The following is a 72,089-nucleotide window of genomic DNA, read 5'->3' on the forward strand; positions in this document are numbered from 1 at the left end:
TTGTAACATTCGCCGTTTTGGCAGAACAGGGACGATATATAATCACACAAACATTCTTGTGCCTTTCAAACTTTCGCTAGAAGCACTGAATAGTACCTCCCCTTTCGTGTTATAATGGACCGTGTAGATGTAATTTACAATTTTAAAAGTAAAGTATAGAATAGAATAAATTTTAGTTACTGATTTTTAACATGTGCGTGCTTATTGTTTTTCATTTCATTTGTCGACGAATGAAAAACTGTAAAGGTACACGACAATGGCTAATTATATCTAAAGTACTGTTACGCAGTCCATTACAACATGAATAAGGAGGTACTAGGCCATCAATAAACAATTTATAACACTCGAAAGCACCTGACCTGCAATGGTTTTTACTAAAATCAAAAGATGAGTATGAGAGCATTTTTGATGTACCCATGTGTTATGCACACCAAGTTTCCCCACAATTGTGACAGTTTTACGTCTGGTGAGTAGTGAAGGACATTTCATGCCACCCTACTTCTTTCCGCAGGACATTCGAATGAATGCTACTGGCTACAGTGCTGGACTGGAGACACCAGAGAGTCGTGAAGTCTTAAGAAATGTGAGTGCATAATATTGTATAAGTTCCTCGTAGGTACTACTTACCTGAGAAAAATTGAAACTATCGATATAATGTTTTCTGTGGGTATATATAGGGTTTTCATCTTCATGAGAGGTGAATTATATTTTGATAATAATAAAAAAATCAATCCGATAAAATATTAAATGCGAGGAACGTACAATACCATGCAGTGATTTTTTTAATAACTATACATTCCCTGTGTTTTTCTTATTTCTCCCACCTAAAATATCGTCGCTGCCGGGACAAAACCTCCTATGTGAAATATTTTAGCTTAGAACTTTGGCCAGTAAGGTTCTGTCATCTAAGGTGCAATATTGTGTGAATATTGTCAAAGCATTCTCGCTCTTCATAAAATATGTGCTGCGGGCCAGTATATCTCCAAAAATATTATCACATAGGAGGTTTTGTCCCGGCAACGACGATATCTTCCTATGTTTAAGATGACCAACCGGTTTAAATGTAGTGTGGAATACAATTTTAGAAATAGCATTTTGAAAAGCATGGAGTTAATTTCTTTCTCCACCCGCTAGCGGTTTGCAAGCAATAATTCAATGCCTTTATTTCCTAAATATGATAAGTCATATGCAAGTACGTTATTAGATTGTTTGTATTTATTTATTCCATAAAGTGCACGTGAGCCGTGATATTTAGTGGTGCAATACAAGAATGTATACTACCTAATAAAAGAATTGAAGCACCCAGAAGAAATGCTCAGATGTCAATGTAACTTCATACACCTACACACCATCGGCGGGAATGTAAATGATTATACATAGTTGCAATTCTCTGTGACAGGTAGGACGGCCACCAGTGTGCATTAGTGTTGTTACCAGTCCTGGTAGGGTCTATAAGCGGCGTGAACAGCCTCAGATTTTGAGAGATGCCACGCACTCGTGTGAGTCAGAGTTATCAGCACCTGACAGAATTTGAAACGGGCCTCATTTTGGGTCTCCATTTGGTCGGCTGGTCGAATAGTGCAATATCCAGATTTGTGCGGCATTCGGATGTGACAGTTGCCTGACGCTAGACAGCATGTGAACGTGAGGGCAGACATATTCGTCGTCAAGCTTCCAGTCGATCACGTCTGACCACCACAAGGGAGGATCGCACCAAGCACATTGTAACCCCTTCACATCAGCCATCTGGACTCCCTGCAACATTCTGTGTCATCCCGCACCGGAGTCTAGCAGCAGCCGGACTAGGAAATCACAGTCCCATGCGTTAGGCTGCCGTTAACACCACAACAAAAACGGCTACGTTTGGAGTGGTGCCGTGACCGAGAAACATGGTCTGCTGATGAGTGGCGTCGCATTGTGTTCAGCATTGAATCGTGGTTCTGCACTACCCCGGATGACCATCGTCTGTCAGTATGGCGGTGACCTGGGAAGAGGTCCTATTCTTCCAATGTTTCGGAGAGGCACAGTGCTGTTACTCCTGGCGTCGTTGTGTGGGGAGACGTAGAGTACGACTTCAGGTCACGGCTGGTAGTGATTGAGGGAACTCTGACGGCACAATGGTACGTCTCGGACATTCTGCGTTCTCATGTGTTACCTCTCATGCGACAGTATCGTGGTGCCATTTTCAACAGGACAATGCTCGTCCACACTCGGCACGTGTCTCTATGAACTGTCTGCGTGATGTTGAAGTACTCCCGTGGCCAGCAACATCCCTAGATCTGTGTGGGACCAGTTCGGATGTTAACTCCGTGCCAGTGCCAGTATCCAGGATATCAAGGACCAGTTACACCAGTCGTGGGCCAGCTTGCGTCAGGATACGACACAACGGCTGTACCTCGTGTGACACCATTCCCAACGGAATCAGTGCATGCATCTAGGCCAGAAGGTGTATAACGTCATTCTGATAAGTGGAATCGTACTGTCAAGTTATTTATAATTTTGACTCGATTTTGTAATCACTGAAATAACATCACATACCCTCTCAACACGTGACATTTCATTTCGTTTCCTCTTCCCCTTCTGGGTGCTTATTTCTTTGTTGTTAGGCAGTGTATAAAAATTGCAGAGTCAAAAACTCTTAACATACAACAATCAGATCATTACATTACAAAATAAAGATTGAATACAGATGATTGACAAGTTTGTTTTTAAATACAGGAAATAAGTGAGGCATTTGGATTTCTTCAGAAGGTGAATTATTGTAAATATGCAGAGTAAATCCGTAGAAGCTTGCTGCCATATGTTGTTGAATTAACTAAGTTAATATGGATTTTGTTATTACCTCTAGTTCTGTAAGAGTGGATGTCTGAACTTGTAACACATATCGTATTTGAAACTGCTAGTTTAATTCTTAGCTTGTACACCAGTGAGGCAGAAACCTCTGGATGTAATGCATTAAGTGGTAGAATATTGCATTTTATGTACAACTGTACAGCTGGTGTAAGCAAATATAACTTTAAAAGCATTTACTACTGTAATCAATCAAGTAATAAAATAGTGCATAAATCACAAATGTGTTCTGAAATTGAATTTTACAACTTTGAACTTTATAACTGTTTTGAACAAAATTAATAAACCAATGGACACTATGTCTTAGCAAATAAATAACTGCACACCAATCAGCCAGAGGTGAAAAGTTTACTTTAAAAATCTATATCTACAAGTATCAGAGATCTCTGTGAATTTGATTCTTTTATCCTCAGTATGAAGTGAATCTTCCTCATGTTTCCATCCGGACGTGATATCTGACACCACAGTAAGGTGCGCCTCGAAATAAAAAACTTAACGTGATATAAAATAGACGTTGTTCTATTCTCCAACAACCAATTCAATTTACCACCCGTAGAGTCTATTTTAAAAATATTTTTTAAAAACTATGTTATCACTCAAATGTATTTAAGCAAAATACAGGCATGAATAAGGATATCGTAGGATTTACTGATACTGATGCCGATGCTAACAGTAGAGAGAACGATTCTCTCTGTGTAAGGTGCATGTTAAAGTGGAATATAGATCTCTTTTAAAACACCATTCGATGTTTTGTATCGTATTTTGTATCCGAATTTTGGAAAATCTCAGATAATTTGTTCAATAAAGTCAGTAATAATTGGGTATTCTTTGTCCTTTTGTGCCGGGAATTAAGAATATTTTAATTGCTTCCCTCTGAGTTTGTTAGTAAATTATTTTACTTGTGGATGTTTAGGAAGAACTGTTGTTTTAATAAGGCATGTCATATCATTTACTCTGCCAAGCGAAAGGGAAGATATTACTTTCAGTATCAATATGGACTGCTGTAAACGATAAATGGGATTTAATATTTTAAAAATAATTTTACCTTATAAAACGTCAATATATAGCTTACACTCCTTTCTCTCTCTAATACGCACAAAATCTTACAATCCCACTTACATATACACACATGACATTCTTTCCATATTTCTTTCAAACTGAATACTAAGTAGGTCAGAATAATTTGGTAATAAGGATCTCGTCTAATATGGATTATACTATCGCTACACTTTGAAAGGAAATTTACTTCTGAGGTAATGTGTATTTTTCAGTTAATATACATGATATAAATCTTGAATTTAATTATGTGAACTTGTTTCTTAATGAAGTATTAGGATTAAAAAAACTGCGGTGATATCATCTACTTAACTGCAACGGGCACAGAACATTCTCTTGTTTATTACATTTTTACACGGAACATACAACATAACAGGTGGGTTTAGGAGGATTTAAATCCCTGCTGCGGTATACGATAAAGAATTCAATTATTCAGTACCAGTCGTAAATATTAAAGCACTAACTCTCTATTCTAGTCTTTCTTTTGTTCTATCGTACCCGATAACAATTACATTCTGTTTATGGAACTATTATTTTTTCACATTACGTTTGCAGCTGTCTACATGGGTCCCAAATTCTCGGGTGGTATCCCGGCTAAGATTTTAAAGGTTTCAGACATCTTGGCACTCTATGTTGTAATTGCTGACATGTTACGACGGGTGTACTTAGTGTGATCCGAAGAAATTAAGTTAACTCAGCCATAGGAATCGTCCATTTGATTTTTTACATTTGTTTTTAGATAGCAGCACAATCGGAATGTCGAAACTGGTAGGGAGGCTGTCTAGATGGCACCACTTCAGATGGTCTGAAGCTCTGTAGCTGAAAACATTCAGTTATTATTATTATTATTATTATTATTATTATTATTATTATTATTATTATTATTATTATTATTATTATTATTATTATTATTATTATCATCAAACGTGTCAAAACTCTACTTCAGTTTTCAATTACGAAGGATTTGATGAGCTTATTCCTTTTCCTACAATTTCGAATCTTGGCCAATGCACGTAGTATTTTGGAAATGAAAATTCACATTCCTTTACTTCGGATTACACGCAAAACTGGAGGTCCCGTGGCTTTGATCTCGATATCAACAGTCAGATAAAACTACCAGTTTAGTTATTTCTTCATTTACCGGTACTCATTCAGGCAAAGCTTTCAATGTAATAAACAAATTTATTTTTCCAGGAGCGTAACGAATGCTATACGGGTCCGCCTGCCAAAATAAAAATTCGGGCCCCCTCAAACAGAATGTAAACATCTATGAATACCAAATATGAACTGAGTTGCTGCATGTAGAAGTAATGCAATATTTTGTCAAGTTATATCAAGAAAGATATTATTAGTTATTGTAAGATCATTAAAAACAATATCCGCTTTCGTACCGTAACGGTTAGTGCTACTAGCTGTCATCATCGGGGGCCCGAGTTCAATTCCCGGTACTGCCAGAAATTTAACAATGTTTGGAGTGCTGGTGTCCGCCTCAGTGCTGTAGTGGTTAGTGTGCTTGGCTGACGGTCCCGGAGGCCTGGGTTCGAATCCCGGCTCTGCCACGAAATTTGAAGGGTGGTACGAAGGCTGGAACGGAGTCGACTCAGCCTCGGGAGGTCAACTGAGTACAGTGGGCTCGATTCCCGCCTCAGCCATTCTCGAGGCAAATGCCACGATGGTACCTAACTTAAGGCCACAGCCGCTTCCTTCCCTCTTCCTTGTGTATCCCTTTCAATCTTTCTGACTTCCACCACAAGGCTCCTGTTCAGCATAGCAGGTGAGGCCACCTGGGCGAGGTACTGTTCCTCATGCCCAGTTGTATCCCCCACCCAGAGTCTCACGGACCAGGACACTAGCTTTGAGGCGGTAGTGGTGGGATCCCCAGCTGAGTCCGAGGGAAAAACCAACCCTGGAGGGTAAACGGATTAAGAAGGAGGAGAAGAAAGAAGAAGAAGGAATGCTGGTATGTGGTTGAAATGGTACCTGCAGCTCACCTAGATTGGGGGTGTACCTGAAAAGAGCTGCACCACCTCCGGACGAGGACACGAGTTTACTTTACTTCATTAAAATTAATGTTTAATAGATTTTATTTGACTGCCTCTGTGGTTTAACGGCTTAGCTATTGAACCACCAATCGTCCACCACTTAGATCTTCGTACTTAACTAATTAGTTTCATTTGTCAGTAACTACAGAACTATACTCTGTAACCGATACCGAAGTCTCGATTGTTTTAATTCATTCAATTACAACATAATAAAATATACGAATAAAATGAAATCAAAACTATTCAAATAAAGTTCGAAAGATATCAAACCACACAACTGAAAAGTCTAGTCTAATATTAACATCGGGCAGAGAGCTCGTTTGAAACTGAATTGAGTGAATTTCTTATTGGCATTATAGGCCTACATCTTGTCGAATAAATGTGTGAAAAAAGTTAAATGTTTAACAAGATTTGTGAATAATACGAACTCAGGTGCGCCACACATCAACCAAGTATCATTTTCTAACTAAAATACGATATTTTGGTTTCAATTTTCATTGTTGTAATTATTTTTGAATAATTTGGTGCAGGCCTTTTGTGAGCACCGTGTCGCGGTATTGCGAAAAATAATGATAAACATGACATACTGCTGCTACAACCAAGTGGAAATTCCTCTACGTACAAATTGTAAAAAGGAGAAAAAAAGCCAATCTTTCGACTGATTCTACAAATCCGCCCTGATCATTTCCGTGCGAAGTGACATATATTATATATACGCCCCTGCATTTTTCTCTAATTATTTTATGTTTACAAATTTATGTATATATTGTACGTGCCCATCTGCTTTATTACTTTTGCGTTCTGCAACAGATAGATGCCATCTATCGGAACTTCTTGAAAATAAGAGAAAGAATACTTTGCATCACGAGAAAATGGATGAAGAGAATTTAATAAAAGTCAGTATGTAAAGTCGGGAAATGAGCCACTACAATCTAAGCTATAAATAATTTTATTCACGCTGAGTGAAATAGTAGTTTAGAGGAAGACCTACAACTTAGTTCTAAAATATTTGTTACTAGTGGTCCTATCGATAAATTCTATATAACTTAATTAAATTTCCGATGAAATTAAATGTCGTATGGCTTTCTATTTGACACCCGTAGGTGACCTGCGCATCGTGATGAGGATGAAATGATGATGAAGACAACACATACACCCAGCCCCCGTGCCATTAGAATTAACCAATTAAGGTTAAAATCCCGACCCGGCCGGGAATCGAACCAGGGACCCTCTGAACCGAAGGCCAGTACGCTGACCGTTCAGCCAACGAGTCGGACAATTTCCGATCATTTATGTCTTATACATTGTTACCGTACTGGCTATGATAACAGAGATATTCATGACTTTGTACTTTTGTTGCTAAGTCCATATCAACGCCGGGCCACGAGAAAATGGGTGAACAGAATTTAATGAAAATCTGTATATAGAATCGGGGAATAAGAAACTACAGTCTAAGCTATAAACAATTTATTCACCCTGGATGAAATGGTAGTTCAGGGGCAGGCGTCTAAAATTTAATTTTTAAATACCTATGTTATTGGTCCTTTCGAAAAGTACTATATAACAAAAGTTATAGGGAATACAATTTCCGATTATTTATGTTTTATTCAGTTTTATCCTACCAACTATGATAAGAGTGGTACTTCAGAGTCAACTAAATGTGAGGGCCTACAATATCGAAAGCCCACAAAATTACATTGACCATTGTTTGTTGTGATATTCTTTGTCTCTTATACTGTCACTCATCTCCGATAGATAGGATTACTGCTGCGTATCGAGTATAACAGCCTGCCTGGATATTGGCAGGAAATAGTTGGGGAGTTAGGTAACTTTCTTCTTTAGGATGCCATTCTTCTGGTTCATACATTTTGTGATACTGCTGGTAGGTAACACACTGGTTCATCATAGAATTCCAGCTATTCGATACCTACTCTGAGGTGCTGATTGGAATGATCATTGAGCACACTTAACGGATTATGGCAGAGGTTCACTTATGACCTGGTCTAGAATTACAATTTTGGCTTATTTCAATTTATAGGACCACAATTCAATAAATAACTCAAAATTCAACACTGGAAAAAGCCGTTTCTTAAGAAGGTTCTTCCTCTTCACTTTTATTAAACTCTACTCTCATTTTATTCCAAATTAGCAGCGAACAGGGAGTTTCTCCTCTGGTTTGAAGGAAAAATTTGCCTCCAAGTCAAATAGTTTTCCCCCGCCAGTGTAGTGAATTGAGATTTTACGACTCATCGGGTACTCCTACTAAACAGATGAGTAAAAGGGCGTAGTTTTGCCCTGGTACTTGACACTATTCCCCCCCCCCCCATCACACTCACCCCTCGAAATTAAAGAGTGTTCACGGATCACGGCTGTCTGCGGCTTGGTCATTCCAGCTCTGGAACTTTGGTCTGTTTGATCGGCAGCGTAGTATTGTTCATTAAAAGTGAGAAAATGTGTGGTTTTTCATTTGATCGAGTATTTCATATGATAACATTGCTTTTAATCATGACATGACATTCCTACTGGCATCAATGTAATAACCTTTGTTGATTTCAGTTGGGAAAAACCACTAAGACAGTCTTTCTGAGGAGGTACAAAAAGGCAGGTGCCATTAAAATGAAAACTCCCCAACTTGATTGTGACTGATGGTAGGCAAGAGGGCCTACCATTTCAATGATAGTTCCCTAACTCAGTCTTCACATAAGAAAATACGTTTGGTGACTTCCCCGTCACGTTTCTAGGGGAACGTTAAAAGCTATGCAATTTTATAAATCTTATTCACAACGTGTACACTACCTAACCTAGAATTCTGTACACAATGTAGAATCCCGTAGCGAAGCACTGGTACATCAGCTAGTCAAACTCTGATATTAAATGCATGACATTTCGAGGCCGTTAATAAAAAAAAAGTAAGTAGTGCTTGAAAATTTGCCCATTGAACAGGTTCTACATTCTAATAGTTTGGGATGTGACTTGAACTATGACAGAGGCAACGAGAGCCACTTACAATTTTACCGATATCAAACAATGTGTGAAACTATCAGAAAAAATACCTTCGAAGATGAGGAACGATGCATAACTGAAGTTTATTAAGGTCATAGATGAACAGACTCTGCTCTATGGATGTGAATATTGGGTACTGAAAATCAATGACATGAGACGAAGGGTCGAGGGAAGCTCGCCTTACAGACAGGTTTCGGAATGGGAGCATCCATCTAGAACTGCAAGTGAACCTGTACTTGAGTGAACAGAGTTAAGCACGGGACATCATAGAAACATAATGTAGAACATACAATATTACTTTGAGTACCGCCCCTTTGGCAATTGAAAGGTGGACTGAAAGCTGAAAGGGCCAGGAGGAAGAAGAAGAAGCAGCAGCAGAAGAAGAAAAAGAAGTGATTGACAGTACCAGGAGATGAAAAGGCGTTACTGCTGGTAGTGGATTGCAAACACCTGAATAAGAATAATGAAAATTTCCTCGAGCAGGGCTGTGTCGGCGTCACAGCCACAAATTTCGACGTAGAATACCTACGTAGTCTATATATTGTTAAAATAAATATCTAATCAATATAGGTTTTAAATTTTATTGTTGGCATTCTATTTCTTAAATTTTAAACAGACTTAAGGTTCGGCCACAGTGCAGGCGGCGTAGATGAAACTCAACCTTCGTTAGTAAATGCATCTGGCCATAGTGCCAGCGGCGCGTCAGTTCGGAGGGCAAGTTAGTGCAAGGACATCGCTACCCGTCGCTAGCCGCTCACTCCTTTGTGAGATTTCTGCTGCGCAGCTCGCAATGACTGTTCGTGAATCAAGAGAAGAGAAGGAAGTGTAAATTTCTGAAGATCAAACCCAAACTTTCCTATGGAATGACAGAGAGAACTTCAAAAACGTATCAATGACAAGGAAAGCCTGAGAACAGGCCAGGAAAATTCAACTAAACATTTATCAGGAAATCAGGAAATTTAATTCTCCATATATTTCGCGTTGTGTATTTACTGGACTAATACCAAATTCTCTCCTAATCCTACATCAAATTCTTCTTTTTTAGATAAGAATTTTCTAACAGCAATGACAAACGGAAAATCTTTGAAAATGCCATTGTCTAATCACTACGTAGAGAGGAGGGGACACGCTGCACTGCTTGCGTGTCCACACCATCGCTCTCTCCTCCACTCTCCTCAACTCTTCACATCGCCAACGCTGCGCTCGCCGCCTGCTCTGTGGCCGAACACAAAGTTGATGTACCGTGTGTACGTGATATGAGAGGTACAATACATACAAAAAGAGATCAACGTCAACATTGCGGGTGAAAGTTAAACCTGTATTTGTACCACGCAGAGTCGTGAGATCTTCGGTCCGACTCCTTGGCAGAATGGTCAGCGATGAGGTCTTCGGTTCAGAGGGTCCCGGGGCGGGTATTTGAATCGCGTCTGATTAATTCTTCTGGCTCACGGACTGGGTATTTGTTGTTTTTGTCTCACCACTCTCCCATATTCAGACAAAACATAATACTACCAACCACCAGTTAAATGCGCAGTTGTGATTACATTCCTCCACATAGAGTTTGCGTCAGGAAGGTCATCTGACCGTATAAAAGGTCCAAATCGATATGTGCGGGTGATTAGTTTCAGAACCAAATGATTTTCCACCACTGGGACTTCAATATCGCGGAACTCGTCTCACGACGTTCGGCCGCCTTAAAATTTGAGACCCCTCCGATGTTTTGACGCTCGGCATTTGTAATTTTAGGTTTGTCAAATGTACTTTCGAAAATGTTTAGGCAATTTATATTCCATTTTATCCATGCTGATATTTTTCGTAAGCAAGGCAGTTTTCGCAATTCTTCACATTACGGTTTCCTGAAATGACCTGTTTGAATTTGTTTTCGACGTATTACTTCCACAACTTACTTAGACAAATCAAACGAAACCTCACATGACATGTTCCCTCGCCAGAATCCAGAGCTACGATACTTGTTAATTGCGTGTCATGGCGATTTTAGTACCCCAAAACGACGGTGATTTTGCATCAACCGACGACGTTATATACAGATATAACTCTGGGGTCTGTATACAATGGTCCTTCCTTTTCATAATTTGTCGTAGGATGTGTTGTCTAGAAATGATTTCGATTTTAAGACTTTCATGTTTATGTATCTATTACCAGGCCAAGTACGGTTCCGAAAACTACCTAGACGTATTGTACGTCAGTACTGATATTGTCCTAAAATACTCCTATAAATTATTTTAATTAATACTATCTAACGAAGGGCATGCAGGAATCATGCTGCTACACGACTGATGCTATCAAAAAAGGAAGGGAATAGACTAGAGAACGGAAATGAGGATGTGGTGTAACTTGGTGGTATGAGACTTTGTTTCAAATGTACTATATTCTAATACGAATTTTAATTCCCTAACAATTTTATTGTGAAAAGTATGCCACTGCAATCCTTTGGTCTTTATTATATGTTTAAGAACGTCGGCAATTTAATAGAAATGTATTTGAAGTTAAGCCTCCTTTCTTAATGCTAGTCACAATCGAGCTGTAGAGATTTGATTATAATCGAGAAATGCTGCGCTATCTAACGTATAAAGAATCGAGATACGAAAATAAGGCTTAGGACCAAAGTTGAAGATCTCTCAAAATTGAGAAGTGATTGTGTAATCTGCTTTGTGAAATGACGTACTGTTTAGAAAGCAGTTACCACAAAACGAAGGTCTGCACCGTCATTGAAATTGCATCCATATTTCAATATTTTCCGGGGATTAAAAAGCAATGATTATAAAACAGCCTGGAATTTTCCCTCAGAGGAAACAGTGTCCAGTGACCAAGCGAAATTATGTACATAACAAAAGTTGTTTATTATGAAGTGACGTTTCACATGTAGTACACGGAATATACAGAAAATCAATAGTGTAAGAGAAAATGGAAGAAAACTGTTGTGATTTCCATACAAACCCCCATTCTATTCAGTGATTTTTAAACCTTCCTCTAGATCAGTATACTCTATATATTGCACCCGTCCACCTCCCGAGTCCCAGACTAGCATTTATCTCAGGGGTGTCGGTTCATTATTTAAGTCATCAAATATAAATATAGCGGCATAAATGAACACGGTAATGAACGGAGCAATTTAAAATTAAAATGGGGAAGGCTCGATTGTAAACTTGAATTTAAGGACTCCATGATAGGACTAGGAAGTGACTGTTAACTTTAAAAAGGGCATCAACTAACTACAATAAAAAGATTATGAGAATGGTTTCCTTTGAAATAATTGCCAGAAAGAGCAGTTTATTACGCCATCCGACGTACGAAACTTTGATACATTTGGCAACGATATTTAAATTTTCCACACATGTTACATAAACAAATCACTTGCTATACCGCAAGTGGTATCAATATCGTGCTGGGTTGCTTCTGAAATAAAATGACATTTTGAGGTATAATTTACGGATCGATTCCATTTGAATCGAACCGTTGTTCAAGGATATAGCTTCCTTCTATCGGGAGCCCGAGCATAACCCATGTTACGGTCGGCTTCCCGATTTAACTAAGATGATGTACTCCGGCTATATACATTTTTCCGAGACCGGTACTCGGACTGGGTAATGTTTCTCGTGAATTACGAAAAATGGATTACACGGACAGTTCCTATCTTACGATGTCCAGCTGATGCCATACCACAGAATTAGCATTTACATTTTATTTACACATGATCTGAGATGGTACAAAGTAGCCTCAGTAGACTACTGCCACAGATGAGATAACGAGAAGCGATGGGAAATACCGTGCGGAAACCGTACGATAACGAGGTCACAAATGACTAATATTTATCACTCTTATTATTCAGACATACGAATCGAGGGATTTTGTCACCAATTAATTAATTAACTATCGTCAGAAATATTCATTTATCCATGAAATTATCATCCTCGAAATTATTATTATTATTATTATTATTATTATTATTATTATTATTATTATTATGATTATTATTATTATTATTATTATTATTATTATTATCATTCAACGGTTCCTGGCACTGCCACGTTTGATTAATATCGTCATTATTATGTGGGATGCAAACACAAATGGTTATTAATGTTATTATTATTATATCCCTCTTGTGGTTATTATTATTATTATTAAATAGGTGACTTAAGATATTATTATTATTATTAACGTCACTCAAGAGGTTATTATTATTTATGAACCGGTCACTTCCGCCAAATATATTAAGATATCGGTCGCAATTATAATTATTTCACTGATCAACCAACGGCATCATTACTGTTATTATTATGACAATTATTATTATGCTGACCGCGATGATTTAACATCGTCCTTACATTGTTATTATTATTATCGGTTGCATATTATCATTTAGATTCCCGTTTAACATCTTTATCAACGCTCAATTACTTAAGGCGGTCCAAACCTTTTATCTGCAATATTATTATTATTATTACGACATCATGATTGTCATCGCTCGTCATTACAATGATTACACTATACGATCATTTATGTGGACTCTGAACTCTCACTATCCTTAGATCCGTAGTATCTCGACGAATAGCTGTGCAGTCTATTTATTTCGTACATGCTGTCACGGGTTCGAATTCTACCCGCTACGTAACTCAGTATTTCTCTGTGACACTGCCCGTACATTTTACACTCATTTCAATATCCTAAGTGTCTCTCGTACGGAATTTATATCCCTTTCTATCTCAATATTCCTTGATTCATTTATTTCTCACAGAATTATCAACTGACTTATTTATTTACTTCTGACATCATACGACCTTTTATTATCTGACTGCAGATTCTTTAACATTTTTCTATCTCATTTTGATCTACGCCTTAGTTCATTCTCCACAAATAATCGTAACATCTTGAAATTATTTTTACCAAAATTTGACAATCATGGTTCCGTAATATTAGTCCTACGTGTTCCGGCTAATGAATTGCAAATTTAAGACACGACATTTATACGTAAAAATGTATTGGACCGTAATTTAAACCACACGTTCATTAACATGTACGGATTATTAGCATCGATCTACATTTAAATATTATTAATTTATCAAGTTAAATTACCACACACTTTAATTCCGAATTAAAAACGACATCCCGTCATTAAATGATTTCCGACAAAATCAACACCTGATCACTTAAATTTATTATTACGCATTGATCACTAAAAATTTCCAATATCTCATGAATTATTATTATTTCCAAATTATATAAAAAAATTCTTTAAAAAATAGTTTTATTTTTATTTATTATTATTATTTAAAAAAAATAATTTTCGCCTGTTACACGGTAGTCCACTCTTAATATGTTTAACGCATAACCCCTTTTACAGATTCGATTCATTCTGGCACTAATCAATCCAAATATGATTTACTTGGAAAATTATTATTATAATCGCTTCTCACAAATTTGAACAACTTCACTTTGAAAATATGAACATACTAATCACAACAAAACACAACTGGTATGGCGAAGCTGGATTTTCCTTCAGTGTCATTACATAGCTCGTTAAAATGACAAAACAGAAAAACACATATCGGGTCTTATTTAACTATCATAACCAAAATCAAATGAAAGAAAATTATTCTACAAAGAAATATGAATGCATGCATGACTTAACGTACTACACTATATATACAAATTTACATCTCCAACAACTGAATACATAAAAGACCCGATTATTTACATTGTTATATTTACTACTGTCCGTGCTACAAATTTAGGATGGGGTCGTTAAGCGACTCATCTTGTTACAGAAGGTAACCAAGTATAATCAAATTATTCCCATTTTTCCCAATCACGCTAACATTTCCCAAATATTATATACATTATGTACTCATCTTAGTTTCTCGGTATTCCATTACAGCTTTGCAGATGAGAGGCTCCTTTCGGCCCCTCTCTGCATTTTACTCCTCCATTCTTGATGGCGTAGTTCCACAAAAGATTTCCTGGCACATTACCATTTTACACTAATACCTTAATTATCACAGAACTTCACCATTGACAACGTTAACACTGAACACTTTAACTTTTATACAACAAATTAATATCCTAGACCCAAAAATTTAATATTTACACTATTTTAATCTTCGTCCAATTACCGCACAATGGACCTGGACACGTACGACGCGGTGTCAAATTTTACGCCCGTCGCGATTTATGTCGTCCGACGCGATACGCCCGTTTCATACGGCACTCTTGAAGTGTTCATGATAGCGGTTCGATATTGCAAAGTACAGGCTATTATTCCCTTAAAGTACTGTTCGTCACACAGTCTGTTATGTACGTACTTATTGTGGTACAATTTATATTACTCTCCTACAGTGCAATTAATTTACTTCACTGATATTTATAACTGACACTGTCCTACGTTAACTATTTCCAGTTCATGTTGCTTGAGCGCGATCACATTTTACAAACACTGGCGGATGCTCGCGCCATTAAATGTTCAGTTACTGTATGCCCGTAAAATTCGAAGTTAGCTGCGACCGACTGTTCAGCTCCAGAGATTCATTTCAAGTGTGTTGGCGAGGATCCCTTGTCCCGTATATATGGATGAAGCTTTCTCCCGCGGATTCATTGACGTCATACCCCTGAGGGAGGGGGTGGATTTTTAATATCGGCACTTGCACTCCGAATTGGACGTTAAAATTTACATCAAATTAATCCACTCCGCTAGCATATTTGCTGGATTAAATATGAACTCCTGGTGATCACAGATTTAGGAGATACGGGTGGATTTAGCTCCTCACATTTCGCGCCTTCGGAAGCGTCCCTTACAACGTGGTCTTCGTCCAGCCAATGAGATTCAAGCTGTCTGGTTTCCAAGAAATGCAGCCTTCAATTTATTTAATTTGCCAATAATTATTGATTATTTTTCCATGCGTGACATCTAATAAATTCATTACATCGATCCGTGTACTCACAATAATTTATTACTAATTACTTTTGAAGTTACGAGAATATCTCATCCATCATTCCTAAAGATGGTATCCCTGAGTCTTCCATCAAATTTTTACGATTGGCCGGCAAGCGGTCACGTGATTTAAATCTCCACCTGCCCGAACCTAGGCTAGCGAATGTACTCGCAGCCGCTGTAGCTTTCCATCACGTCACGGAATTTCCGTCCTGCCAAAAATATCCCAGTGCATTATTCACGTAGCGAGCTTCCTTTGAAAACTATCCCTTTCTCTTTCTGACCAAGACTTATTTGTAGACTTGTATTTCCTTGTTCGCCAACTAATGAGATCCCCTGCTGTGAAGTAGCTAAATGTTGGTGTGTCGAGCTAATCCATCAGGCTCCAGTCTGTCGTCCTTCCTTCGCTCCTATTTCGACATTACATATATGAAATGTTTTCAACTACACTTCTGTATTTCAATAAATGTACCATATATTATTTTATCAATCAAATCATGACTATGGGCCTAAGTCACTCGGGTTCAATATGAAGTTTGTTCGAGATCTATCCACCGTGATGGTAGAACAGAGGGACAAACAGACAGACGGACAAACAGACACGAAAGCTAAAAACCACTGATACGGTCTTGAGTTGGCCTAAATCGGATAAGTTTTTAAGTGCAGACCATCATCTCGAGATTTACTGCTTTTAAACGGTACGTCATATCAACAAACGGATTCCACCATCAGACGCCCCCTTTTAGAGTTCTACATGGTTGGTCCTATGGCGTTTTCTCATATTTCCTTTATTTACGTGTTAGATTGAGTTAGAAACATTAAATAGGGTGAAATTTGTGTACAGTCTTCACACATTACGTCATATTTCGGATACTTGTGTGGCAGCTGGAATCATGAAATTTGGCATCATGAATGGCAGCATGAGGTCTCTATCTTTCTACTCAAGGAACAACCAGGAGTTTACAGGAATGTTGACGAAAATGATATTATGTTACTTCCCTGCTGGTAAGCAGCCAGGTTCGTTGCCATGGTCGGTCTGTCGGTCTGTCGGCCACTCAATGCAGAGCATGAAACCCACAGACAGTAATAATTTTCTCCGTCACTTGAAGAGTAAGCGAAATTATGCTCATAACAAAAGTTGTTTAAAATGAAGCGATGTTTCACATGTAGTCCACGGATTTTACAGAAAATTAATAGTATAAGAGAAAATGGAAGAAACCTGATATGGTTTCATTGTAAACCCCCATTCTATTCAGCGATTTTTTTTCATATGCATAAGATACATAAATCTTTCCCTGGATCAGTGTACGCTATATAACAAGTTGGGCCGAATGCTATCCAGCCGTTCCACCGTGATGGTAGAATAGAGGGACAAACAGACAGACGGAGAGATACGAAAGCTAAAATCCACTGATACGTTCTTGAGTTGACCTAAATCGGATAAATATTAGAAAAATTGGCAAAACAAACGAATTTCCAGACAGAGGACCCCCTAAAAATTTATTTATGTAGATGAATAAGGAATGTATTACTAGAAAAACATTAATTAAAAAAAAGAATTTACAGCAATTTTAACGGATAAGGCCTTACGTACAGTGGTCTCCCTTCCCATCCATTTACCCAAAGGACAGTAAGAATTGGAAGTCCAAGCAAATAGTCAAACAACATCAAGTAATCCTTGGCAGGGTAATTTTGATATTTCCTGCTAGGTCTGAACGTTCCCATCTACCAAAATTCACTATTGGCAGAAAAATATTATGCTTCTAGTACGTGTACTTGACAATAAATACACTGACTGACAGAACAAATGCAACACCAAGAAGGAGTGGTCAGAACTTTATGCCAATTGCAGGGTAGACTGACGTCACTGAGGTATGGTCATGATGTGAAATGCGCCGCTGTGCTGCGCACGTAGCGAACGATAAATGGGACACGGCGTTGGCGAATGGCCCACTTCGTACCGTGATTTCTCAGCCGACAGTCATTGTAGAACGTGTTGTCGTGTGCCACAGGACACGTGTATAGCTAAGAATGCCAGGCCGCCGTCAACGGAGGCATTTCCAGCAGACAGACGACTTTACGAGGGGTATGGTGATCGGGCTGAGAAGGGCAGGTTGGTCGCTTCGTCAAATCGCAGCCGATACCCATAGGGATGTGTCCACGGTGCAGCGCCTATGGCGAAGATGGTTGGCGCAGGGACATGTGGCACGTGCGAGGGGTCCAGGCGCAGCCCGAGTGACGTCAACACGCGAGGATCGGCGCATCCGCCGCCAAGCGGTGGCAGCCCCGCACGCCACGTCAACCGCCATTCTTCAGCATGTGCAAGACACCCTGGCTGTTCCAATATCGACCAGAACAATTTCCCGTCGATTGGTTGAAGGAGGCCTGCACTCCCGGCGTCCGCTCAGAAGACTACCATTGACTCCACAGCATAGACGTGCACGCCTGGCATGGTGACGGGCTAGAGCGACTTGGATGAGGGAATGGCGGAACGTCGTGTTCTCCGATGAGTCACGCTTCTGTTCTGTCAGTGATAGTCACCGCAGACGAGTGTGGCGTCGACGTGGAGAAAGGTCAAATCCGGCAGTAACTGTGGAGCGCCCTACCGCTAGACAACGCGGCATCATGGTTTGGGGCGCTATTGCGTATGATTCCACGTCACCTCTAGTGCGTATTCAAGGCACGTTAAATGCCCACCGCTACGTGCAGCATGTGCTGCGACCGGTGGCACTCCCGTACCTTCAGGGGCTGCCCAATGCTCTGTTTCAGCAGGATAATGCCCGCCCACACACTGCTCGCATCTCCCAACAGGCTCTACGAGGTGTACAGATGCTTCCGTGGCCAGCGTACTCTCCGGATCTCTCACCAATCGAACACGTGTCTGATCTCATTGGACGCCGTTTGCAAACTCTGCCCCAGCCTCGTACGGACGACCAACTGTGGCAAATGGTTGACAGAGAATGGAGAACCATCCCTCAGGACACCATCCGCACTCTTATTGACTCTGTACCTCGACGTGTTTCTGCGTGCATCGCCGCTCGCGGTGGTCCTACATCCTACTGAGTCGATGCCGTGCGCATTGTGTAACCTGCATATCGGTTTGAAATAAACATCAATTATTCGCCCGTGCCGTCTCTGTTTTTTCCCCAACTTTCACCCCTTTCGAACCACTCCTTCTTGGTGTTGCATTTGTTCTGTCAGTCAGTGTACTTCCAATTAGTCATATATTTACCCCTTAAAAGTACTTCATAATGCAAGCAATTCACGATTGGAAAAATGTACCACTGAATTACCCACTCTACCCTATTTTGACAGTTCGCGATGAGATATTACGTGTTATTCAGGGTTAAAAAATAATCACAAAACTATCCCACGACAGTGAGATTCAGGGAGAGTCGGTAGGTCTGCGCATGTAGACACAGAGGAGCTGCTAATGAAAATGTGGAAATAATTGTATTAGGGGCTGCTAACATTGATCCTTACGCGAGAACACGTGATACTGCAGGGATACTGGCGTTAGCCAAACTACGAGTATAACGTGGCGCTTGCCACCAAGAAATATGATTCACTTTTATCTCGTGACCTCTATGGAAGAAATTTCCCAAAATGTTAAGAGGTACTTGTCTTTGACATAACTTATCTTTTGTTTCATAAGGTTATATTTAAACAAGTGCAACTTGTACGTAAACAGAACCGTGACACACCGCCCAATAGGGGACCATGGCTAGATGTCAGTAAATATTGGATTCGCGCATGATCAGTGTAAAGACATGCTTATCCATATTGCCTGCCTTCCGTGTCCGCTGCTTTTTATATCACGTAGAATTTTTTATTTTTTTACAAGTTGCTTTACGTCGCACCGACACAGTAAGTTTTATGGCGACGATGGGACAGGAAAGAACTGCGAGTGAGAAGGAAGCGGCCGTGGACTTTTTAAACCTGTAAAAGTAGTTAGTGGGACCTAAGGCAAATATCATTATTATTATAATTATTAGACTACCACACCGAACGAATTTGCCGTGCGATTACGGACGCGCATCTATGACCTTGCATGCGGAAGGTAGTGGGTTCGAACCCCACTGTCGGCAGCCCTGAACAAGATTCTTATTGGTTTCCCATTTTCATACCAGTTGGGCTGTGCCTCAATTAAGGTCACGGCCGCTTCTTTCCCACTCACAGTCCTTTTCTCTCCCATTGTCGCCTTAAGACCTATCTGTGTCGGTGCGATGTAAAGCCAATTTTAAAAACACTCTACCACAGATTCACAGAGGGAGCAGCATGTAAGTGACAAATAGCCTTGAAGAAGAGGTAAAAGTAAACGAAAAAATAGTAATTTGACATTTATCTCTGAGACGGGGAGTATCTTTACGGATAAAGGCATTGGGGGAAGATTAGAAGGGAGGAAACGCATGGCAGTCGACTTCTATGGTTTGGACACTGCTGCGAGAAGAAGCAGACACTTTGACAAGGCTGGGCTTCACTCTGGATGTCAACAGAAAGAGGCACAATGGACGACCTGACCAACGATGGGGTGATACACGACACAGTGACATGAAGAAAGTACGCAAATCTACTCTACAGAATGGAATGGAAACAGCAAAGCCAAATTGAGGTGAGTGCCTCGAGGTGCAACAAACATTTTATTAACATTTTGGTGATTCAAATGAGGGTAGCTATCTATCTATCTATCTATCTATCTATCTATCTATCTATCTATCTATCTATCTATCTATCTATCTATCTATCTATCTATCTATCTATCTATCTATCTATCTATCTATCTATCTATCTATAAATGTTTGTAAAAATGAAATGGCGTATGGCTTTTAGTGCCGGGAGTGTCCGAGGATAAGTTCGGTTAGCCAGGTGCAGGTCTTTTGATTTGATACCCGTAGCTGACCTGCGCGTCATGATGAGTATGAAATGATGATGAAGACGACACATACACCCAGCCCCCGTGCCAGCGAAATTAACAAATGATGGTTAAAATTCCCGAACCTGCCGGGAATATAACCCGGGACCCCTGTGACCAAAGGCCAGCACTCTAACCATTTAGCCAGGGAGCTGGACAATGAATGTTTGTATATTTGTATGTATGTATATAAATGACACATCTCCTCCTAAACTACTGGAGAAAAATTAACGAAACTTGGTACACTGATAACTTATTATCTGGAGATGAGCACTGTGGGGGTAAGCCATTCCTAGCAACCTTAGGGGTGGGAAATCAGGAGGGATTATTTATAAAATGAATCGAAAATAGTGTCGAATCCATAGTTTCCGGGTTAGCTGAGATCAATAGTGACACTCCGGATTTTTTTAAAGTCCAAGTTCAGCCCCTTTGTAATGGGGGGCGAGGGGGTAATGATATATACAAATAATCGAAAATAGTGTCGAATCCATTGATTTCGGTCTCTCTGAGATGAATAGTGACACTCCGGATGTTTTTAAAGTCCAACTTCAGCCCCATTTGGAGTGTGTGTGGTGGGGGAGGGGGAGTGATATATAACAATAATCGAAAATAGTGTCGAATCCATATATTTCAGTGTCGCTGAAATGAATAGTGACACTACGGATTTTTTATAAGTTCATCCCGAAGGGGCGATTGAGAAAAAGCTAATGATATATAAAGGCTTTCGTCCTTTGGACGCTTCAGAATGGTTGAAAAGGAATTAAGATCCGGAAAGGCGGATCTTGCCGCCTGATGGGAAGAACGGCAAGAACATGTTTGAAATGATTTGGTGACCCACGAACTGATCAATCTTTTGGACCTGAAATCTGATCATCTTCCTCATTATCATATTAGCTAGACGTTTATATTGTATTAGCTACCCGCCATGCTTCATACGGGAGCAATTCAAATTAATGGTAATAGGCCTAACATTTCCTATGACATTAGTTACTTTTCTTCCTGATGTGGATGTGGGCGACCCTACCTGTCGTAAAAGGTGACTGAATACGGGAATAGGGGCTTTGAACTTTGGAGTGTGTGTGTTAGCGACCACGGTTCTCCCAGATGAGTCTGGCATTGCTATAACTTACTTGTATCATGCTCCTCATTTTTATCTTTCCTACCCTGTCCCCCCCGTCCCTGGTCAACCCTTGCTCTTTAAGACTCCGACGATATTAGGTTTCTGAGGCCTAGGATGGCTTCCATTTTTCACGCTTCTCGTGGCCCTGCTTTTCTTTATTTTTTGAAGTGTTAGAAATCTTCCCTTCTCTGTTTGATTAGTTTTAAGACAAGATGGCTGTCAAGTTTTACTTCCTTTTAAAACAATAATTACCTCCAACACGTATCTCAGTGTGACGTTTACGTTGAACTCTTCTGGTTCTCTGCCTGTTAGGTCGCTCATCATATGCTATTAAAACAATTCCCGCACCTTCATTTAAACGACGTGAACTCTAAACCACTAATTGAAATTACATGCTGTAAACGGCATTTTAAATACAATTATTGAAGTGAATATACAATCTGTTGTGATAAGGATTAGGTGTTAATCACAAAATAAGGAATTATGGGATTGATTTTTACTGCAAACTACAACACAAGAACTTTCATTTGTGCCCATCTTTTACCGACAAGTAAGTATTTATACCATCGCGGACTCTTTTGGACCATTTTATGCTCGACAATACTTTCACACTTATGTTAGGGTATATTGTTGATGGTTTTGGCAGTGGTAACTCAACAAAGCTCTTGGATGGCCGCGTTTTCTTTGACTTATTTCACTAACGTCACCACGGATAGGCCCCCCTTTTGTTGTAGATTAATATTCCACACACCTAAACCTTCCTCGATAATAATGCCCTAAGCAATGGTGAAAACTGGCCTAAAATCTATTAGGTGATTCTTGATTTAAGTTCGCACATATACAAACAGACACCTACCGGGGCTGTATGTATGTACCTATATAAATCACATTATACAGTACACCGTCGAAATGAACGTTGGTAGGAATATATATACATCTGAAAGATAACGTTGATTCAAATTTCCCGCAAATCGCATTAGCAGCCCCATGACAATGCACATCAGCTTTGCTTTAAATACGGGCTGTACTATGCGGGAGCGTTAGTTAACTAGGATTGGACGGAGTGACTGTGAGTGAGTCAAGAATGCCTTTACGGTGACGAAGTGGCCTGCATCAACAGCTCACTGTGGTTGAACAAGGCCGTATAATAGGGCTAAGTGAAGGTGGATATTCCTACCGCGCTATTGCAGAATGATTTGGCAAGAATGTATCCACTTTGCACGAGAAGGTACGCTCGCAAGAAGACAGGGCTCTGAACGTCCCTGTGGCACCACCGAGAGGGAGGACTGCCGTATTCGGCGTGTGGCTGTGGCGCAGCGGACCGCTTCTGCAGCAGCAATTCGAGCGGCTTTTGGCACCACAGTGCCGCAACGAACTGTTCGAAATCGGTTACTTGAAGGGCAGCTCCGAGCCAGACGCCCTGCGGCGTGCGTTCAACTTACCCCAAACCACCGCCCTCTGCAGCAGCAAATCGAGCGACAGTTGGCACCACAGTGACGCAACGAACTGTTCGAAATCGGTTACTTGAAGGACAGCTCCGAGCCAGACACACTGCGGCGTGCATTCTACTTACACCAAACCACCGACGTCTGCAACTTCAGTGGTGTCAAGTGAGAGATCATTGGAGGGTTGAGTGGAGGTCCGTTGTGTTTTCTGATGAAAGGCGGTTCTGCCTTGGTGCCAGTGATGGCCGTGTGTTGGTCAGAAGTAGGCCAGGTGTGCGCCTGAATTCCACCTGTCTAATGCGTCGACATACTGGACTTACACCGGGAGTTCAGGTCTGTTGAGCAATTTCCTATGACAGTAGGGGTACTCTCGTTGTTATCCCACGCACCCTGACTGCAGATGTGTAGGCCTACGTCCGTCTGGTGATTCGACCTGTTGTGCTGCCATTCCTGAACAGCATTTTCAGGGGCGTTTTCCAAGAGGATAATGCACGCTCCCATGCTGCTGTTGTAACCCAACGTGCTCTACAGAGTATCGACATTTTGCCTTGGTTTGCTCGATTCCCCGATCTGTCCCCAGTCGAGTGCGTATGGGACATCATTGGACTACAACTTCAGCGACAGCCACAACCGGCATTAACCGTCCCTATACTTACCGACCAAGTGCAACAGGTATAGAAATCCATCCCACAAGATGACATCTGCCACCTGTACGACACAATGCATGCACGTTTGAATGCCTGCATCCAACAGTCAGACTATTAAATCGGTTATTATTGGACCAGCATATCACATTTGCAATGACTTTTCTCGCGCGTATTTTAACCTGCAGTCTTGTTCCTTTAAATAATTAAATATGTTACCTCGAAAAATGTATTGATAAAATTTCCGTATTCTACATTCCTTATTTCATGGTGTTTGGAAATTTCTTTCCGCCAGTGTAATTCTGTCACTAAAGTTTCTGCCTTGAACTTCGCTTTTATCTCGGTTTAAGAATACAATGGTTGAAACTATGATCAGTTCAATTTTGTCTTTTATTTGATATTACGAAAAAATGGTTGATTGTCTGGCCAAGATACTCTGCTGCGGTAATGGAGTAGACTGCACTGCCAGCAACTCAATATCGGTACCGAATGTCGGGCAGCGGAAAGTAACCTGAAACCCTCAATGAGCGAATGGTTTCAGGCTGATGAGCTTCCTTAGGAAGATGATGGACCTTAGTAAAGGAAATGCCGCTAAAATCCATCAAATGAAGGAGTAAACAGCTACAGAGGTGAAGTAGGAGTACAAATCCCAACGGGAAAAGGGGTGGAAAAACTGCCTTTTACCGAGCGAGTTCAACGTGCGATTAGGATTGTGCAGCTTTTAGATTGCATTCGACGAATAGTGGGTTCGATCCCCTATTTTAATACCAGGAAAATGCTGGGGCTGTACCTTTATTAAGGCCGCGGACACTTCCATCCCATTCCTAGGCCTTTCGTGTCCCATCTTCGCCATAAGACCTATCTGTGTCGGTCCGTCGTAAAGCAAATAGCAAGGAAAAATTTCCAGGTGGTAATCGGTCGCAAACGTCATTCCACCACGGCAGTATGCCGTGCAACTAGGCCTAATGATTCTGGAGGGCTCAGAACAGCATTCAAGAATGAGTCGGGGCCTTCTAATTGTCACCCATCAACTAATAGCAAAGTGAGAGAAAAACGTGAATACTTCTTTGGTACGCTAAATATTAATACATTTCTGAAACTTGAAAAATTAAAAGAACTAATCAAAACTCTAGACGACCTGAAAATCTTAATAGTTTCTCTTCAGGAAACCGGATATACAGACAGTAATATGTTAGATTCAGAAAATTACAGGATATACGAAGAAGGACCGGGGAAGAGAGTAATGAAGAACGTCCCGCAGCTTGGAACTGCATTCACAGTACACCAGAGCAAAGTGGAATCAGTCGAAAACTTCTATTCACCCTCTGAAGGACTGTCCTCTTACCATAAGATGTGCAAATACAAATTACGCGTTAATTAATGCTCATGCTCCAATAAATGCAGATAAAACGAAACATCCTGATAAAGTGTAAGAGTACTGGGAACTCTTGGAAAACGAAATCTACAAAATTCCTACAGATCACGTCAAATGTTACTTAGAGACTCCAGTCCACAGGTTTGGAGAGAAAGTATTTATAAGAAGATTATAGAATAGATTCCAGCGTACAAAAGTACAAATACAAATGAAATAAGTCTTGTCGACATATGCCAGGCTTTTGAACTTAAACTTGCGCCTACCTACTTCAAAACGTTGAGTAGAAAACGAAAAGTCTGGCGTTCCCAAAATCCTCAACTTGGGGAATTCCAAATTGACCACGTACCTGTCTCCGCCAAGAGCAAGAAGGAGATCTGAAATGTCAGAGTAAAAGACACGATTCAATATTGAGAATGATTAATACTTCGCGACCATAAAAATGAGATTCATCCCTCAAAACGGGCGCAACAAGAGAACAAACAGGAGAACAATATTTGATGTTTAAATGTTTAGAAGCAACCCGGAAGTAACCCAACAATTCAAAGATTAGTTAGAAAAGGACAGTGCGAAAAACTGGAAGAATGCGAGATCAAAAATAACTGAGACTGTACAAGCGGGAAAAGAAGCATAGATGGTGGAATGAAGAATGTGAAATGGCCATAAATGAAAGACTGACCGCCTGTAGAAGGTGGCATTCCTCTAAAACTGATGGGAATTTCCAGACTTTCAACACAATGCGGAAACAAACTAATAAATAGAAACAGAAAACATCAAAGAAGTCGACTCACGCAAATTGAAGATTTCATTAAACATAAGACAAGAAATTTTTACAAAACATTCAAAAGGGAAACAACTAAGTATCAACTAATCAGTCTCGGTTTTGAGTATGAAAATGGGAAAATCGGACTAAACAACAAAGACAATTGCGAAAATCTTATGCGATATTTTGAAAAACCACTGAACTGCGAAGAACTTGAAGAAAAATTAGAATTCAGTCAATCATAAACAAAACCTAAACCCTCGGACCTACCAGATGGGAGAGAAATATATGACCTAATCTGTAGTCTGAAAGATAATAAGGCTGCAGGGGAAGATTTACTGTTGCATAATTGTGGAAAGAAGCAGGCAGTCAAGTAAGACAGGACTGACAAATCTAATACAAGAAATTTGACGAACGGAGAAAATCCCAGATGACTGAAAGAACGCAGTGTTACACCTGTTAAACAGGAATGGCGACAAAACAAATGTGAACAATTACAGAAGAATCTCCGTAGTAGCAGCCACATAGAAAATACTGTGAAAAGCTCTTCATAACAGAATTGAACCAATAATAAACAAACAAATCGGAGAATACCAATGAGGGTTCAGAAAAGGCAGATTCTAAATCTGAAAATTATAATACGAGGTGGGGCTACAAAGAACAAAACTATGAAAACTATGTCATAATTTTTGTGGACTTCAGAAAAACGTATGATTCAGTAGACAGAGTTTTGCTACTGAACATTCTAGAGGAATTTGGAGTTTACACAAAACCAATCAATGGCATTAGGCAGACTCTCACTGAAACAAAGTCCAGGGTGAAATTTATGGGAGAGATCTTAGATGAATTCAGAATTAAAATCGGCCAGGCAGGGTGATGGGATTTCCCTGATTCTTTTCAATAGAGTATGGATCTAAACAATGGGGGACTCCGTCATGATATAAGAAAATACAAAGCACAAAGGGGTTAGTGTAAACTGTTCAGCGTTTGCTGATGACACAGAAATCCTCTCTGGAAGTATAGAGACTGCCTTCTGAAGCAAATAGCAGGACAAGGTGGACTTCAGATATCTCTTGAGAAGACTAAATGCGTGACCAATGAATGGGCTCGATAAGCAAGGAGACAGAGCAAGATAAAGAAAACTGGAAATGGCATACCTACTGACTAAAGATACCTACTGTACAATAAGAATAATCTTTCAAGGAAAACTAAAATCAAACACTACAACACAGTAATCAAACCAGAGTGTCTGTATGCCAAAGAATATACGTTCTCTATGAAAACAGGTCAAACAGAAGAGACAGACAGGTCGGAAATGAACATTTATACATCTTCAATACAGACTGCTATGCCTTACAGCATTCAGTCTGCAAGCTTCTGTGAATTTATTAATCGTCTCCACATCCTATATTTGTAACTAGTTCTTTGGCCTCGTTCAGTTATATAGCTCTGATCTTTAAATCGTTGGGAACTGAGTGTAACCATCGTCATCCTGGTCTCCCTCTTCTTCTCCTATGCACTATAGCAGAGTCCACTGTTCTCCTAGGTAAGTTATAGTCTTCCATTCGCCTCACATGACCCCTCCACTGAAGCCGGTTTATGTGTACAGATTCATCCTTCCATTTCGTTCGTAACTTAGCCTTTATTTCCTCATTCCAAGTACTCTCCTGCCATTGTTCCCACTTGTTTGTACCAGCAATCATTCTCGCTACTTTCATGTTGGTTACTTTTAGCTCATGAATAAGATATCCTGAGTCCATCCAGATTTCACTACCATAATGCAAAGTTTTTCTGGAAACAGACCGATGTAAAAGTAGTTTGGTCCGGGAGCTGACTTCCTTCTTACAGAATACTGTTGATAGCAGTTGCGAGCTCACTGGATTAGCTTTACTGCACCTTGATTCAATTTCACATACTATGCTACCATCCTGGGAGAAAAAAACATCCTAAATGCTTGAGATTGTCTACCTGTTCCAGCTTTGTATTCCCAATCTCACATTCACTTCTCTTGGATTTCTTTCATAGTGATATCAAATTAGTCTAAGAAAGGCTAATTTTCATACCATACTCTTTGCACCTATTTTCAAGATATTAGACTGCAGGCTTTCGGCACAATCTCCCATTAAGACCAGGTCGTCAGCATAGGCCAGAGCGCTTACTACATTTTCACCAAACTGAATCCGTCCCTGCCACTTAATAGCTTTCAGAAGATGATCCACGTAAACTATGAACAATAAAGGTGAAAGATTACAGCCTTGTCTAACCACTGTAAGTATCATGAACCAAAAAATAATTCTACTGTCAATTCTCATTGCAGCTCAATTGTCAACATAAATGTCTTTGATTGATTTTAACAATCTACCCTTAAACCCATAGTCCCATACACCTTGTCTAGATCTACGAAACTTGAACATAAGTTATTCCTCTCGTAGCATTTTTTCAATTGCTTGCTGCATACTGGGAATATGATCCTGTCAGCCCCTCTGTGGTCTTAAACCACACTGGTTTTCGTCCAACTTCCTTTCAACCACTGATTGCACCCTCCCTTCCAAGTTGTCAGTGGATACTTGAGCTGAGATACCTCGATAATTGTTTCAATCCTTCCTGTTCCCTTGCTTATAGATACGTGCAATTACTTTTGTCCCATCTGAAGGTATCTTACTAACAATCCATGCTAATCTTATTACTCTATGAAGCCATTTTATCCCTGCCTTCCCACCATACTTCAACATTTCAGGTCTAATTTCATCTATTCCTTTCCACTTCATCCAGTGTAATTTCACCAACATCATTGTCCTCTTCCCCATGAGCTCGGTTGTTTGCGATATCACAAAGAAGATACCCTTTTACGTTGAGAAGATTTTCAAAATATGCCTTCCACCTGTCCAGCGATTCCCTGGGATCTATTATTTCATCTAATTAACCCTAAACCCTATTCATTTCCTCTTTCCTTCCCTTCCTAAAATTCTTTATTATTGTCCGGAAAGGTTCCCACGACTTCTTCTTGGATTCAACAACTATTTGTTTCGCTCTGTATCTTTCTTCTACATACATTACCCTATCTGCATTAGTCCTTGTTTGGAACCATTTCTGATACTCCTTCTTTTTATATTCATGAGCTGCTCTCACTTTGTTATTCCACCAAGATGTTCATCGTTTACCATCCTTTACACACAGTTGTTCCTAGACATTCCCTTGTTGTTTCTACCACAACATTCTTGTATGCCAACCATTCTCTTTCTATATCTGAATCTGACTACTGTCTATTGTTTGGAACTTTTCACTAATCATATCCATGTATTTCTGCCTAATTTCCTCGTTCTGGATATTTTCTACCCTTGCTCGTCTACAGACAGATATCACTTTATTTATGCTCTGCCTAGAGATACTTAGTTCATTACGTATCAGATAGTGGTCCGTGTACCCGTCTACTACAAATTATAATCTACTATCTCTTCCTCGCTATCTCCCCTTACCCGATCATTAACTTCTAACACATCCAGACGCATCCACTGAGCTGACTCAGCCTGTTCTACTTTCTTCCATAAGCCCCATTAATATTGATAACTCCCCATCGAATTCCGTTTGTTCGTCAAGTTGTTTCCAAGGAGTCTCTCGCCTGTCAAATGGGAGTGGGACTCTGTTACTCCCATAGGTCCGAGCTTGCTTAAAACGTCTGAGTGTGCTCGGTGAAAATTCTTTGAAGCATGATGCTAACCTTTCTTACACATAGTCCAAGTCTCTACTCTAACGGGTTAGGGACAACGGGCGTATTGTATAGTCCTAGCCCCCTGAGTACAAGGAGAAACTTGACTCAGAATATGTCCGAGATGCTCACTCCCATTCCGTAGTAACCGGTATCCCGACTTTCAGGACCACTTGCACATTAAGGAAAGGCTGGGGACCATTGAAAACGGAGGAAGGAGAGTTTAGGCATAGAAGAAATAAAGACCAATACACGTAGGACAAAAATGAAGGATGTCAGACATGATCAGAAAAAGGAAAATTACATATTTTGGTCACATAATGAGTGTGAATAACAGCATATTGACAAAACGAGTGTGTAACCATGTTAACTAGAGCAACAATGGCAACCAGTGGATCCAAGGGGTAATATAAGACAGAGCATGAAATAACAGACTATATAATACGAGACAGAACAACATTCAGATTCGTCTGTTGTGATACATTGTAATCTGTGTATTGGTATGTCCTTTATTTCAAATTCATTCGAAGGTGTATTTCCGAATAGCTCCTCAAAGTGTTCTGTCCATTGCCAGTTCGAGAAATTCCGTTCATTTCTTCTTCTTTTCTATTTTGGCCAACTAAGAACAACTGAAAGTAACCCTGTGAATTCATCTTGAGCCTTAATTTCTTGACATCCAACAGTTCTTCATCCTTTCACTTTGCTGTTTTCTCCTCTCTTGTGTCCTGGTGTTATTGCATTTCCTCTTCTCCTTCTCCTGAAAACCTCTGAAATGTTTCATCAATCTTCTGAATCCAGAAACAACCAATACTATCTCCAGAAATATGTAGAAATAAGAAGGAAATACAAAGAGCTAATATGGAACAAGAAAAAAGACTACAGTCGAACGTCGATTCTCCGTTTTTGGAGGGACCACGGGAAAAAACGTACAACACGGGAAAACGTAAAATCCGGGAATGAATCAACAATTTGGCTAAACATCACAAAAATGAAATATGTATACTTATAATATTACAAACATCCCTAAACCAAACCAAACTACAGTCTCAATGGGCCTTCCGCCTACGAAGCGACCGCCCTAGGTCCGAAGGCCGGCAGATTACGAGGTGACGCATGGTCAGTGTGACGAATCCTCTCGACCGTTATTCCGGGCTCTCTAACTGGGGCCGCCATCTCACCATTCAATAGCTCCTCAATTAAAGGTAATCGTAGAATGAGCGAACCTGGAACCAGCCCTCATATCGAGGTAAAAATGCCTGACCTGGCCGGTAATCGAACCCGGGCCCTCCGGGTGAGAGGCAGGCAGGTTAGAGCGCGTGGCCGGCTTCAAACATTAATTACCGGTACGCGGCTTAAAAATCTGGAAACATTACATTTTGTTTTACCGGGGAAACTTCGTCAGTTTTCTCTGAAAACTTCTTTCAGTTCAGCCGAACAAACTCTTCGAAAAATCTAATACGGGACCCGCAACAACAAGCCAAACAACAATCGACCACAAGTAGTTTTTAATTCTCTACCTGTGATCTAATAAAATAAAGTACATTAGATACAAAAGTGCCCAACATGATGGCGAAATCCTCTTTTTATTATCTTCCATTGTAATTTGGTCACCACTACACTGTTCGTAGTCAGTTTATGGAAATCTTGTATCACGTAAATTAGGCCTTCATCGGCTTTTCAAGGTTATGTTGAACTCGAGAATATGGATTCGAATATAAGTATCGATCTTCAAGTTCTCAAATGCATTAAATTCAATTCTGCCGGTCATTAATCATAATCGAACTGGAAAGAGAAAAAATATCATTAACACTACCGAAATTACGATTATTCGCGACCTTGAGCTCAGCTGGAAAGCGCGCTCACTGTACAAGTCGGTACGAGTGCGAAATTGTACAAAGCTTTAAATGTAACGTGCGCAAATAAAACGACTGCGGTTTTCGCAACATTTAGGACAGAAACGTGAAATTCCCAGTCTTATATTAGGACGAAAACAGTAACAGGCAATCTCAAAACCTCCCGTGGCCTTATGTATGTAAGGTGCAACATCTGTTCTGGTTTCGATAACATAATCGTGCACGGTGATATTAAAATACTACTGTAAATTTGTGTTACTTAAGAAAGAGCAGTTTCGATTCCTGCCTGAAAGCCCAGTGACTATACAGTGCCTTTAGGGAAATGCCGAAATCCTGTTCGGCGATACACTCGAAGGAAGTAAAAAAATAAGCATCTAACACTGAACATAATCTAGACGGTTTGCAAGTACGAACATTTGACGAAATTCGTTTCGTGTTAAAGTAGAGCTGTCGAAGAAATGCGCTCTGTCTCCTTCCAATTGTTGTGGACACACTCTGCTTTATGATTTCCACGGATTGTCTAAACAATGCAAGCGGAATGCGATGCTAAGATGGTCCCTTATGCAAGTTCACCGCCGATCGCTTTTCCAGTACAGTACTTCCTCAAATTACCGATACCGCAATGACGAGACGTTAACACCAAGATCCGCAAGTATGCCGTAGCCGTCCTTTCGTGAGATAGTTACTTGAAAAACGCGTGATCGAGGATTTAGCGTTCATGGGACTGAAATTTCTGGACTGTTGTTCCGGGAAATCGTTTCTTCGAGGAACGGGTAATACGGGATTTTACAACGTGATTTAATTAAGATGCTCACGGGACCACGTAATTTGAACGAATAAGACGGGAAAACGTAGTTTATGGAAACGTATAATCGAGGTTCTACAGTATAGCCAAAAGAAAGAGAGAAAGCTGATCGAAGAGGCAGAGGAAAAACCCTACAGGATACATAAATCAAACAAAACTTCACCTAAAAATTCCGCAGTCAATCCGCAGCAATGGACGGAACACTTCCAGGAACTATTCGGAAATACACCTTCGAATGAATTTGAAATGAAGGACATACCAATACACAGATTACAACCTATCACAACAGACGAAGTGAAGAAATGTGTAATGGACTCCAGTTCCAAAAAATCCGCAGGCCCGGATGGGATTCACAACGAACACCTAAAGACAACACTGATAGACATCAAAGATTCACTGACCCTACTATTCAACGAATGCATGAAAAGAAAAACAATACCCAGCATATTGAGAAAGGAAGTAATCGCGCTATACAAAGAAAAAGGCAGCGAGAACGACCCCAGTTAATACAGGGGGATATCACTAAGCCTGAGCCAGGATCGAACTTTACAAGCTGGGGTCAAAAGGCAAGCGCCTCAACCACCTGAGCTACTCAGCCCGGCTGGCTCAGTCTGGTGGTATTTGAAGGTGCTCAAATACGTCAGCCTCGTGTCAGTAGATTTACTGGCAAATAAAAAGAACTCCTGCGTGACTAAATTCCGGCACCTCGACATCTCCGAAAACCGTAAAAGTAGTTAGTGGGACGTAAAGCCAATAACATTATTTATTTATACTTACTCGTCTACTAGTGTCATTCCACGCCATCTTTCACTGACAGCTCGGAACATACCGCTTAGTCGAGCAGCTTGTCTCCTTACTTCTAAGTATTCCGAGCCCAAAACTTGTAACATGTTCGTGTATTATAGGTTTTCCTTCAGCTGCCATTCATCTTTGTTAAATGACATTACTACTGCAATTATAAAGAAACTAACCGGTCAACGACGCGTTCAACATTTAGTTATCTACTCCGTACTAAATGCATGTTGTATCTTTTATTGCTACTCACGTTTCAGTGTGACTCCCTCATGCTTGTTACTAGATCAGACGACAGTTGTTCAATTTTTATACTGGAGAAGAGTGCCGCACTTTTATAGTTTGTTATGACGTTCTGAATTAAAATGAGCATTCATATACCAACTTAATGTTATCATTAAAGCATGGAATTCGTTATATATTACAAAATATGAGTCTCCTACATATCAACTCAAACCATCAGATAATTTGTAAAATGAAACTCCATTATAAACTTTAACTAGTTACATAATAAATTATCGTGCATACTTCGTTAAAGTACTGAATGCTTCAGTGGAGAAAATAATGTCGTATGGCTTTTAGTGCCGGCATATCCCAGGACGGGTTCGGCTCGCCAGGTGCAGGTCTTTCTATTTGACTCCCGTAGGCGACCTGCGCGTCGTGATGAGGATGAAATGATTATGAAGACAACACATACACTCAGCCCCCGTGCCGTTGGAATTAACCAATTAAGGTTAAAATCCCCGACCCGGCCGGGAATCGAACCCGGGACCCTCTGAACCAAAGGCCAGTACGCTGACCGTTCAGCCAACGAGTCGGACCAGTGGAGAATATGATCTAGTTTAAAGGAAAAACCAATAGATGTCTTCGTATGTGCTAGAACAAAGCGGATGAAAGTTGCTTGGCGTATTGCATGAAATGCTTTTGATGTCAGTAGGGCCAATTATTGAAAACGCTTTGTGTAAAGTAGTTGTGAAGAGAGCAATAACATCAAATGCAAGAAAGGTGGATATGGTATACTAGGACTCGGCTCAGTGAGTAGATGCCCGAGATTGCAGGTTATCCGCGACGAGGGCAGGAGGAAGCACCCACCTTGACACACGCCTAGACGAAGAAAGCATTTTGCATTTAAACATTTTATTTTTAAAATTTGTTATATTTTCTTCTAATAAGATCTGTAGGAGCAATTCTGTATAGATCTGGAGGAAAATAAAGGTATACTAGAACCCGATTCATTTGTTAATACAAAATTATTTGACCATAGTAAGTTTTCAGTTTACTAACATCAAAGTATCTAACTCTCGGAGATGAATGGTCAGCATTCTTCTTTTTGAACCGCGCGGTTACGAGTTTGATTAAGGGCTGTTCATGTAATATTTATCGTGCATGATTAAGTGCTGTGATTCGCGTACAGGGTGGTTGTTTTTTCACTGATATCCGTGCATATCTCATCCTACACAATATTCATCCCTCCCCTTCTGTGGCATGCAGGTCACTTATCACGGCAGAAACTACCCAAACTCACTGGAGGATCTTCTTTACAAGATCTGAACCAGGCTGTGATAACAGAAAAGAAATTATGATCACCACCTTTTGTCTTAACTACATTACACCAATTGTCCTGTTATGTTATCTTCTTGTTATAATTCTCTTCGCTTCCCAAATTTCTTAAGCGACTTCTTGAAGCTTTCAAGAGAATCTCTTTAGGTATCATACTCATTACCGTTTTTAAATTCTGAGACGAGTGATTAGGTAGATAGAACTTTTCACTCATCACTAGAGCCCGGATTTCCATGCAAATGCATGTTTTTACATAAACTGGATACACTTCTCAAATTTTGCATATATTCGTTTTATGGCTTAACGATTCCAAATAACCGTTCTTTTTACGTGCATGTTTGCATGTTTTGGCCGTTTTAGGAGAAAATTCATGCATAATGCATATTTTGTATATTTTGGATTTAATAGCGAATATTTTGACATTTTATATTGCATAATATGACTATTCTTCTGACTTTGGCGCTTATATAATGTTAACTTGCATTATAGTGCCTTTTAAAATGTTGGTTTGCAGAATTTGGGACCGCTTTTCCAGGTTGTACAGTATGTCTGTTACTGGGAGACGGAGAGAATGTATTCCTGGCATTCTGTCTGATAACCGAAGTTAGTATATACGGTAGAAGTCCTATAAAGCAATTAACCAAGCACTTTCTTATCTGTTGCTTGAGTAAAAGTTGACGTAAGCCGAAAGGCCCCACGTCGATTTCTGTAATTCTTAGGAATAAGGTACCCCCGTTATTCATTGGTATAAATTTAACCGTAAATTGTGGATTACTAAATTACGGCTCATTTTCGTCACTGTTAGACGAAGAAAACAAAACTTGTATCACACTTCTGTGGCACCGCGTTAGTGAGATAGCACCTTACAAAGCTTGGTTTTGCATTGAACCCTCTTCCATTGTTATCCTGGAATTTTCTACCCGGAACTCTCCCTCGTCACACGTCTTTGTTATCGCAGCTATAATCTTTAGTAGTTGAAGACATCATCTGCAATCATCGCGTGGAAAAATAGATGCGGCAGCTAGAGTTAGGTCGAACAAAGTGATCCGTTCAAATCCTGACTTTGAATTCGTGAAACTTATATAAGACAATGCAAAAGACGTACAATTTGACCTCACTTTGTCACAGATTTCTGCATTTAAGTATCCACACGTCACTTCTTGTGACGTAGAAAGATCATTTTCTGTGTTCAAGAACATGCTGACAGTTAAACGGATGAGCTTGAATCAAGACAATTTGGAGAAATTACGGTAGTTGTACAACGTTTCAAAAGGAACTGAATTTTGATTGTGCATATTTTCCAGTTTATTGTGCATGTTTTGCCATATGATAGTGCATGAATGCATGCATATTTTGAGATTTGATAGTGCATGGAAATCCGGGCTCTACTCATCACATTTAAATACATGTGACTAATTTAGCTATCGAAAATCGTTTGCGATTTTATTCTCGATCGTAGCAACCGTCAACAGTCTTCAAATCGTTGCTCAGCAGACAGTGGTTTGCTCTAAAGTCTACAACATTGTATAACTACAGATCAAGAAGGGTGGATGCATGTCAAGGAGAACAATTGTACAATAACTGCATGCGGCACAAGATTTACTGTTATATTATTTAGAGTCAACTACTGTAGAATGGTGAATTGTTTAACCAACTATCAGCTCGACGTATTCCATCAACAAGTGCACATCACATATGGCGGATCGGAGAACATAAGGGCTACACGGTATATCAATGGAGGAGAGGGGTGATCCTTACCGATTCACGTTGATTTATTCTCATCGGCGATTCCTGATATCGGTTAATCTGGCAACAGGTTAGAAGACGGCATTGCAGCGGATGGACCCTGATGGAGTTCAGTGAAATCTCGTCTGAGGATCTACGATATGCTGAGTGGATGTACCGATTTTCCAATTTATGAAAAGTGTTCATTGCACATACTCATCTGCATTCAGATATACAGTACATTGCCGCTAAATTCTTCATTTAAAATTCGTACGGACGGCTGATGATCTATGGGAAAGTCAGGATATTTGCAAAATGTATTGACCTGTTCATAGGCCACATTTTGCAACTTCATTCTTACCTACCCCTTCATTTCGTGAATGTGCGTTTCGACATAAAATCAAATTCAGTTACATATCAAATGATATTCCTAATGAGTAACCCTAGTCCACTTTGTAACCTACCGTCTTTGATATCTTAGACATGATAAAGACTTTTGGGCTTACGCCGTGCCAAGAAAATAAGGTGAAATTCTTTACGTTTCGCAGAGAACATTGCTCTGCGTCTTCAGAAGAAAATCTCGACTGCCCACGAGAAAGGTTTCTCAAACAATTCTCACTTCTCACTTCTATCATTCAGGCTTACAATAATTATTTTCATATCGCTGAATATCTCTGGAACAGAATGACAGCATTTCGTACGCAAATTCCCACAGAGCTTTCAATTCTAGTGGATTAGTGGCCATTAGTGGATAGGACCGAGCATGGTGGCCGTGCAGTTCGGGGCGCGCAGCTGTGTGATTGCATTCGGAAGATAGTGTGTTCCAACCCCATTGTCGGCAGCGCTGAAAATGGCTTTCCGTGAAATAAAATGTTAAAAATGACCGAGATTAGTGTTGAATCCGTAGTTTTCGGGGTTCATAGGCTGACTGGTGAAAATTCCAATGACAGTTGGAATCGTGTACGTCATATCTATAACGCGAAGCGTAAATACATAGAGTTTTCACTAGTTTTAATACTGTACATAAACCTCTACGTACAATTACTTTTATATTACAATAAAATAGATCGAATTGCTCCTTTTCCAGTCTAATAGAAGACTGGGACAAATAAATACCCGGACAGCGCAGGATACTACAGCTAGTAATATTTAATAATGTGATCATCTGAAGAAGTCGCCTAAAGTATGAAAATACTCGAATAGTCTGAGCTACCGTGGTGCGGACATTAAAATTTGACACCATTTAGGCTGCCTGCGTGTCAATTACGTCGTTCCGTTTAACTCCAATAGGTGACAGAGAAACTGGAATTTTCTTCGGCGATGTTTGGCTGAGTTGTAATGATTATTTTCGGGCAAACAGCGAATATGTAGCAGGGACACTTTATATACCAATATCCTCTGCCCAAAATCAGTCCATGTCCAGGAGCCTGGAGAACGACACTCTACCACCGATGTAAAGAAGGATCTTACACATCTTGTAATTTTTATATGTTATGGTTAATCGTGGAATACAGTTGCAGGCAAATGTTACATGACTTTGATGGCGAGCACTTATTCCTTTAACGAAAGTGCCGGTGAACTTTCCGCTTAGTACTGAGATTATTTCACCCATCACACGTCGAATTTCTGCCTTGTTCTCAGGAATTACCCGCGTTTTCAAATATAAACACGGGATTACTGGGTCACCGAAAGAAGGAAGTACCATGGTGTCAAATCAGTAAACCTCGTTACTGTATGAGGCGACACAGCTGGAAAATTTATTTAAAATCAGCTCACCTGTTTCTTGTACAGACTGATTGGCTGTGCTATCATGGTGGAAGCTCGTGTCTTATAGATACATTACCGTTCACTTAAAACTATTCCGTTCTCACTTTGCGATAATGTTTCATTATTGTACAACAAGGGCCAGTATCACCTTTTCCTACGATAAAAGAAACTATGGACCCTGCATACATACTCATCATTATAGACCATTATGCCTTTCAGTGTTCAATATCGCAATCCTCAAAATTTACTAAACTTCGCTACAATCCTCTACTTGCAACTAATGCTGTGGCCTCATTTAGTTCTATACCTCTTATCTTTCAATCGTCAGAAGCTGAGTCTAACCATCGTCGTCTTGGTCTCCCTCTACTTCTCTTACCCTCCAAAACAGAGTCAATTATTCTTCTAGGTAACCTATCATTCTCCATTCGTCTCACATGACCCCATTACCGAAGGCGGTATATGCGTACAGCTTCATCCATCGAGTTAATTCCTAACTTAACCTTTATCTCCTCATTCCGAGTACCCTCCTGCCATTGTCCCCACCTGTTTGTCTTCCTTAAAATGTTCTGACCTCCGTAAATTCTGTGAAGCAGGATGATACCATTACTTACACATAGTCCAAGTGAGGATCTCTCCTCTAACGGGTTAGGTTCCACCAGTGGATTGTATAGTCCTAGCGGCCTGAGCACAAGGAGGGCCACGACTTAGAATATGTCCGAGATGCCTACTCTCATTCCGTAGCAACTGGTATACCGACTCTCAGGACAACTTACTAGGCCACTCAGCCGTTGCCCATGGTTCACGAACTAGGACGTGACTACAGAAACCCACACAATGAACCATACTACGGACACTAATTGCTATTTTTTCTAAAGTTGTACAGTGTGGGACGGGTCCTTCTTGTAATAAGCTCTCGTATTTTAATACAATTCCGGACGAATTTCTGAACGAATACAGCCGAATCACCTACGTACTGTAATGTGGCTTCTTGTGCACGCACTAGCATCGTATGAAACGTTCTGCTTTGTTGATGTAACTGTTTAATTTGCAATTTGCACTATAGTATTAGTTTTCGAAAATATTGTACAATTGAAAATTTCTCTAGACTGAAAATGGTCTATCGGTTGGAGCCCTCGCGTCAGTTGCCTAATGTAGGTATTTTTATGTAACTCCTTAATGAGAATTAGTCGCATGGTTTATTTTGGATGGCTAATTGCTGTAGAACGAATGGAGTTATTTGGACTTAGATAGATATTTTCTCTCCATTTTTCTGAAGAGACCGATAGGCCTGAGGACATCCATGAATATGTTAATGTGATTACTTTTTTAATGTCCCTGAACTATTGGCATATTAACGGCTTGTACGAAGTTTTCAAACTGTATTTGCATAGCATTATCCGTAAGTATACTACCCTTTCGCCACAACAACACGTCGTACTTTTATGGTGCGCCCCATTACTGTTAATGTCAACAAATATAGATGAAATGGCATAAGATTTCTAGTGCCGGGATGTGTCCGAGGACTTCGGCTCGCCAGCTGCAGGTGTTTTGTTTTGACTCCCCTAGGCGACCTGCGCACCGTGATGAGGATGAAATGATGATGAAGGCGACACATACACCCAATCCCCTTGCCAGGAGAATTAACCAATGATGGTTAAATTTCCCGACCCTGCAGGGAATCGAACCCGGGGCCCCTGTGACCAAAGGTCAGCACGCTAACCATTTAGTCAGACAGCCCGAAAACAAATATAGATGACAAATGAGAAGCTACAGTGCCACTAATCTCACCGAGTGATATTGGCGCACAACTTCTTCTTCTTCTTATTCTTCTTCTTCTTCTTAATCTGCCTTCCCTCCAGGGTTGGTTTTTCCCTCGAACTCAGCGAGGTATTCCACCTCTACCGCCTCAAGGGCAGTGTCCTGAAACTTCAGACCCGGGGTCGGGTTTTGCAACTGGAGAGGATGACGAGTACCTCGCCCAGGCGGCCTCACCTGCTATGCTGAACAGGGGCCTTGGCGGGGGATGGGATGATTGGAAGGGACAGACAAGGAAGAGGGAAGGAAGCGGCCGTGGCCTTAAGTTAGGTACCATCCCGGCATTTGCCTGGAGGAGAAGTGGGAAACCACGGAAAACCACTTCCAGGATGGCTGAGGTGGGAATCGAACCCACCTCTACTCAGTTGATCTCCCGAGGCTGAGTGGACCCCGTTCCAGCCCTCATACCACTTTTAAAATTTCGTAGCAGAGCCGGGAATCGAACCCGGTCCTCCGGGGGTGGCAGCTAATCACACTAACCACAACACCACAGAGGCGGACGGCGCACAACTGAAATCTTGAATTAATATGGAATGATATATTAATTAATTTCGTGTTGCAATTTCTATGTGACTCCTTAATGAGTATTAGTCGCATGGTTTATTTCGGATGAATATTGCTGTAGAACGAATCGAGTTATTTGGACTCCGATGGGGATAGGCAGCAACTGCTTTGTATGGCAACTGCGTGTTGGTGTGGTGAAGAATAGTATTGTGTATGGTGTGTGATATGCAGGGGCGTTGGGGATGCACATAAACCCAGTCCTGCAGCTACGGGAATTAATCGTTTAAGTTTAAAATCCCCTGATGAGGCCCTGAATCGAACATGAGACCCCGATGAAGACCAAAGGCTAAGACACTAACCACTCAACAATTAAATCATTCACCCCATCAATTGAAAAATTATAGACATGACATTTATAACATACTGTGTTCACTTCTATTCTCCGCCACAAAATATTCCTCTCGTTCTGTTACTAATCAATTGTGGGATTCTCACGAAGTAGTAGCTCGGTAACAAAGAAAACACTGCGCAATTCCATAATCTGACGGCCACAGTGGACAGTGGGAACGAAAGCTTAAATACGGTTTCCTGGAATATCAAGCCTCAAAGCCGATTTGTCTGGATTTTTGTCTCTTGCTGTGCACAAATGCTCCTGATAAAAGTTTCACAGCACTTTCCAGGTAAAATCTGACTAAAAATCTCCAGTTTTGCAGTGAGTAATCCTTCAGGCGTAAAGTAGAGAATGAAATACGGACACACAGATATTAACACCACTGTAGAGGCAGTGTACTTTCTACACATATCTTAAGAGCACAAATTATATATTTCATACAATATATTACATCAGTTATTCTCTTAAATATTATTCTCCCTCATATCTGAAGCCTCGTTATACTACATTTTTGGTTAACTCTCGAAGGTCACAGTTTGTGAACTTGGGGTTGTGACCACGGGATATGGAATTAAATCGATGCCCATCACTTTCACGCTTCCAAAATGATGTTCGTTGTTCAACTCCAGTGCTTTTCCAGTCACGAAGTTATTTGGTTTCTGGTCAGTGGTGTTGAAGATTATTGTTTTAAGGGGGAAATATAACTAGATAATCATCGCCTCTTAAAGTTCATCATAAAGGAAATGAACGAGCTATGAGCCTTCGAAGAACGGGGATATCGGAAAAAGAAAGGGAAGGGCCAGGGAAAGCGTGAAAATGAAAAACTCGTCAGGCCTCGCAAACACACTACCACTGGCGTCCGAAGAGAACAAGGTATGACAAAAGATCTCGGATAGGGAAGAAGATAGCAAGGAGCCTGGCATAAGTAAGTAGAAACAATGCAAGACTGAGCCACATACAAAATAGCAGCTTTTGTCAGAGCCAGCTCCAGCCCCTTACTCAGAGGTATCTGATGCAATTCCTGGGTCGTGCATGCACGAGGGCTAAAATCCTCGCTTACGCAGTCTCCTGAGCCTAACTGAGAAACTATCTGACATGAAAGATAGCGGACACAAATGAGAATGCCAAGCCATGTGGGGTAGGTTGTCGTCACGATGGTCATGTAACATTCCTGTATACCGAGCGAGTTAGCCGTGCGGCTAGGGACGCACAGCAGTGAACTTGCATTCGGGAGATAATGGGTTCGAACCCCAGTGTCGGCAGCCTTCAAGGTAGTTTTCTATTTTTCCCCCTTTGCACACAAAGCAAATGCTGGGACTGTACTGTAATTAAGGCCACGGCCGCTTCCTTCACACTTCTAGCCCTTTTCTATCCCATCGTCGCCATAAGACCTATCGGTGTCGGTGCGACGTAAAGCAACTTTTATAAATAAATAAATAAATAAATAAATAAATAAATAAATAAATAAATAAATAAATAAATAAATAAATAAATAAATAAATAAATAAATAAATAAATAAATAAATAAATAAATAAATCCTATATCTGCCTGGGAAGTCATCGTCTTGAAAGACCCAGACTATGTTGAAGGTGTTTTAAGGGTATTGCTAGTTGAAGGAAAGCATTAGCAGGATTATCAACCCTTCGCAGAAGGGTGAATATGCTCGAATCTTCGAAGACAATGATGTCGACTAATGGAAGGAAAGGCAATGGAGTAAGTGAATATTCAGATGGAAATCACCTTAGGCCTTTAAACCACTGGGCTTAAAAAATTAAAAATACTCATCAAGAAAGGTCAAACTAGAAAGATCACGAAGAGAGACCTGACATAAGTAGAAGCAATACTACACTCAACAGACGCGACGAGCACAGTTCACGGATCGTGTTATCCTGCGGGGTGATATGCCTTAAAACGTTTCCGTCAATGTATTTATTTATGTATTTATATATTTATTTATTTATTTATAATGGGTTCTTTCAAGTAGCGAAGTTTACGTTTGGGTGTCTGTATGTAGGCCCTATGTATGTTTCGTATGTATGCTTAGTCTTCACCCGGAAGGCTGGCTGGATCCTCAACTGATCCACCATCGTCTGCTACAGGTAGTCTAGGTATCACTTATCACCCAGGAGGCGTGGTAGGGAATTGAATAGTGAGGTAGTTCCCGTTGCTTTCCTTCCCAATCCAGAAGGTGCTGTTACATATCAGCGTGCTAAACCCACTAAACTGCATTCATTGTGAGCAACACTTTCACAGGGAATGGCCGTATAGGAAATAGTGTTACTAACAATGCTCATACCTCAGTTACTTTCATGTCGTCAAAGCCAAGGACGAAAAAGAAAAATGATAACAACAAAATTGTTCTATACCACAAAACGAGACATAACGCACTCTGGACACGTTATCTTACCAGAAATGGATTTGGGCATGTTTCTATCATTAAAAGTTTTAAATACTGGCTGGAAGCTTTGTCAAATCTTTGACTGCAGGTCTTTTGGTTGTTGAATATATCACACGGGTGTTAAAAACAAGTGAATGCGCAGAATTCAGATTCATTTTCTTCTTTTGCGGATGCTATCATATCACAATATTTCCCATCTTCGTCGATTCGATTACATCTTCTTGAGTATCTTTGGACGAAACTACCTCCATAGGCTGAACGGTAACAGTAGACATACTCAATAACAGCTTGTGACACTCGCCCGCCTCGGCTTTCTTACCTTGTGTGTAAGATCTTACGCTTAGCTGCGGATATTTTGGACTAATTCTATTCCTTTTGACTTATTCCTTCTTCTCGTTTCCATTTTTTTACACTTTGTTTACGTCGCACCGACACAGATAGGTCTTATAGCGACGACAGGATAGGAAAGACCTAGGAGTGGGAAGGAAGCGGCCATGGCCTTAATTAAGGTACAGCCCCAGCATTTGCCTGGTGTGAAAATGGGAAACCACGGAAAACCATCTTCAGACCTGCCGACAGTGGGGTTCGAACCTACTATCTCCCAGATGCTAGCTCAAAGCTGCGTGTCCCTAATCGCACTGCCAACTCGCCCGGTTTGTTTCCCTTTGGGAAGGTTTCTATCATTACAAGTTTTAAATACTGGCTGGAAGCTTTGTCAAAACTTTGACTGCAGGTCTTTTGGGAGTTGAATATATCACGTGGGTGTTAGAAAACAAGTGAATGCGCAGAATTTAGATTCATTTTTTTCTTTGCCTGGACTTTCCTTTTGCGGATGCTATCATATCACACTATTTCCCATCTTGGTTTGAGCCTTCTTTAAATTAAGATGTTCAGACATTGTGGAGATTTTCGCGAAGTTCACAACTATTTCACAACTTTCACTGACGTATTAAACCATTTGTTTACAATTGGTTTTACGTCGCCCCGACACAGGTAGTACTTAAGGCGACGATGGGATAGGAAGGGGCTAGAGGTGGGAAGGAAATGGCCGTGGCCTTAATTGAGGTACAGCCCCAGCATTTGTCTGGTGTGAATAGGGGAAACTACGTAAAACCATCTTCATGGCTGTCAGCAGTGGGGTTCAAACCCAATATGTCACGAATGCAAGCTTCTCTCGGTCCTAATAAAGGTTTCTCACATATATTATTGCAGGTATCGACGAAATGTGACATATCTCGCACTAGATGGCATCATGTCGCGGTTTCGAGGTATACTCATTTTACTGCACGCTCCAGCCTCTGATTTCACCACAAACTGACGTGTGCGTGCGCCCCTCACTCTTCCACCATAGGACGACGAACGTTTTCTTGGGTAGACTCTCTGGACCTTATTCCTCTTTCCTAATTTGCTTTACGGCGCACCGACACAGATAGGTATTATGGCGACGATGGGATAGGAAAGGGTTAGGATTTGGAAGAAATGGACCGTGGCCTTATGTAAGTACCAGCCTCAGCATTTGCCTGGTGTGAAAATAGAAAGCCACGAAATATCATCTTCAGGGATGCCAACTTCGGGGTTCGAACCGACTATCTACCGAATGCAAGCTGTGAAAATGATAGTCTCGTTTGAGTGCTTACACTGCAGCGCTGTTGTTGCATGAGCCTGACCGCAGTGATTTGGTAACTTCTAAGGGGCGGAGATATGAGCATCAACCTGACCAGAGTTGGGATAATCCTAAAACTTCAGCGAACAACTTAGAGTTCCTTAACATTCCTGCCCTTTCACAAGCGGCTTGGTGTACTCTGTCATAAATGAAGACTCTTCGCCTTGTCTTGTTTTCTGACTTTTAATTAGTTTCGACTTAGAGCCTGTCGTGAGCTCGTTTCCACCTGCCTGCCTTCAACAACAATCGAAAGTGTCGCGCGACGTAGTGGGATAACTCTTGCCGGTGTGACACCGTGATGCTCTTACTGCTTTGTTTTCGTCAGTCAGGTTACTTAAGTTTTGCATTAAGATGATTATTAAAGGCTGGATTTTTATGCGGTAACAGGTTAGACTGCAAACTAATTTGGTTCGTAGGAAGTGTCAGCCACCCGCTCTTCCATAATGTAGTAAGAATAACATAAATTATAGAGGTTCTGATGGGCCGTACCCCTAGTGTTTATGCAAACCCCATAGCAGAATCGTTGTGAAGGTAGACTATGCATGCTACTCACTTCAGTAAGTTTGCATTCTAACCTATTAATGCGTCACAATCCGGGCTCTAATGATTATATTTCAGCCCATGTTAATTAATGATATTATATCGTCCGCCATTGTGCTTGTTAGAGATACACTGGGAGAAAGCATTCTCCAGAATGATCTAATCGGCGAATTAGAATCTCTCTGTTCAGAACTCACCGTTAGTCGGTCTATCTGTCTGTCTGTTTGTCTGTCTGTCTGTATGTCTGTCTGTCGAGAATTGTGAGCAGATTTATATGTGGCTTCACTGTTGTCTAGAGAATCTCCAGAGGAAGTTTCCTGTGTATTAAATACAAGCATTTCCTCCTCTTCAGTGTCCAGGACAGGTGGTGCTCCGATTGCTTTGGGGTTGGTGCGGTTCACCTTATTCTCCAGGGTCGATCGCGGTACCTGAAAATACTCCGCGGCTTTGCGGTAGGACATTTTTCCAGCCTTAATGGCATTTACTGCCGCATCGAGTTTACTTTTCTCGTAGTTGCAATACAACTGTCCTCCTAATCTTCTCTTGTATACACGCGGCATAGTCCGAAATTACCCCAGCCTTGCACAGATTCACAGAAAAATGTGTGTAGAACGAAGTGTTTAAAGATAAACTTCGTAGAAGCCTCACGGATACTTTCAAACACAACAGAACAAATGGTAGACAATAGTGAACAGCAGCTGGACTCTTTTAATACCTGTGTACACTAAGAAGTTCCTGTACCAATTGTCAAGGCTATAATGAAACCGACAACAACGACCATTATTAACGTGATAATTTCGTAAGTAACGCAGGATATACGCGCTAAAATTGGCGCGGGAATTCGTCTTGAATTCAAAAAATTCGAGCGCGGGAATTCTATCTTGGAAAATTCAGAGTGACCAACCGTGAAACGAAAAAGTACCGTTTTGTCCGAAATTACCTCCTGCGTCCGAAATAACCCCAAATGACGGTACCGGTACGTGTTTCTTTATTTTTAATGGAGATTCTAAATACCAATTTTTACATCTATAAACTTTGTAAGTTTTTAGATATAGATACACTCATTTTCATTCACCACATTCTCACTCCCCATTAACTGGATTTTCCGAAGAAAAAAAAATACGTTTGTTTATTTTTGAAGGAGATCCCAAACACCAATTTTCATGTCTGTAATATCTTTAGTTTCTGAGATATAAGTATCCTCATTAAAGGCTTTCAATCAATTTTTCACCCCTTTTCACCCCTCCTATTGGGATTTTCCGAGAACAAAAAAATACGTATTTCTTTATTTTTAGGGAAGGTTCTGAATACCAATTTTTACATCTGTAAACTTTAAAAGTTTTGAGATATAGATGCACTCATTTTAAAGCTTCACCCCCCTTTTCACCCTCCCATTAATTGGATTCTCCAAAAACAAAAAAATACGTGTTTCTTTATTTTTAAAATAGATCAAAAGTACCAATTTTCAGGTCTTTAATGTCTTCAGTTTGTGAGATATAAGTACCGGTGTCCTGACTAAAGGCATTCAACCCCTTTTTCACACTTTTTCACCCCTCCTTTTTGGATTTTCTGAAAACAAAAGAATACGTGTTTCCTTATTTTTAAAGAAGATTCTAAATACCAATTTTTACGTTTGTAAACTTTTAAAGTTTTGAGATATAGATACACTCATTTTAAAATTTCACCCTCCTTTTCACCCCCTTAGAGACGGAATATCCAAAAATCCTCTCTTAGCGAGCATCTACATCTTAATATGATTGTATCCCCAAAATTTCATTTCATTATGTCCAGTAGTTTTGGCTCGGCGATGATGAATCAGTCAGTCAGTCAGTCAGGACAAGCTATTTTATATATATAGATTTAACTCTGAAAAAGAAAGCTGAACAATAACGGTTTCTGAAAAACATCTCGAAGGAGGTAAGGGAATACAAACACTTTCTCGTCTTACGCTGTCTTGACTGTTAAAGATATCCACGAACTATATACATAAGAACTGTAGGCGATGAAATGTTCTACTGAGAATTCCAGGGGACCACATGCTTATGTTTAAAAGGTAGACTGCAATAACTGCTTTAATATTCGGTAACTGCAGAAACACTGCGCTTGGTATGGGAAAGCATCCCTGAGGATAGACTTAATGCTGCCTTAACCGTTAAAGATATCTTCAAACTATGTGTGTATGAAATATCGAGGTTAAAGTACACGAGACCATATTCCAATAAACGGGCCGTGTTAAACAGTTACATTTACCCATAGATTTACGTTAGTGAACCACATTACTTTGCGAATCCCTATTTAAAAAAATTATTTTGGCAGATAAATTATTTCCACATAAGTGGAGGCTAGGGATGAATCTAACATTAAAGAACTGAAAATAGTATGATTGACGCGCTGTCGCCTGGGTCACGGAGGTTCTGGATAATAATAATAATAATAATAATAATAATAATAATAATAATAATAATAATAACAATAATAGGCCGGTTTTGTGGAGGTAGCGTGCCTGCCTCTTAACTGAAGGATCCTAGTTCGCTTCTCGGTCAAGCCAGGAACTTCGATAATTCTGAACTGCGCGCTGGAACGGTTTTCGCTAAGCATCTTGAAATCTACAGTGAGCTTTCTGATAAGAGACAGCGGATCCGGTAGTTGTAGCTGTGGTTATTATTGTTTTAATGGGAAGTACACCATAGGAACCATCCCCTCCTAACGATGATCAGAGGAACAAACTGAAAAGCTCTGACACTGAGTGTGTTGGGTAAAGAAGGGGAAGGGCTACAGAGGACGTAGGCGAAAGAGTTCTGGATCATCGAAGAATGATGATAAATATGAAAAAGAAAGAAAAATAAAGACTTCGTGCGTTAAGAAATCTGAGTCGTAAGAGAATAAGTTTTGATTAAGGTCTGTCGGGCAAGAGAGAAAAATGAGTGGAGACTGGGCCAAGGAATCGAACCCGTTATCAGACCCAGATAGTCATGTGGTCATCACTCCACAATTTGTAAAATTTGCCCTTAATTAAAGGAGCTTAAAAGACCAACTCCTGCTGGGCTGAGTGGCTCAGACGGTTGAGGCGATGGCCTTCCGGCCCCAACTTGGCAGGTTCGATCCTGGCTCAGTCCGGTGGTATTTGAAGGTGCTCAAATACGCCAGCCTCGTGTCGGTAGATTTACTGGCACGTAAAAGAACTCCTGCGGGTCAAAATTCAGGCACCTCGGCGTCTCCGAAAACCGTAAAAGTAATTAGTGGGACGTAAAGCAAATATAATTATTATGATTATTATTATTATTATTACTATTATTATTATTATTATTATTATTATTATTATTATTATTCTTTCGAATGGGCCACCAGAGGACCACGTGCCAATTTCAATTCCTTCTTCTTTGTTCTTTCCTTTTCTTCCAGTACGCTTTCATCTGTTCACTATGTTTCTTCTTTCTGTCTTCAGACCACTTTGAACCAGTCGTTTTTACTTTCCTACCTTGGAATCCTTCTATTTTCAATACTTTTAACCGAAAGCCTTCTCTATTATTTATTTCTTCTGTTGTTATATTGTTTTTTTCTAAATCCTTTCTTACTTCGTTGACCCAGCTTGTCGTTGATTTCTTACTCCACAAATATCTGAAAATCTTACTGGTTAATCTACTATCTTGCATTCGATATAAATGTCCAAAAAACATAAGTCTCCTTTTCCTCATTACATCTGATATATTTTCTATTTTTTGATATATTTCAGCATTACTTCGTAATTTCCAACCTTCTGCTGTGTTTTGTGGGCCTAATATTTTCCTCATGATTCGCCTTTCTAGTATTTCTAGCTTATCTAATTATAGTTTAATGCCAGACACTCGCTTGCATATAGGCATTCTGGCTTCACTACTGTGTTGTAATGCCTTATTTTTGCATTTTTGGATAGGCATCTTTTATTGTAGATATCTTTGGTGACACCATAAGCTCTCTCCATTTTATGTACCCTCTCCTCTACTGCAGATTTTTCTAAACCATTTTCTTGGATTATTTCCCCTAGATATTTGAATTTTTTTACCCTCTCTATTTGGCCAATATCTGTTTTCAGAAATTTTGGTGCATCCCAAATATTTGTTAAAAATTTTGTTTTTTCTGCAGAAATTCTTAAGCCAGTTCTGCTGGCGATTCTTTCCAAGACATTTACTTGGGTTACAGCAGATGTCACATTTTCAGAAAGTATTGCAAAGTCATCTGCAAATGCAAGACAATTTATTTCAATCGTTTTGTTTCCTCTTCCTAACCTTATCGGTGAAATGTTGAGTTCAATAAGTTTTTCGTTCCAAATTCTCACTATTTTCTCTAGGACACAATTAAAAAGAATTGGGGATAGTCCGTCGCCTTGTCGTACACCAGTTTTTATTTTGAAAGGCTGTGATATCTCTCCCAGAAATTTCACTTTAGAGACTGTGTCTGTAAGTGTTTCACGGATTAGATTTGCCAGTTTAGACTTTATGCCAAATTCTCGAATTATTTTATATATAGTTTCTCTGTCAACAGAATCAAAAGCCTTTTTGAAATCTACAAACATGACTACAATGTCCTTTGAATTAAGTAACCTGTGGCGAATTACTGACTTAAGATTAAATATTTGTTCTGAGCATGATCTTCCTTTCCTGAAACCACCTTGATATTCACCTAAATGATTGTCTAGTGTTGTTTCTACTCTGTTTAATAAAATCTTGGAAAATATTTTATATGCCACTGCTAATAAAGATATTCCTCTGTAGTTATTAACGTCCTGTTTATTACCTTTTTTGTGGAGTGGATGTATCAAGGCTACTTTCCATTCCTCAGGAATTTTTTCCAGATTTCTTCAAAGAGTAATTGTAGCTCATTTGCTATATTTGGCAAGGACCACTTCAAAAGTTCCGCTGTAATAGAATCTTCTCCGCTAGCTTTGTTGTTTTTGAGGGTTTTAATTACTTCTTCAATTTCTTTTATAGTTGGTGGTATGTCTTCTTCCAAATTTTCATCAATATCTTGAAATTCTAATTTATGACTTGGTTCAGGACAGTTCAAAAGTTGATCAAAATATCTTGCTAATATCTCACAATTTTCAGTATTGCTTAGTCCAATTCTGCCGTTTTCATCCTTGAAACTAACATTTGTAGTTTGGTACCCCTTTAATTCATTCTTAAAAGTCTGATAAAAGTCACGGGTGTTATTTTTTATAAAGTTTTTGTCCATTTCTATAAGTTTCTCCTTTTGAAAGGCTCGTTTAGTACTTCTGATTATCCTTGCTGTTTCCTTCCTTTGTTGTTTAAACTGATCAAAATCTTCAATTTTCTTTGAGCATTTCCATTTTTTCCATGTTTTAGCCCTCTCTGCTAAAGCTTCTTCACATATTTCATTCCACCATATTTTCCTTTTATTTTTTATTGGCCCAAATGTTTTCTGTGCTGCATAATTAATTGCTTTGGATATTTCTTGCCAGTTGCCTTGTTTAGCCACTTTAATTTCATCTTGGTAGTTTTTAATTGATTCTTTTGTTATAGTAAGTCTGTCTACATTATATTTTATTAACCTCTGTGGCTTTCTTTGTTCTTTATTAGGTAGGAGTTTGGCTTTAATTTTAGAGAGAAAATGGTCGGAATCAAATTCACCATTCCTTACTACTTTCACATTCATAATTTATTTTGTACTTTTTTTCGAAACAGCCACATGATCTAACTGAAACTCTCCTAACATTGGGTTTGGAGATATCCACGTTTTAGCTTTTCTGGGGAGTTTTCTAAAGAAGGTTGACATTAGTTTCAGGTGATAGCTTTGACACAAACTGATTAGCCTAATACCATTTGTATTTGTTCTTCTGTGGGCTGGGTAATGTCCTACTACATTTCTAAATATCTTTTCTCTACCTATTTGTGCATTGAAGTCACCTAATAGTATTATGGTGTTCATTTTCGGAATTTTGGATATTTCATTTTCCAAACGAACCCAGAATTCTTCTGTTTTTTGAGGGTTTTTCCTATTGTCTTCATTTATTGATGCATGGCAATTAACAAGTGTGTACGTTTTGTTTTTGCATTTAATTGATAGGAGAGATATTCTTTCTGAGTTGGATTTAAATTCTGTTACATTTCCTATTATACTTTTATGAATGTAGAAAGCTGTACCAAGTAGTGGCATCCCCTTCATAATTTTGATTGCTGGTTTGCCTTTAAAGATCCTGTAGTTACAAGTGTCTATTACATTTTCATCTAGGAATCTAGTTTCTTGAACTGCCAAAATTTGAATTTTGTTTTTCTCTAGAAGTATTTCTAGTTCTTTTTGTTTACCAGTCTTGAGTAGAGAATTTACATTTAAAGTGCCAAAAAAGAATTCCTTTTTGAATTTCATTTTAGAAGGATTCCAAGGTTGCTCCGACTCAACCTTCTGATTGCAGTTGTTGGGACTCCCCAGAACCTTTAGTCCCAATGCATTGCGTGACGCAATGGTGGATTTCTCTTTCGAGTTACCACCTGGGGTAGTGCCTTCATTCAGCGGACTTTCCATACTGCAATTGAAATTGTATAAAATACAAAGTGAGGAATTAGATTCCAGGATAAGATCGGATTGTTAGTCCGAAATTTGATTTTTGTTCGTGGTTCACTCCACTATGCTCTTCCGCTCTCTCCACCGTTCGGAACTAAAGCAGAGTTCCTCTTCCGCCTTCAAGACCGTTGGCCAGGTTTCACCTGTAACCCTAGGCAGGGGCCCTTACTGGGTGCTACCACCCGGAGCCAGATGGACCCAGGTTTTTTAACGAGGTTGTTACTCCTCCCCCTCCTCACTTCCCCGTCTCTTGATAGACGAGGCCCCGGGCTTGGGACCGGTAATAGCGGAGTTATTATTATTATTATTATTATTATTATTATTATTATTATTATTATTATTATTATTATTATTATTATTATTATTATTATTAGTTTTAGACCAACCCCTCGTATGCATCGTGGGAAAAGGACAACGATATGAAGTAGGCGAGTGCCTGCAGGAGTGAAGTACAATAGGGGCCTCGTTTGCTCCAAGACAGATACAGCAGTTCTGGTTCTACACGAAATCTGAATAGTTGTAGTTAACGGGGCACTAATGAAGTCCTTAACGGTGGCCTCGGTTGAAAGAAGACCTTCGGTAGGGTAATAATAAAACAAATCGTATGATCTTAGATACCATGCGAATGTATTTTGATTTGACACTATCTTGCCTGCTTGAATGTCAATTTAGATGTTCTATTTTACTCTGCCAGATAGCAGAGAAACAGATTTCTGTGGGTGATATATGAGATTATGTCAGGTAGGCTCCAAATGTGACCCACAGCTCTTTAATATGCCAACATCGTGTGACATATTGTCCATAATGGACTTGCTTTCGCTCTTCAAGAATCCGACTAACCCTGTCTGGTCTGAACCAACGGTCTGGAGATCCGAAGGCCGACACTTAACCACTGATCCACAGAGGAAGCCTTTATGGTACGATGAAAATGGTGGATAAGGCAAGCTTCCCTCTAGGAGAAAATAAAAGAAGAACCCGGACAGAAATTCAGTCTATTTATAAGCTATAGTTGGCAGCCCCATCACCAGACGCAGGTGCTGCTGTAGGCAAATGGGTTGCACACATTAAATGTGAGTATTAAAGAAACTAATACAGCCGGGCACACACTGAGTTAACGACTTTTGAGGGAAAGGCGGGAAGGGATCTTCAACTTGATGAGCCATTAGATATCCTGTAATGCATTCCTCTGGATTCTAGATAATTATTCCAGCCAAAATGCTCAAACAGTACGATTTCATTCTTCTAGTAGCCGTAATGATAATGCTCATTATTTTTTTTGGGGGGGGGATACTACTTATCCATTCCGCTCGAACTTAACAATATCAACATCGACCAAAGGAGGGAACGTCCTCGATCGGCGTGAAAATCAAAGACTTTGCAGGCCTCAACGTATTACCATTGATGTCGGAAGAGATCAAGAATTGACCATTGAGAGTTGGGTGGGAAATGTAATAGATAGGAGCCTGGTACACGTAATTGGAATGTACTGCCTACCTCATCTAATGGTTCGCTGGTCAGCAACACATGCTCTCCAAATTGAGGGTCCCTTAGGATTTATCCCGTACAGGCTGCTCAAGAAAGGAAATTTGGTTTGTATATGTCCATAACTCCATGGCAAGCTTGTATATTGAAATAAAAACATACACGCAATAAAAATAAACTTTTTTCTTGGTAACAATTAAGAACTGAAATGAAAAAGCGTTCTTTGGACGTTCAGTACATACCGTTATTGCACAACGCGTCATAGAAGAAGTGGTCCCTGGTCATACATTAAAATGGCTACGTCGTAATTAAGCGTTTCAATAAGTAGTACTGCCATCTCTCGCATGGATAACGGCTTTAAAGCGCCTTCTCATGCTTCTGATAAGGCGCAGCACGTTCATTTGTGGCAGACGAACACTTTCTTCCAAAAGGGCGTCTTCAAAGAATTGTAGTGTTTGGCTGGTGAATTTTTCGCTTGGATGTGTTGCTTCAGTTCGTCCCAGACTTGTTCGATTGGATTCAAGTCTGGACATCTGGATGGCCACTCCACTCGTTGCACATGCTTATCTTGCAGAAATATACCAACAATATTGGCATCGTGGACTCTTGCAATATCTTGCATGGATACTGAGAAATCTCACGAGGCAGTAAAATCTCATCAATGTGCCGTCGAGCAGTTAGGGATCCACTGCGAATGATCAGGGGATCGGCTTTCGAGTCAAGGATTAAGCCTGCCCACACCATAACAGACCCACCTCCATAAGCAACGGTAGATTGTACAGTTGTCACGTGAAGCCGCACCTTACCTCTTGCAGACGACCATTTAAAGGATATAACGGGAAATTGGATTCATCCGGTAACACCAGGAAGCCATCGGCTTAGTTTTCAGTGCAGATAATCTCTAGAAAACTGCAGTCTCATGTCACGAAGTCGTCTGTCCAGTGCAGGTACTTGAACGGGTCTCAGGATCTTAAATTGGCCCTTCAAAGATTGTTTCTGACTGTTTGGTTACTAACTTGTACCCCAGAAGCCATAAGCCTGTTGTAGGTTCACCCGGCGTTCTCGTGCTGAATATTGGCGGTTTCTGAGAACTTGTCGACGCACGAAACGACCCTGCCTTGGTTGTTTTCCTTTTCACGCCCCGTGTCAGGGTGCCTGGTAACACTTCCGGTCTCCTAGGAACGTTTCCTCAGATACCAAATCGTATTCTGAGGAACCCTTGACGTTCTGGCGACGTACCTATGCCATTGGCCTTCTTGAAGCAGTATGAGTGCACGGGTGGCTTCATTCGACATCTGCTTTCCGCGTCACCTACCTCAGTCCACACGATGAGCCATGACTTGTACACGCTACACTCCACACTGACCAACCTTCGCACACACTTTCAATTGACGCACTCATACTTTTCATCTGATACTGATATCTCCCAAATATTTGGATGATAGTGGGCCTTCTGTTGTGTAAATCGAAGATGCTTTTGCTGTAACAGCCCTATCCACATTCCTCTCTATATATTCATTTGACATTGTGGGAGCATCTAAAGACGTGATGAAGTTTCTTTTTGAGAGGTGTAGTAGGCGTATCTGCCTCTTCGACATGCAAAGAATACCGTGAATGTAGTTATGCCCTCATTTAGAGGAATATTTATTTCTTCTCAGGGGTCCATATTTTTGTGGCATGCTGGCAAACCTATTTCAGTCTTCTTACAATTACCACCAGTACTAATACTAACTCAATGTGTTCGTTCTAATGTGGTCATGCGATGTTATAATTTGCTTTGTTGGTGGTGGGGATGATGACCCAGTTAATATTAATGTAGGAAAAACTGAAGAGTTCATATCCCTCGAAGAGTGAAAGTATCCGCAAAAGAACTGGAAGGATCACGAAGTGCAAATAAATGAACGACACCCTAGGACTTGCAAACAATATCATTAGAGTGGGAAGAGAACATGAGTTGGCCAGGGAAGTTCGGATAGGAAATATGAACGCGAGGAGCCTGGCACAAGTAAGTGGAAGCAACGTCCGGCTCAGCTAGCAGCCCCGTGGTTGCCAAGTCATGGTGCCAAGATGATAACTCCCTGGATAACCCCTCTTATTCATCTCTTACGTCAGGGAGGGGGCAGTATATATGTATTCTATCGTCCCCACACGACACATCGCTGTTATATACAACAAATTTTTATCAAACTGTTATTCATTATCAGATACAGCATATTATAAAGGAATCACGAACCCTATTCTATAGAGAAGTCAAGAGTTTATTATAAGTACATTCACAAAGTTTATAATTTTAATTATTGAACGAAATCATTTTCAACTGACGTTAGTGTAGTTCTGTCTCCAGAAGTGACGGCACAGCGACACGATCGTCGCACGTTTCCGTGCAAGGATGGCGCGCGCTGTGAGTTTATTGCAAGTGTCACTCTGCTTCCGGTATTGATGACATTGTTACACGAAAAAGATTGCCCTAGTTTCTCCGCTGCAGTTTGTCATACAACGTTATACAGATAGCAAGGGCACTAGGCAATATATGGGCTACTGACTCTGATGTTATTCGTGTTTCTTAATACGTACGAAGGATCCTGTGAATACGTACATACTTACATACAACCGAGGGAGGTGGCCAACCGAGCTTGCATTCGGGAGATTGTGAGTGTGAATTCCACCGTCGGTAGCTTTGAATATGGTTTTCCGTGGTTTGCCATTTTCACACCACGTAAATTCTGCTGCTGTGCCTTTTTAAGCTACTTTTGCTACCTCCGCAATCTTAGCTCTTCCCAGTAGTTGCGTTGCCGTTAGTGCATCGTTAGTGAAGAAATTCATGCATACATGCACACAGTTACTAACTTACTTACTACTTACATCCTCCCTAATACTCATTTGCTTACTTGTATCTTTAATTATTTTCTGATATCCTATCGTACTGAATTACAACTCAATTAATGAATTTCATATCACGCATTCACTTACTTACGTATTTAATAATTATGAGAATTATTAAGTTAATAACTAACTCACATTTATAGGTATTAATTCGCTTATAAACGTACAGTACACACATTACATACATTTATTTATTTATTTATTTTTTTTTATTTATTTATTATACATGAAAAAGCCTTACTTTATCTGGCATATTAGGGATGTAGGTTATAACTAGTTACCTTAAATAGTACATACATATAATACAAAATTTTTGAATTAAGTGATTACACATACACACACACACATTAACTAAACTGAGAGAAAAGAAAAAAAGGTATTCTTAATTTTTTTCTAAAATAAACTGCATAAACTTAAAAAATTCAAAGAACAGATCTTGTGAAACATCCTAAAAATAGGTTTGACTAACATTACTTTACAACAATTTAAGTGTTGTTCCAAAATATATCTAGATTTGATGAATAATGGACAATAAAGAATAAGGTGAGTTGCAGTTTCTTCATCTCCACAAACACAACTGTTATTACTACTAATTATGAATTTATATAAATAAAATTGAAATTTTCCGTGACCCTAAAGTAACTGAGTGCTGTATGTATGTATTTATTAATGAACAAAACAGGCGTTCAGCCCCGAATACATGTTCACAATAATAATAAATAAATAAATAAATAACTAATAATAAACGCAGTCCAACCCAAGCCACCACTCTCCACCACATACAAAATAAAATGAAATGAACACCTCATCAGCCTGTTCTATGTTTACAATCTGCTGCTGGTGTTGCAACTTGCTGCTTGTTATCACTCACACGTACCCACTCATCACGCGACCTTCTTGCTTCAGCATTTCCATCACCTCTATTGTTCCCTGACCTACTCCAAAATAAGCTACACCAGCAACATTACACTATTGCATACCAAACCAGCCATGACACTAACATTGCATTCAATCTTTCAGATTCCACCTCCTATAGTACAAGTCTAAATAATAACAACAATATTCCGTCATAACATTCCAATCCATCATACCACAGCTTTTACCAATCAGCGTTAACATTGCTTCATATCCTTTCAATCCGCCATAACACTCCATAATAAAATTACCTCTCCATCTCCCAAAAATTTCGACCATGCATAACAAATACCAATCACGCCTATACCAACACCTCTCCAACATCATACTCCTTCCTCCTCTCCATACAAACAAACCACAATTTACAAAATTGTAATAAAATCACCTCTCTCCAGCTCTAAAAATTCAATACTCATACCAGACACCAATACAATAATACCCCCTCCCAACTTCCACGAATTCGGCCGTAAATAAACCATCTCAATACCATACCATACATCACCTAATCATACATACTAAGCCTCCAATGCTTCCGACACCATATCTCAGCAATACAACACATACCAACACCTCTCCAACATCATATTTCTTCCTCCTCTCCATACAAACAAACCAAAATTTACAAAATGACAATAAACTCACCTCTATCCAGCTCCAGAAATTAAATACTTATACCAGACACCAATACAATAATACCACCTCCCAACTCCCACGAAGTCAACCATAAATAAACCATCTCAGTACCAAACCATACATCACCTAAATACTAAACCTTCAATACTTCCCACACCACATTTCAGCAATACAGCACCAACTCCACATTATATACCACCTCTACTTATATCACCACTTCTCCCACACTACATTCCAACGATATAACACTTTTCCAACACCACATTTACCACCACTCCTCCAACTCCAAATATCACAATAAATATATCACTTCACCATTACCACATCTCAGCCTTCACAAATTATTTACCATCATAACCTAATGAAATTACAATGAATAACCAATACAAGTCACGCATATACCAACACCTTTCCAACATATTTCTTCATCCTATACCACTTCTCCATTACCATATATATACCACCACTCCTCCAACTCCACATATCAACAATAAATATACCACTTCACCATTGCCACATTTCAGCCTTCACAAATAATTACCATCATAACCTAATAAAATTACAATGAATAACAATTACTAACATATCATAAAACAAACAGACCATGCAATCCTGTCCTCTTACCCAACTCCACCTAACTAAGTACTCAGTCCCTATATTCCCTAATCCATTAGAATTTTAACATACTATCCCCTTCCCTTATACAGATAACTATTCCACCCCCCTATTCCCCTGCCCACCCTCTAACTCACTCTCCTTCATTTTACTCTCGCAGGCCTTTTTTGTCGCACAAAAATACCTGTTCAATTCACCCCCTTTTTCCCATTGTTTAATAATCCATCTCAGTATTGCGTTCTCATCCCCTCTCCTCAGTATTTCCCGATGCTCGGCACTCAATAATCCATGTCTTAACCCCCTCGTTACCTCACAGTCTCTTACCAAGTGAAACTCATCATTCACATCTCCACAAAGTACACACCTTGTCTTATCCCTGCCCTGTAACCAGCCTTTATTCCTTGGCAGACCTAAATGCCACCACATCATCCCATATCGTTTTGACCTATCGACGTATCTAATATTCAACCCTGCTATCTCCTCTATTTTCGTCAAAACAGTCAGCGAATTTCTTAGTCTGCTTTCCCCCAATAATTTCTGCCTATGGATATCTCTAATTCTCCTTTCCAGTATATTCATCCCTCTCACTTCTGTCTTTGACCAAACCTCCCCCCACAGGTGTCCTAATCCTATCCTCTCCAAATATCCCTTTATTTTTTCTAACCATCCACCCTTATACATGCTCTTAAATTGCTGTACATATGCTGCCTGTAAAACTCTTCCACCTTCCTGTCTTTTTAAATTCATCCAATATCTAACTATTCTTTTCACACCCTCTGATTCCAAATCCTCCCCACACATTAATTCCGCCCCTACATTTGCTGTACACCTCGGTAAGCCCATCACTAACTTGGCAAAACTACTAACAATCCTTCTTAGTTCCTCTCTTTTCTCATCCAGCCCCCAAACTTCTGCTCCGTATAATACCCTCCCCACGATTACCGACCTAAACACGAGTCTCAGTGTTTTGTAACTGATCCCCGGGTACTTGAGTAGCAAATTTCTGACTGAGGCTAAGGCTGCCAATCCTCTATATTTCATTCTTTTGATCTGGTCACTCCAAGTTCCTTTATCATTAAAAATAACTCCTAGATATTCCAGCTTCCTTACCTGTTCCAATCTTTCTCCCTGAATTACCCAATTCCCTTCTATCTTTCTTCTTTTGTTCACCTGTACTACCAATATTTTAGACTTATTTCCATTAATTTTCAATCCCCATTTCCTCGCAAATAGCATCACTGACTCTAAGGCCCTATTCATCGCCCCTGAAGTTAACGTCATCAATAACACATCATCCGCAAATATCAGTCCTGGCACTTCCAAACCATTAATTACTGGTACAGCCCAATTTTCTGCCCCAAACCCCTCTAAAATATCGTTGATAAATAAAATAAACAGTATGGGCGATAACTTGCATCCTTGTTTTAAACCCACCTTGGACTCTAATGGTCCACTCATTCTCCCTTCTCCCAATTTTACACAAAACCTGACGTCCCTATATATTCCTTCCACTGCCCTCAACATCTTCTCCGAAATCCCTAACCTACCTAATTTCTCTAGTAGGGCCTCTCTATTTACCTTATCAAAAGCTTTCTCAAAATCTATTGCTGCTACATAAACCGTACTTCTAGCCATATTCTTATACTTTTCTAAAATAGTCTTTACTATCATTATATTATCCACTGTTCTTTTCTTTTTCCTAAATCCCCCTTGGTAATCTGTCAAAATTTCATTTTCTTCCGCCCACCCGCTTATTCTGTTCGCTAGCACCCCAGTATATATTTTACTCAAAGAATCCAACAGAGATATACCCCTATAACTGTTCACATTGTTCCTACTACCCTTTCCCTTGTATATAGGGCATATAATTCCTGTTTCCCATTCCCTAGGGTAATTTCCTCCCTCGAATATCCTATTGAATAGTTTCACCATGCCCTCTATCATTATCTCATTTTTGCTAATTTCCTTCCAAAACTTATTATTTATACCATTACACCCCCCGGCCGACTTCGCTCTGGCTCTGCTTATCACTCCCCGGATTTCCTCTCTTGTGATTTCTTTATCCAAGTCATAAATTGCCACTCCCCTATTCCTCCAAATTACTTCTTCTCCCGAACCTCTCCATCTATCACCCCCCTTTTTTCCTAGTAATTCATCGAAGTGCCTGACCCATTGCACTTCCTCAATACTCGTTCTCTCCATATTCCTTCCACCCTTAATAATTCTATTAATCTTATCCCAGACTCTCTCAAAATTGTTAGTCTTGCAGTCATTATTTATGGCTTCCATTTGTTCCTCTAACCACGTCTTTTTTGTCTCAGAGATTTTCTTTTTATACTCCTTCCTCAATCTACAGAAAAACTCCCTTTCTTGGCTCCCACCTTTCCTTCTATATTCTCCTAACGCGTCCATCACCTTCCTCCGCAATCCTTCACACTCCCTATTAAACCATTCTTCTCCCTCTTTCTTATTTCCTTTTCTAGCTTTCACCTTCTGCGCTATCATCTTTATTGGATGTAGCAACAATTCCAAGGCTTTATCAGTATCATTCTCTTCTAACGCCCCTTCCCACCCATATTTCAGAAGATGTAGCTCCTCCTTTACTACCCTATTCCAATCCCGGCCCACCTTCTCTGTCCATTTATACTTATTATAACCCCTCCCTCGTTTATCCTTTGTCTCATTTTCCTTCATTGTACACTTCTCTTCCTCTCTTTTCAGCATAACCCTCACCGGGAAATGGTGTGACTCAATCCAATCTCCTATTTCCATACTTACAACTTCCTCAATCATCCCTTCCGAGCTCAAAACCATATCTATCACACTACCCCCTTTCTCCGTAACATATGTCAATTTCCCCGTCCTGTCACCCTCTATCCACCCATTCAGAATATACAAGTTTCCCACAGCACACATCTCTAGGAGCTTCTCTCCATAACTATTTGTAATTTTGTCCTCACTCCTTCTGCTTTCTAACAAACACATTCCATCCTCCCTACTATAAACTGGGCTCTGTTCTCCTATTCTCGCGTTCCAATCCCCAAATAACAACATATCCTCCTCCCCTGGATACATTCCCCTTATCCTACCAATATCCACCAATAACTCTTCAAAAAAATATTTATTTGCATATTCTGAATTACTAGGGTGGCAGTAAACAAAAGCTAGATTTATTTTCTTCCTCCCTCCCTCTCTCCCTCCCAAATTCAATCTCAGCCATATGGTTTCCATCATATCGGTCTCTATATCCTCTACTCTTTCACTAATTTCTTCCCTAATTAGAACTATCATCCCTCCTGGTGCTCGTCCCTTATTCCTCTCTTTTCTTCTATATTTATATTTTATCTCAAACCCCTTCCATGCAATCTCCCTCCCTGTTTCCAACCACGTCTCCAAGAGTGCCACAACATCGAAACTTTCAATTACTTCCCTAACTTTCTTGTTTCCTAATTTGCTCCTTACTCCTTCAATATTCACACATCCTATCTTCCAATATTGTTATAACTTTCCCTCCCTCCCTTCTAGGTCTCCCCCTCTATTCTTACTTCTAGTATTTATCGACCTCTCTCCCTCTGTATCCTCCATCCCTTTACGTACTTTTCCCCATATGTCTTTTAAGCTCTTACTCCTGACTTTACTCATAATTTTTTTACCTTCTTGTCGATCTGTCTCCTCTTGACCTTTCTTGTTCACTACACCACTGCACCCTGCACTCACCCCTTCTTGCTGCTCACCCCCACTCTCCCCCTCACTATTTTGGACTTCTGGATCCACCTCCCTTTGTCCTTTCTTGCTCACTGCACCTCTACACTCTCCTCTCCCAGTTTCTTGCGGCCCACTCTCACCGTCCACTTCACTCTCTTGGTCTTCTGTCTCCCGGCTGCACTGCCCATTCTCTTCCGAGATGCCCTGCTCTCCTGCCACGTCCCTCCTCCTCTTCTTTTCTTCTTTCTTCTTCCCATCTTGCCTTGTCCTCTCACCACTCTCAACCCTCTCGTTTTCGTCCATTTCCTTTAGCTTAGTCACTGAATGAACTCTGACCCATCGCCCGTTTGTCACCTCCAACCTCAGACCTCTTATTCGGGCCTTTAGCCCCTGGTTCCTCGCTCTCCATAGGTGCCTATTCAAGATCTTCGCGTTTTCACTTCCTTCTCTTCCCATGTCTCCTTTCACCCCTATTTTCCGCCCTTGTAAATTCTTGCTGTTCCTTAACACAGAATCTGCCATTAAGGTTGAGAACAATTTAACCCTAATTGGCCTCCGACCTTTGATTTTACCAACTCTCTCTACATCATCAATGTCTACCTCACTAAAGTTTATCTTCATAACATCACGTATAGCTTCCACCACCTTAAATATCAGCTCAATCTTGCTCTCTCTCGCCCCTTCCTCAATTCCATATATAAATATGGCTTTTTTCAATCTCTCCTGCCTGTACCCCTCCGCTTCTTTCTTCATCTTCATCACCTCATCTTTCAGATGTTTCACTTCCCCTCTCAATAACTCGATTTCTTTCTCGTTATTGACCACTCTCCTGCTCGATTCCTCGTTTCAAGCCATTTCTTCATGTTCCCTATCTCCCTTCTCTGCTCCTCCATCATGTCCTTTATTTCCTGCACCTTATCCCATTGACACTTCTCCTGCATAACTTCACTTACAACCACCCTGAGTGCGGCCAAATCCTCCATACTATATTTTCCACTGGTATTTGGGCCTGGGTTTACTTCCACCCCCCCAATAACTAGTAACACTGCTATCACTGTCACCACCAGCACCGCTTCACTCATTTTCAATCCGTCCGTCACCAATCCACTCCTGGCCTCCTTCTTCTGCCTTGCCTGCCATTTCCCAATAGCGGCCCGGTACTGTTCAATGCCGACCATGTTTACAGCACGCACTTCGCTACGCAACCTCTCTCCTCGACCGCTCGAGCTAGACTGTAACTGAGTGCTGGTGAAGTTTGATTTCAATAAACTGCAGTCCAAACGGTCTTGCACCGTGGGAAGAAAGATTGTTCTTGTAACTTTACCCTTATTAGTTGAGTTCCATAGCTTTGACCATTCACTGATTGTAAATGTATATAATTTACGTTTCACTTTTGATATAGGAGCTCTTTTGTATACAGTTTCATTATCACTAAATGCTGCAAGTTTAAGAAACTCATCTGCTCTTTCATTACCTAATAGACCTTCATGTCATTTCATCCTCTTAAACCAGATATGTTTTCCTTACTGTGAGAGATTTGTTCTAATGATACATGCCGAATAATTTAAATTATATATGTTACTTTTATACTTCAGAGCTGCTTGCGAGTCACTGTGTATACATGCACTAAACGTTCGTTCTTTTATGCACTGAACTGCATATTTTATAGCAAGGAGTTCTGTTTGAAAAATGGAACCCTGGGAGGAAAGTTTCTTAGTCTAAAAATATATTTCTGCTTCTTCTTTATACACAACCAAGGCATTTCCTACTAGATTAGTAGAATCCTCTTTGGGTGTTCTTGAGCCATCTGTGTAAACTATTACCTCATGTGAGAGAAAACATTCAGTGATAACATAATGAAATGCTAGATGACCACATTCAAGGATTTTTACTTTTGCTTAATATCATATTCTTGGGTAAAAGTTCAGCCTTACTCACGCAAGTTTATAACATAGTAATCATGGTTGACGGTGGGCGAATGGACACTGCCATTGGTTGAAGGCTAGTCCAATGAAATGTCGTTCCCATAATTCAATACAGGCAGAAATTATGACCAACTTACGCGATGAAAAAACCTAAGAGTGAGGCAATGTAAAAGAATAACCATATGAAACAAATAAGATTAACAATATCTGGCTATCTTGAAGTATGGCAGTGACATTTCACAGGGAAAATCTTCAGGCGATGGCACAGTCCATTCGTGCCACGATTATATAAGAACATGTTGAAATAGTTGAGACGTTTCGATGCAGTAATTACGATTCTAAACACTACAAACCATACAGTGAAAGTATTTTTTTCTAGCACTGACATACCAACCACATTCTCGACCCCCTTGTACTCGGCGACGACATGAAAAAACAACACGATTGAACTTCTCATTCACTAATGATTAAACTTGTAACATTAATAACGCATCCATCGCACGATGCCATGTCAATAGAATTAGATATGTTTTCTGTATCAACAATGGACAGATGCACTGCTGCCTAGATGTGGAGGCGCTATGTACGAAGAAAGACGTAGTAGGTTTTGCTGCTATCAATCGTATCATTTCCTGACCAGTAACCCACATAGAATGCCGTGGTGTAGTAATGTGAAAAGAAAGGTAATTGTGGTCCAGTAATAAGTACCGTAACATTTGAAAATAAAGGTAATTGTGGTCCAGGGCTAAGTGCCGTAATATGTGAAAAGAAAAGTAATTGTGGTCCAGGGCTCAGTACCATAACCAATCCAGCCCAATGGTCTTATCCATGCCCTACCCTAACCAGTACAGACCAGGGGCCTTACGCCCCCAGACCCCCTTTGCTAGCCGTTCGCGACTTCAGACTGGGGGCTTACCCTCCCCCCCCCATACCCTCTCTGCTAACAGATGGACTAGTTCCTAAGTACAATGGTTGGCAGCTTTCTGCTTCGTCATCGGCGAGTCGTCTGCGAGAAATAAATATAGGACAGTCATACCGCGCGTAGATATTGCCGATGCAAGCGGTAACCATGGTACTAATGCTGCGTGAGATGGAATGAACTTTTAATTATTCTTGTATTACCTTATTGCACCGTCTTCCTTTCTTAATGTTAGTCAATTCAACTTTGGCTATGGCTTTCAGATGCAAAGGTTATATACCAGCTATAATAAGAGCAGCATCTCTGGATATTGTTCTATAATCTCGAATTATTTTGAGTATAAATCCTCTCTGTATGTGTGCAAATTTACATTGAGCCCATTTCTTCTCCAGGACATTTTGATATGCTAAAGCACAAAATAATATTATTGGCTCAAACCATCCTTGATATATTATGCGTAAGATATGCTAATTCAGGCCCCAAGATGGTTTACAAGCAACAGATAATCCCTGCAAGAATTTACCAGCCTTTTCAGCTAAGCACTTAAAATGAGTTCAAAATGTTAGTTTACTATCGATTATGACTCCCAAGTAAGGCATTTTGTCTGCAAATGTTAATTGTTTTGAGTTCAATCTGATCTTTGTTTCTTCACTTTTCTTTTTCTTGTTATTAACATTGCAGTAGTTTTGTTAGGATTAAATTGTAATTTGTTATCACATCTCTACTTATATATGATTTCTAAAGCAAAAGTTGTTGAAATATTCAATTCCTTCACAGTATTTAGCCTTAACCAAGAGCATCATCAGCATAAGCTATAATATTACAATTTTGTGGAAGAGTTTGTTGCAATAAATCATCATATAGTATAGTCCAGAAACCTGGACTGCATACAGAACGTTGAGGACATCCCTTAACAAGAGTCCTAGTTATTGTTCTGGTACCTGTTGTTATCTGTACACTACGATTACTAAAATAACTATGTGTTAATTTATATAAATTCTTTGGACAGGCTTTAAATTTTAGTTGATGAAGAATTTTGGACCACCATGCATTATCAAATTACCAGAAATGTCCAGAGATACCAGTACGCCAATTTGCTGATGCAAGAAGATTTCCTTAGCTCAATCAGCAACATATGTTACTGAGTCATCTGTAGATCTTTGTGTAGAAAATCCAAATTGTCTATCACTCAAATAATTGTTTGCACGAAGAAAATACATAATACGATCAATTAACAGCTTTTCTAAAAAATCCAAGCAAGCTAACATACACAATGGTCGGAATGCATTGACGACAAATACATTTTTAGCGCTTTGCTTAGGAATCACTTTAACTACAGATTTCCTCCAGCTGGTAGGAAAGAAACATAACTTGAGGCACTTATTAAAAAGAATTATAAAAAGAGACGGTAGACAGCAATGAATATGTTTAACAATATTAGCTGAAATTCCATCTAGTCCAGGAGCGTTTTGGTCGTTCAAGTTAGAGATAATTCGGTCCACCTCCTTATTTGTGAACACCAGGTCATCTTCAGTATCTTGTGAATTAGCATCAAAATTGGATACAATCTTTTGAGATTCATTGTCATTATCTTCTACTGAGAAGAAATGGCCCATCAGAACATTTGCTGTTTCCAGTGTGGAGTTAGTGAAACCGTTTCCTGTTTTTATTGAGGTCAGTATCCTATTGAAGTCTCTGGGCTTCCGACAAATTTTATACACAATATTACATGGATTACTGGCATTCTAGAAGGAAAATAACTTTTTCCAGGCATTTGTTTTTGCCTGCATTATCAAATTCTTATACTCACTTTTAAGTTAATAATATTTTTGTTCTTATATTTCTCGTAAAGTTGCACTTCCAGATGTATTCCATCTTCTGTAGGAACCTAAGACTTGTTTTCTTATAATATTAGGACTTGAATTCCACCAAACATTTTTTGGTTGTGCTTCAGAAATCTGTGGAAGATGATCATCAAAAAATGGCTGCGATTTCATCTGTAAAAATTATCGACAATTTGGTCAAGTACTGCTGATGTTGAGCATTTCTTTATTTTTACAGGGACGTTTGCTAGTCTTGCTTTAATTGATTGTTGAAAATCAAACCATTTAGAATTTTTGGTTTTGGATTTTCGAGTTAAACACTTTGGGGTACCGGTAGTTGGCATAATCCTATACGGACTGGATTCCAATTTTTATTTCTGTGATCAGAAAATGTTGTTGTACTTCTTACACCGGATTAAACTGAAGAAATGCAGAGTTACCAATACTCAGATTAATGTAACTTTCATAATCACCACGGACATATGTAGGCACATTTTCATTATTAAGAGCGAAGAAGTTATTACTACAACAGAAATTGTAAACTATCTTGCCACGTTTGTCTGTGACAGGACTGCTACATGCTGCATGTTTAGCATTTATATAACCAGTTATGAGAAGAGGGTTTCCCTTTCAATTCCGAGCATATAATTTGTAACTCGTCCAATGATATCACAATGTCGATTGCAGAATATAGATAAACATTACATTCATACACCTCCTTGCTGTCGAAATTGATGCAGAAAAGAACTCTGTCAGGGTTACAGTACTGCATGAAATGAAGGCTGTATTGATATCTTGTAATGATGGCAGCTCGAATTCTATCTTCTTGATTACTATCTACAAAGTGATATATATAACTGCCATGTTCGAAACCCATGATATTTTTGTTCCTGATATTGGATTCCTGAATGCAAGGCAAATTTATATCCTCCTGTGTAACACTATTATAGTTTGAATTAAATATAAGTTCCTGCGTCGGTACGATTGATTTATGCAAATTTTGGTGCTAAATATTCAGTTTAGCCATAATTCATTTTGGATTTAATAATATCTAGTACTTTTGTATATACTGAACATGTGAATGATGTTGCAGGGTGATTAGTGTTTCCTAGATCGTGCTGTTGCCTTGTAATCTGTTTCTGATTATGTAACTAGCAGTTGATGCATTCCGTTTGATTTTTAGGACAGTCCTTTAAGTCATGTGATTCAGCACAATTAGAACATCTTAGCTGTTCTTTACAGTTGGAAGAAAAATGGCCATTACCAGAACATCGATAACAATGAATCACAGATATGTATTCATTAACACTGTACTGGGTATAACCTGTGTAGAGTTTTTCACCAGTTATTATAGCGTGAGAAAGCTTGGGAGTAACCTCAATTATTGCATACTTACTCTTGTCAGTTCTTGGCCTTCTAATTACATGCTTAATTATTTCTTGTTTGTCCTCTTCCATTACTGTTTTCGAATGCATCTACTAGTTTCTCTTCAATAAAGTTAACATCTATGCCATGGATAATGATTTTCGGATTCTTCTTTAAAGGAATTTTTGCACATAGCTTGGCATTAGATCTTTCAATAGTTCGTACAGATGTTGCACATTCTTCTTTATTCCTTAGTTCAATGATTATACCTTTGTTTCTGGTTTTCTTAATGTTGTTGATTAATATGTTAATTGAGGTAGGTTTCGTTGTAGTCTGTATCATTTTCATGGTCTGTTCTGAATTTTTAATATCACTGTCCTCCATTGGTGATATCATCACGACATTTTTGGTTTGGACATTAATGTCTTGCCTCGGTTTGGAGAGTTCAGCGGCACTAGAATGTGTTTTAGTTTGATTGAGGTCACTTTGTGAGGTTAGATTATTGTTTACCTTTGTCAGTTCTTCATTATAAACATCAAGAATCTGTTTTATACTATTCACTGAAGTTAAAACCTTCTCACGCCAGTTTCTATTTGCTCTTTTATCCATATTTAACACTGTTTGAATAAAATGTATCTCTTTTCCAGCAGAACTAAAGGGCTCTGTGATGTTTACACTCACCGCCATCATGTTATATGCATTACATGCACACATACATTTGCAATTATTACATTATTTACACATTATCATTTTCATTAATTCCTTATTTACTCCTTTAATTTTTATTGTTTACTTAGTTTTCCTTACAGAGGCTCATAAGTTGTGAGATATTGTGTGTCTTTTGTGAGGCTCCATGTGTCTCTGGCATTGATTTGATATACTTATACCAGACATTTCTATTTCAGGTCTCTTGTCTGATTTCGCTTCGTCAACCCTCATTCTCTTGCAAGTTGGATCATATTTATGTATTGGGGTGTGGAGCGTATTTCATTAGTGTTAAGAATGGCTGGATGACCCTTCGTTGTACACATTCAAATAACAGCACTGGACATACACACAAACATATATACGTACATAGTATAAGTGTCATAAACTCGTTGACACCTGAAGTATTTCCGTACATTTGTTTGGCATTTTTACATCTTACAACGAGATAGCAGTTAAGTTTAATATTGGCATATATAAATAATTGTATATAGGTATTAATTAGTACTGTCATTATGTATATTGTATAAGCATATAGTATTACTTTCTGTGATAGACAATGCTGTTAATAAGTGATTTAAAATATTTACATATCTGGTAAAAATGATAATTATCTCTGAAGACTTTTATTAGTATACGAAAGATTAAGATAAATTAATATTTAAATTTTGTTTATCAGGATACAATCATCAACGTTGATTTTATATTTCTCACTCAATGAAGATGTTGAACTACTGAAAAGAGGAAGGTCTTTTGCAGTCTAGCCAAACAACTCTTGTATGAGAAAATCCTTGGATATTGGATTGTCAGCGAAGTAGTTGCGCGTCTGGGAGAGGTACCAAAGCGTTTTATTCATCAGAGTGAGCCATTGTCTGCATTGTGCTGTCGTTCTGAATGCGTTTCCACTTTGCTTTTCACGGTCCTTTGGCTCTGCTTGAATTGCATTTTAGGAGATTCGGAGTAGACTTAACACATCTATGTACATTCATTTAAAATAATAGAAAATAGACTATCGGGTGTATTTGCCGAACCAAACGTATAACATCAGATTAATAATAATAATAATAATAATAATAATAATAATAATAATAATAATAATAATAATAATAATAATAATAATAATAATAATAATAATATCTTATAATTCTCCATTCGAAATGAACACTTCTATTGCAAAACGGTACAAAATGTTAATACAAATAACGCTAAAAGTCGCTGAATTTATTATTTGAAAATGGTAATTTCTTGGTTTTAAAATGCTAGAATCAACCGTCTCTAACGATCGGTGAAAAGACTTTTGCTCAAAGATCATGGGTTCAATATCCGCCTAATGAATGACTTCGTCAACTTTTCATGTCGCAGGGTGAACTCAGCAGGGGTAGTATACAGCAGCCACGTATGTATGATGTGCTCTGTATGTTCCCTGCCCACGCTATACATTCTACAGAGGTCGTTATGTATATCTTGATCTTGGACGGTGTACCGGTTGCAGATGAAATCTGGTCTATAGTAGGGTGTATGTTTGGCGATGAGAATGTTACCCAAATATACCTGTCATGCCGCTAGGTGTGCTTATTATTATTATTATTATTATTATTATTATTATTATTATTATTATTATTATTATTATTATTGTGTACTTACTTCCCGTGGTATATTAATTAAAGCCCAGATGTTTGTGCAGTACTAAAGCAGGTTAGAATACCTAGGTACAAACTTACTTGTGGGAATAACAAGTGCCGTGTAGCCCGTTCAAGGTTTATGCAAGGATAGCTGCATACATTGTAAGATTCGAATAGACCGTACCTGTAGACAAGCTTGGTTTTTTACTTGTTCGCGAAACCACAGGAGGTATCTGATCTTCACGTGAACTGCAGAGATATCGTCGGCACCATGTTAAACTAACGAAAGTAAAGAAATACGCTTTTCATTTTCAAAATTTTGCTGTTGTGGGTTACGCATCTCACGCCAAAGTATCGAATCTGGGGGGAATGTGGTAACGTGGATAATTAACCTTCCCAAGCTTGCAAGAGTTTTCGTAATACTCTTTGATCGGAAATTGCCTAAAACAGTATAGTAGTATAGCTTCAGATTGTCCGACATGCTAAGTTATTATATGCTACAATACTGTAATTAAACAGCATACACAAGTGTAGATCAATCAATCAATCAATCAATCAATCAATCAATCAATCAATCAATCAATCAATCAATCAATCAATCAATCAATCAATCAATCAATCAATCAATCAATCAATCAATCAATCAATCAATCACCACTGATCTTCACTTAGGGCAGACACTGAGGTGGCAGATTCGCTATAATTTGCTTACCTAGAATTTTCTTAAATTTCAAACTTATCAAACATCTGCTTTAGTAAATTATTCCCATCCCTAATTCCTCTTCCTTATAAACGAATATTTGCCGCAATTTTTCTCTTGAATTCCAACTTTATATTCTGATGTATCCTACTTTTCAAAGCACCACTCAAACTTATACGTCTACTAATGTCATTCCACGCCATCTCTCCACTGACTGCTCGGAATATACTGCTTAGTCAAGCAGCTCGTCTTCTTCCTTCCAAGTCTTCCCAAAGACTGCAACATTTTCGTAACGCTACGCTTTTGTCGATTTTTTTGTTGGATTTTTTCCAGTTCTCGAATCACGGAATCTTGGTGAGCGCCCCGCGTACTGAAACCATACTCTACTTGTGGTCTTACTAGTGACTTACCTGCCTTCTCCTTAATGTCCTTACCACAACTACTAAATACGCTCATAACCATATGAAGAGATCTGCAATCTTCGTAATATCCAAATCCACTATACTTTTTTTTTTGCTAGGGGCTTTACGTCGCGCCGACACAGATAGGTCTTATGGCGACGA

Source organism: Anabrus simplex, chromosome 3 (assembly GCF_040414725.1).
Source record: "Anabrus simplex isolate iqAnaSimp1 chromosome 3, ASM4041472v1, whole genome shotgun sequence".
Taxonomy (NCBI): domain Eukaryota; kingdom Metazoa; phylum Arthropoda; class Insecta; order Orthoptera; family Tettigoniidae; genus Anabrus; species Anabrus simplex.